The sequence below is a fragment of the Dreissena polymorpha genome, chromosome 2 (assembly GCF_020536995.1).
Source record: "Dreissena polymorpha isolate Duluth1 chromosome 2, UMN_Dpol_1.0, whole genome shotgun sequence".
Lineage (NCBI taxonomy): Eukaryota > Metazoa > Mollusca > Bivalvia > Myida > Dreissenidae > Dreissena > Dreissena polymorpha.
This window is the reverse complement of record NC_068356.1, coordinates 152,170,798-152,242,886: the sequence shown is the minus strand read 5'-3', so window position 1 is coordinate 152,242,886 and position 72,089 is coordinate 152,170,798. Positions and strand designations below refer to the sequence as shown.

At 32.8% G+C, this 72,089-nt stretch overlaps 2 protein-coding genes and 3 long non-coding RNA genes across 5 annotated transcripts; all 5 read right to left on the bottom strand.

Moving 5' to 3' along the window:
• Positions 1-19,147: 19,147 nt before the first annotated feature.
• LOC127869496 (uncharacterized) lies at positions 19,148-21,193 on the bottom strand. Its single transcript, XR_008044597.1, has 4 exons — positions 21,087-21,193; positions 20,392-20,460; positions 19,727-19,754; positions 19,148-19,165 (listed from the first exon to the last, which is right to left on the bottom strand). It is a non-coding gene; the product is annotated as an uncharacterized LOC127869496 (long non-coding RNA).
• A 441-nt stretch (positions 21,194-21,634) lies between these two features.
• Positions 21,635-30,910, bottom strand: LOC127870203 (uncharacterized). The gene is made up of 5 exons (XM_052412859.1): positions 30,819-30,910; positions 22,650-22,778; positions 22,414-22,490; positions 22,117-22,188; positions 21,635-21,850 (listed from the first exon to the last, which is right to left on the bottom strand). The coding sequence occupies exons 1-5, from the start codon at positions 30,874-30,876 to the stop codon at positions 21,635-21,637; spliced, it is 552 nt and encodes a 183-aa protein (XP_052268819.1). The 5' UTR covers positions 30,877-30,910.
• Positions 30,911-44,617: 13,707 nt separating this feature from the next.
• On the bottom strand, positions 44,618-46,471 carry LOC127869497 (uncharacterized). Its single transcript, XR_008044598.1, has 3 exons — positions 46,269-46,471; positions 45,292-45,495; positions 44,618-44,820 (listed from the first exon to the last, which is right to left on the bottom strand). It is a non-coding gene; the product is annotated as an uncharacterized LOC127869497 (long non-coding RNA).
• Positions 46,472-47,485: 1,014 nt separating this feature from the next.
• LOC127870202 (integumentary mucin C.1-like) lies at positions 47,486-49,439 on the bottom strand. Its single transcript, XM_052412858.1, has 2 exons — positions 49,388-49,439; positions 47,486-48,225 (listed from the first exon to the last, which is right to left on the bottom strand). Exons 1-2 carry the CDS (start codon positions 49,437-49,439, stop codon positions 47,486-47,488), a joined length of 792 nt encoding a protein of 263 aa, XP_052268818.1.
• A 4,422-nt stretch (positions 49,440-53,861) lies between these two features.
• LOC127869492 (uncharacterized) lies at positions 53,862-55,405 on the bottom strand. Its single transcript, XR_008044591.1, has 3 exons — positions 55,186-55,405; positions 54,783-54,884; positions 53,862-53,944 (listed from the first exon to the last, which is right to left on the bottom strand). It is a non-coding gene; the product is annotated as an uncharacterized LOC127869492 (long non-coding RNA).
• Positions 55,406-72,089: the final 16,684 nt, after the last annotated feature.

Here is a 72,089-nt window from a genome sequence, read left to right as displayed (position 1 = left end):
ATAATGCGTATTTGATTTCGGTTTGATATCTAGTCATGTTGTCTCAGTCAAAGAAGAAAATACGAAATGCCACAAACTAACTAAAAGTGTGCGAGCAAATTAAGTTAAGTTTTGAACTGCTCTACGCTAATTGATCCATGTTTGTACCTAACATTTGCTAAACACAATACTTTTAATGTACATTGCCCTTACTTGAGGTTATTGTTGTTCATGTTCCTGATTTTGCTATTGCTGCCGATGATTAGATAATCATTTAGCGAAACAATATTGTATCAAAAAGTCTCCGACCCGCGTGTTGTAACATTTCTAATGGACGTATGTACATTTGGAAAGAAAGTTATTACAAGGTTTTGTTTTATGTAACAAATCTCCGACCCGTGTGTTATAAAAATTCCAATTGCTTGTTTGTAAATTCGAGATAAATTATTACAATAACATGAGTTGATGTTATTTAAAACGAACCCATTTTGTCAATGAAGACATTAAACACAATTTGCACTCATCGAACAAAACAAAAAAAACATCAAAAATGTATGTCAAGCAATTCAATATCCTTTTTCATCCAATGAGGGCGTGTGTACCCGATGCTGTGTCACAGACACAATTGTCACATCCATTTAGGTATTTCTTATACTTTGGAGGCTTACTACAGACCAACTGGCAATGAAGGATGGGACATCTTACTACAAAATTACTTCTTTTAATCATCATTGTACATTGTACACATTCAATCCTGTTTATTGTTTCATGATTACAAAAGTAAATAAATAATTATTATTTAATATATAGTATTTTCAAAACTGGCATAAAACATGATTATATGTAAATTATCAGCGTATCTCTTACACATTCAACATATTTCAGTGTTAAATGATGTCAAAATTATCACATGTTTAATTTCAAGTTTTTATTGGAACATCGGAAAAATAAAAAAACCCGATATGTTTCAAAACTTGCACAAACACGATTTTACAACAAGATATCAAAAAAAGCTATACCAGTATACCATGTGGTATTAAGCAAAATAGCCCGTAAATATAATTTATTCGATTAAAAAAAATCAGTTCAAAACATTAGTTTACGCTGTTCTGTCACAAACTGTAAATACCATTTTATTATGGAACATATCGCTACAACAGGAAATAACGTGTTTTAAACCGCGTTAAATAGCAATAAAACCAAAGTGATAAGTATATTGTTTTTGCCTAGAAAACAACGACTTTCATAAAAGCTTACCTGGGCACTCATGATTACACAAATCAGATGTGCAACATGTCGAAGTGCAATTTGAGTCTAAACGTGCAAAATAAATGAACCAGATTTAATTATAGTTCTGCACTCCATCTTTGAACAAAATAGTTAAAGCGCAATATTAAATCTCCGAAAAAATATAAATATAAACGAATTCAAAAACATTTTGTTGACGGCGCCTTAAGCATGTATAGTCATGTTCGAAACATATTATTACAAACATTTGTGTACACAATTTTATATTTATTGAACAGTAGTTTTCGAAAACTTCAATTGCTTCAAATTATTAACATAATTTATTCTAGTTTTCACAAGCGTTTGAAATTTCAGACTGCGTTGTGGTAGTTTTTTTTAAGTGAAGAACAAAGAATTGTAACTCGTTAACTTACCTGCAGTATTCATCATCATTTTGCAAGTCTACAACAAACATCAAACAAAATAGAAAAGTTAATGGTTTCGAAATTTTAGCGTATATTACGTGTCAATTGAAATGAATACATTATGTACATAGAAATAAAACATTTAAAGCGGCCTTTTCACAGATTTAGGCATGTTTTGAAGTTTGTCATTAAATGCTTTCTATTGATAAATGTAAACATTTGCTCTAAAAAAGCTCCAGTAAAAAATCAAGAATTACATTTTTTAAAAAGTAAACCTAAACAGGGCTCGAACCACTGACCTCTGGAGTCCTGGAGTAAAAGGTCTACCACTTAGACCCCTCGACCGTCCTTCCGCTTGCAATTAAAGCTGTATTTTATACTATACATAAGAAATCCTCGTAGTTTCCCAAAATATAACAACAAGAACAGAACTCTCCAAATTATTGAATCGTTTCGCGTTGCAACGCTTTATAATTTTCAGGTTTTAAATCGTCAAAATATGCATATAATGGCTATATTAGAGCATGGTAAATGTTCAGTATCACTGTTTCCTCACAAATATCAAAACTAAATCGAAAATTTGCGAATCTGAAACAAATTTTTTAAATTGTGTCAACTTACAAAAAGTGAAAAAGCCCCTTTAATTGTTAACTTAAGGAGCATTCAAACGTGTATTTGTAAAACGATGTATTCCTTTGTTAGATTGCAAATACAGTACGTCTTCCTCGTTATTTCAAATGTATGGGATATCGTTTCGTCTGATGAATTTGTACTAACATCCGACTTACTCTTGCGTCCTGAAAGGATGTTGTCCAGAGTACCATGTCACCGATGTTTATTTGTTCCAGCAATCTAAAGCATATTTTATATTATATGACTCAACTTTATTTCATTAAGTACTGTCCTGATATATTTACCTAATATAATTCACAATTGATGTGATATTTCAATATGCCATTTAAGAAAAAATGTTCATTTTGTAAGTGAAGAAAAACGAAACAACTAGAGATCTATATCCTTTTGTTTGGTAGGCAAAATGATACTTTTACTGATGTTATTGTATTTGAATTGTAATTATATTTTATATAATATATAACCTACTTATGTTCTATATGTATGTTAAAGGTTATTTGCAAATGCCCCATTCCATCCATGATAACGTCCATCTACCACACTTGAAACATTGCACACATATATGTTCATTTTTGTATAATTTAAGTTGATGTTAATCTAAGAAGGACACAACACTACCTGATTATATCCACATAGTCCCAGCGTTTCGCAGTCATCTGTCTTGCTTTGTTGTGGGCAGCTGAAACACAACGGTCCTCTCGTACCTTGCTTGAGGTCCGGATAGGCTGTAAAGAAGAAGTCAGACGATATTATGTAGATTCGAACGCTTTTAAGCCCACACATAATAATACAAATCAATTTAATTCGTATCTGTATTTGTATGATGCCTAAGCAAAGCTCTATATCAGATAAAAGATATAAGATCACTTTTATTTAGGTCTGAGCAGTGTAATCGAAACTATAACCGAATTATGTATGGCGTTCACTCATGTATTTTCATATATGTATGTTCATATATTTTACAGGCAATTGTTAGATAAACGATTTGCGGCTCGTTAAATTGTTATATCATGTTATGATATTTGTCTTGTATTTTTTACTTCGACGTTTTACGTCATTCTAATACTTAACAATAGTATACACTCGTGTTCAACTATTCGCCCTATATTCTATCCGCTGTGCTATAATTTACTCTGTGACAGTGTTGTTATCTTGAAAGAGCGTTAAATCTCCCACACAACTTACGATTAGCTCCGCATCCACCTTGGTTACAGAGATTTCCATGCAACATTGAGAACAAACTTGGAAGATTCATTGATCATCAAGAACGTTGTCTTCAAAAATGTTTGATACCTCTCGCATGTTTTGAATCATGTTTTGAGTGTTTCCTTTGCCGGTGTTTAATGACTGTTCTCGTTTGCCTCTCATTCCGCACGTCTGCAACTTTGTTATGAAAAAAAAAGTTTCTTAACCCATTTATGCCTGGTGGACTCTCCCATCCTCCTAAATTGGATCAATTTATTTTCAAAGTTAGAGATATCTAGTATATTTATTTCTATATTTAGAATAGTTTTTACAGAAATTCCTTTAAGCAAACAATGTAGACCCAGATGAGACGCCGCATCATGTGGCGTCTAATCTGGGTCTACGCTGTTCGCCAAAGCCTTTCTTCTAGACGCTAGGCGTAAATGGGTTAATGATAAAAAATACTTATAGTATTTGCAGGACAAAGTAAATTTCTGATTAAATTATACAAAATAAATTGCCGAACATGGCAAACTCTTTTGGAGAAAATAGCGGACTTTTTATAAAGGTTTCAAACAGTAAGCTTTGAGAAATTGGAAATATATGACATGTTTTACTTTTTCCAATCTACCATTAGATTTTTTCCTAGAATTATGACTTTTTACTAATCTAACCTTTAACATGAAACATACATTACGACATCCGGGTCTGTACCGAATGCCACCCATAGAGTTGATAAACGATTCGATGAAACCGCTCTATATAAAAATATAAAAATTGTTTCGACATAATCCAAACATATAATGCTATTGTTACACATACAGCGAATAAACATAGGAAATCAAGTGTTTATACTCATGTCTCGTGTACACTTTTATGACTCGTGTTAAAATGTCCTATATGTCCATTGCATAATTTTGTATTCGTGTTGATCCATATTCAAAGGGGTAAAATGTTACTTCTGTGTTTCCACATTTAGTCACTTGAGTGCATGTGTGCGGTGACACTGTTCCCTCACATTGCAGGCAGTAACGCCCTTCTGAAAAACGTTAAGACCAACACATGTATAGAACGTGTCGTGTCTTCCTCTAATGAAAGAAATTAATGTTAAACACTATATTGCATTTTTAATATATATTCGGATAATAGGGGATATTTGTCGGTGTTGGTGGAATATCGATTTTAATTCACGAGTGTTCATAGAAAATGATATTTTCAAGAGTTGTGATGCCACGAGTGAAAATATTTATTTTTCCTATTATCACGAGTGAATTAAAATCAATATTCCACCAAATCTAACACATTTTCTTTTTTCTGTTATGCTTATAAATGACATAAATGACTCATTTTGTATCTTTGCCATGTCGGATAATATTATTCCACGGTGGGCGCCCCGAAATGTTACTACATGTATGTTCATAGGAACCTAAACCGCATTTATTTATCATTATACAATGCAAAGTAGTCGCCCTAGAAACAATACATTGCCTTGCACATTCATTTGACTAGAAATTTGGTTTAAATTCATCTGTAAATTAAATAGATTCCCGTTACAGAACATTTTAGCGAACCTACATTTGATAATATCGTCCTGTGCTGTATTGAAGTAAATGAAAAATGGTAACACAAAACACGAAAACTTCGAGAAACATACTCTTCAGCTTATTTGAATAAATAAAGAAGGACACATAAAAAATAAAAAGACTTAATGCATAAATTGCACTTCCATTGTTTTACCATGTTAATGTTCGATGGGGTTTTAAATGCAGGTTTTAACAAGCGTTTGTGCGATTGTGCATTCGCACTGATGAATCTTAAACTCATATCTCTATACACCCATGAAGAAATATATAGTCGAAATGGCTAGGGTATATGATACTTATTGTTAACACTGTTTGAACAACGTTTTTCTCATATATAAACTTATTTCTATTGTTCTTGTATCGTCATAAGATCCAGTGTTTTCGCAAGTATATTCCTTGGTGTTTTATTATATTTCTCAACCATATATATATATATAATATATAATAAATGCCTGTTGTGACATCAATGGTCGTCGTTGTGGTTGTTGTGGTCGGAGAGGTAATCAACGTTGATGTCGCAGTTCTTATCGGATTAATTATCGAAGTGAGTGTTGGTGTTTATGTCGGAGTGGTAGTCTGGATGGTTTTCGGGGTGGTTGGTGTAGTGGTTGGTATAGTGGTTGGTGAAATGGGTGTTGTTTTTAATGTAGTGTTGGCGAAGTGTGTGGTATAGTGATTGGTGTAGTCGTTGGTGTTGTTGTAGGCGTAAAGAATAGTGTTGTCGTTGTTGTAATTGTTGGTGTAGTGATTGTGGTAATGGTTTGTCTAGTTGTTGGTGTATTAGTTGGGTGTAGTTGTTGGTGCAGTCGTTGGTGTAGTAGTTTGTGTAGTTGTTGGTGTAGCTGTTGGTGTAGTGATTGGTGAAGTCGTTGGTGTAGTTGTTGGTGTAGTAGTTGGTGTAGTAGTTGGTGTAGTAGTTGGTGTTTTGGTGGGTGTAGTTGTTGGTGTAGTCGTTGGTGTAGTGGATGGTGTAGAAGTTGGTGTAGCGGTTGGTGTAGTAGTTGTTTTAGCGGTTGGTGTAGTCGTTGGTATAGTGGTTGGTGTAGTGGTTGGTGTAGAAGTTGGTGTAGAGGTTGATGTAGTTGTTGGTGTTATGGTGGGTGTCGTTGTTACAACTGCTAATAAATGCGATAAAATACTATACAACTTGCTATCGGATTTGATATTGAAGTATACATTATAAAGAAGTGAAACTCCAGCTGCTGGAGTAGTATTGAATTATTATTATAAACAATTAGTTGGTCCTTTATTTAAGGCAAGTGACCGATTGCCAAAACAGTACAAAACAGGACAATACAGCACAATACAAAACAACATAAACACAAATAAGAATAAAGCTGGGGTCACCGCCTTGGAACGGTCAATGCAAAGCATTGGGGTTTTAAACCGGTTTTGGAGCGCTCAACCTCACACTTGGCCCAGAAATATTCATAATACATGTACGTATAAATAAAATTTAACCCCATAGCATTGTAACTCAAATTAAACAATAATAAAAGGGAATTAAAACACATTCAATTTAATTACCATTTAATTACTCAATGGTATTGAAGATACCAGAGCAACAGAGTTACAACTTTTTGAGGAACGATGGAATGAAACTATGAACAAGAGTCAACTACATTTCTTCTTTATAGAAAAAGATTTACGAATATAGCATCATGAAGTTTATATTTCAGATCATCATCGCACAAATACAGGAAGAATACATGCATTGTATTACATATTATCTAATCATGAATCAGAATTAGAAAGTACGTTTGCCTTTTTTTTCAAATACACTATAGCATATGTGATACAATTTGACAATACACAGTTGACGATTAAGTTTGTTAAACATTATTCAACGCCATGTATATATGTCCAAACCCTTACTTTCTAACACCTCATCAGATAAGTGTTTATGTAAACAGCAATCGCGCGTATTATTTGGATGTAAATGGAGAAAATAACAGTTTAATAGTATAAATTTAATAATCGCAAAATATCGGACACATATACTTGTATTTACTCGGCAAAATCGCCATGGATTGTGGTTAACGTTTTATAAACCTTCCTAAATAGACGTACCTGCAATACTTTTACTAGTATTCCCTATTTACATGAATTGTATGTGTTACGTGTATATTGTTTTGAATAACTTACTAATAAGACCAATACATTATAAACACCCATTCCTGTCTATGTGACAATTTGACATAAACTGTTCTCCACAATGCACATCTGGACAACCGTTGTTGTTGGGTGGTTTGCTATGATCACCTATTATAAAATACGAAATAATGTTCTTTGATTAAAAAACTAATTATGTGTACTATTTGCTTACCTATCTGTATTAAAAGCAAATACAACCGATTAATCAAAGGTCTAATACAAATACCGGAATGTCAAGATTTGACGTGTAATGATACATTCATATAAACTGCTCTATAATAATTAGTCTTATAAAACCAGTATAATCTCATGTTGTTGTACTGACGAAGCCCACATAATTAAACAATTGCATAATTTCGAAGTTCATGTTTGATAATAAAAAAATCTTACACGTTGCTTTAGTGATCATTTTTTACCTGTAGTTGAACAATAAGCACAGTCATTCTCGTCATACGTAATCATAAACCCGGGACAGTTTAAAATAACAGGGCAAACTGAAATACGTATGCATTGTAAAGAATCGTATTTATGATTTCCAACACATACATTGCATACAGTTTTACCATAATTTCAAAACACTGTGAAACAATAAAGAAGAATGTTCACAAATAAAATATTTATAATTTACATGAGTAAAATCGACATAGATGATAACATATTTAAATCTGCTAAACTAAACTAATGTTCGAAAGTTCACTGAGTACGACATTTTATTACCATTTTGTACTAGAAAAAGAAATTGCGTCATTTTATAATAAATTAACACACTAAAAAAGATATTGACATCTTATTGAAACAATGTGTAAAAATATATATCATTATGTCATATACCCAGACCGCCACCGCTTTCTCCTGTATTGACAGTACCATCTCCAGATCCAGGGTCCGTACTTGATGAACCTTATGCACATTCCTTAATGACTTAAATCATTCTGAATTCCATTTTGATAATCAGAAATTTGTTCTCAATGGTTTATTATAACCATTTAATCATACAACGTGCCAATGTTGACAGTGAGAGGAATCATCGCACTTGATTGACGCATTCATAAGTTATTCTTTGTATTACCTTTAATAACTTTCTATTGAACATATAGTTTTATTGTTTACATATATATTTTCCACCAATACCAGAACATGCATGATTCCAATTAACATTATTGTGTTATTTAATTGCACATGCGTTCTTTTGCATAATAGATGCATTTTGAAGACCATTCGAAACAATTTACATAACAAATGCAGTTTCATACCAATCGAAAAAATGTATGTTTCATGCGTATTATTGATATTTATCAGTCCCTTCATTAACTTCAATTAATTAATGGTGCTTCTTTTTGCACTGTTCTGATCAGTGCTTGTAAAGCTTTTGCTCGACTTCTAAAATATTTATACTAAATGTCATTGTATTTATTTACATTATTTCTCTATAAAAGTGCATTGGACTTTGTTGTCCGCGAATTTAGTGAGCGTGAAATCAGTTTGGCTTGGTACTTATTAAAAAGAAAACAAAGAACCAATACAAATGACATTCTAGCGAAATTTAATATTTGCGGAGACAACTCTGGCAGAGTTCCTATAATTCAAATGACCTGGTTTTGCTTTATGTAACTTCCACACATAGATGTGTTCTTAAAAACATATTTTTAATAAAGAATATCATTTATTAAAAACAAGAACACTAAACAAACCATAGCAATTTAAACCTGTATTGGTGAGGATCTGAATTACTAGTTTTATATTAAGTTATCCAAGCAGTAGATGAATCAACATGTATATAAATGGACACTTAGACGTAGATTGTGCAGCAGTATGTGCTCACTCGGGTTAAGCACTAGAAACACTGCCTAATACACTTTGAGGTTAATCAAACAATGTATCCAGTCAAAAAGATGGCTCACAATACTGGATATTTTTGCTCTCTTTTAATTGGGTGTGATCAAAATATGTGTGAAGTATGTGCATCTTAAGATAAGCTTCGTTAACAAGATAATGTATAGTATACATGCATAATATATACATAAGCATTTGTATATTGTTTACTCTTAAATTGTAAAATGTAGTCAGTAAGTATATTACCGTTGGTATGTCCGCCAAGATTCTCAGAGGATGAAAATTGAACGCTGGACTACTGGTGATCGTTGGTGAGACATTTCCTATAACAAAACTTCTCATAATGCTATGACTTGTCTAAGATTGCGGGTGCATATTTAACTACTTATATGTTTAAAGTAGCATATTGCATAACGCATTTTTATGTCATGCAATCATCATTTATCGCAAATGTAGTCAGTTTGACACTTACCGTTTGCATGTCCAACTGGAACCTCTCCAAGGTAATAACTGAACGCTGAAAGATCAGTGACCTTCGCTGATACGTTGCCTATGACATAACTTCTCATATAAACATGAGTTGTTTAACATCGTTCTTGTATAATTTGTTAGATAATAATAATCTACATATATCCTAAAAGGGACGATGGTCAATACACATAATGTTCAGTTTATAAGTGAATGAATTTTTATTTCGATCATGTCTGTGACCTAAAGGTGACAATACAAAGACATAAAGTTACCGTTTTATTGCGGTTTTCTAAGGAATTATTTTAAGTTTTTTGCCAAATAGATTATATTGTCCTGTATGAGTTGTATTGTTTATGCTAATTGTTAATACAAAACCAAAATATGGCAACACAGCTCAAAATTCAACTAAAATTTTAACTATCACCGTTAAATAAGTAGCTATACATAGAAAACCTTGAGTTTACCTTTAACAAACACATAAATGTGGCAACTATTCGTCAGTTAATTTTAATATTTTGTTTAAAAAATACGCTGATTACACCCAAAAAATGTGAAAGTATTCGTTGCGGGATTTTTACCTGGATGGAAACAGGCAAACAGAAATTAAATTCATAATTGGATTAAAAATTACCATTAACAAGCATTAAAGAGGCCTTTTCACAGAATTTAGCATGTTTTGAAGTTTGTCATTAAATGCTTTAAATTGATAAATGTAATCATTGGATCTAAAACGCTCCTGTAAAAAAAATAAAGAATAAAAAAAATCAAAAAAGGAAAAAAAAGTAGCCGGCATCAGGGAGTAAAAACCAATTAGACAGCTCGGCCATCCTGCCAAGCATGCATAAGAGACGTATTTTATACCTTATATAAGCAATCTTCGTAGTTTCACACAATTAAACGACAACAACAGAACTCTCCAAATTATTCAATCGTTTCGCGTTGCAACGCTTTATAATTTTCAGGTTTTTAAATCGTCCAAAGATGCATATAATAGCTATATTAGACCATGGTAAATGTTCAGTATTACTGTTTCCTTACAAATATCATAACTAAAACGAAAATTTGCGAATCTGAAACAACTTTTTTCAATTTTGTAAATATACCAAAACATGAAAAGATCCATTTAACGATGAATTTATTCTAACAGCAAATGCAAGAAATCAAAACGGATGCACAGAAGTAGAATTCCTATGCACGTTGTTCACAGAATCATGATAATTATAATACATAACGCATGTTCATCATTGGACTCACCATAACTCGTCAGTACGACTTATATCGTATGACGACCTGAACAACTGTTATTTCTCATGTGTTTGTTTTGTGTTTACGAGTTAACTGGGTTTCACATAATAGCCTGTATGGCAAGAGGCGGGGCATTCATAGCAGCCGTTGTTGTACTTTGGACATTTGCAGTATGGGTTAAAGTTGTTACATAAACGTCTTACGGGACTGGAATCTATAGGAAACAAATATAATAATGATATCAAATAAGAAATGTACACACCTGTAGAATGAAATTGTGCACACAAGGATTTGTATTCTGGTTAAGTTTGATAACATGCCTAGTTAGTTTATTGTTGTTTTTTTCTGTGTTTTTTTTAAATAATAATAATTAAAACCTCCTATTTTGTATTCCAATGTGTCCATATAAGTTGGCTAAACATGCCATTCTATCGTTTGCAAAAAAAACATGATATTTCATAAACCGACATGAGCATTGAGTTAATATTTAAATGCAATTTAGGATTAAAAATATATCCTCGTACGCACCAAAAACAACTCACATAATACTATCGAAAAACTTACTACCACCACCAAAATCGCAGCGATACCATGAATTCGGTTATTCATTTTGGTGACAAACATCGTTTCCGTCACGTCAAATCACAAAACTCCTAAAGAAATGAGTTTCCAGCAATCAGACACGAATTTAATTAATCAATAAACTCCCCTTTTGCACACACTGGTTTTGCTAAAAAAGTTACTTTTTAGATGTTCCGGTAAAAAGGCTTAAACAGATGTATCCTCTACATGTATGTACATGTAGTACTAAATGCCTATTGTTGCTAAATGGAATATTCCCATTTAGTGTGACAAAAACCGACATGAAGATAACGACGACATTTTGCCCTTTCAGTGCCTTTCTTAAAGGTTGTTTGACGTTTCAGCATATGTTAAGTCTTGTTTATTTTAAATTTTTATTTAAATTACTCCACATATTTATTTGTATACTTTTATTAAATTTTACAACAATAATGCATTTTGAATTTATAATAACAAAAGTGAATCCTATGCGATTTAAAGGCATGACCTGACGTGCGGCACTTTAAGACATTTTATATGACTAGACGGCAACATACAAACCATTCCGGTAATATTTTTTAGATATTATCGGATTATTTTCAAAATATTTTAGATTCAGTATTATCATTTTTTATCTGTTTGAATAAAAAAACAGTGAGCAGATTGAAAAATATGCCAAAGTTTGCACATGAACGTTACCGTAAAATTATAAATATTCTTATTGCCAGTACAAATATACATTTAATTTTACACGATTGTCTTGATAGTAGCATTGATAGTGTTAATGGAGAAATGTCGTTTTCATAACGAAAAATAGTAACACGATTGGAATCATCAAGCAAAATGGCAAAAACATTTTGATACAAAAAACGATGATTTTCTTTTCCGTAAACCGGAACATCATTCGGTTATTTATAACGAAATATTCAAAATAAAATATTATATGCTATGGGTTTTGTGCATGGGTTATAATCATTAGTTTTGATTTCACAAGCAATTATCAGCTTGGCATTTCTCAGTAATGGTTATTATCTTGATTAAATTAAATGTCACAAAGGGAAGGACTTTTTTAACTTACACAAATATCGAAACCAGTCAAATAAGATATCCAATTGGCACCATATACCAGTGACGTGTGTTATTGAACACATATATGTACATTGTGTCATGTAGTTTATGGCTAGTAGTATTTGGTTGTTTAAATGTGTCTAATCAGTGGGTATATCTCTAGTTGATTTTGGCAGACACCGTATGGTATCATATAAGAAAATCTCCAATATTTAAACAACTTTACATCATAGACATTTAACAGTGTCAGCAGCATCTTGTCCATCACGGCCCCACATCATATCTACCGGTACATCTGCAAGCCCTAGTTTTGATTTCATCAGTTAATTATCACCCCCTGAAATCCGATATGATGTGAAAAGTTGGACGTGCTTGGAAAAGTTTCCGATAAATTTTGCTGAATCTCAGTAGGGTAAGTAAATCCATTTCTATAATTGTTTAATTATATTACCGGGTCAAATCATTTTTTCATCAATATGTTGAATGTAAAGTCGAAACGATTTTTTTTTAAGAAACCCTGGCGGATATGTTACTGTGGGACATTGGTTGATATCATTTTCGGTGCAAAAAGTTTTTCACTGGCATACCTTTAAAGAAGTGTTTAAATAAAGTGCTAAATAGGGGATAAATCCCTGCATCGTCGACTTCGAATAGCCATATTTCAATAAATCCTGAATAATAATATACATGATTATACATCAGTTGCATACTGTAAAAGTAAATATTTCCGCGTGTCGAAAAGTTAGCGATTTCAAAATAACAGGCATTAAGCGTGCGGAAATGTTAGCGAATCGCTCGTATCAAAAGGACATACAAATATTTCCAAGTTGTAAAAATTGCAATTTATATTGCCAAAATATCTAAGGTAACTTTAATCAGAATGACAATACATTACCGTGCTTCAGTGATTTAAGGGAAAAAACTATTTATCATGCCTTTTCTCCGATAACAATAATCCTATTGTAATCAAGCGATAAAGTGTGAAAACATTTTTTTTGTTCTACCGGAGCTACTGTATTAGTCGATATGATACCTAAACAATTGTTTGTTACAAGTGTGTTACATAAAATTAAATCAGTTTATTTGTTCAGTCATTTATTTTCAGATGTAACCAAACAGCTTTGGCAACCTTTGATGTCTTTGTATGCTTTGTACGCTCAGTATATTTGTGAAGTTGTGTGTCTTCGAGTAATTACGTAGCAAAGCAGTATGTTAATAGTTAATCAAACATGAAAATAAACACTTTGTTTATAAAACGTGTTTATATATATTTCTCCCAATTTGTTTAATCGTAATTATGTATAATCGATAACAAAGTAGTGTTTATCTTAAACCAGTGTCAAGATTAAATTTCTTACACGATGGTATACAGTAATTATCTTCACCCGATGTCACCATAAATTTCTACCTCAATGGCGGCGCAATTTTGGCTGGCAGAAAATTTAGCGAATTTATTACGTTCGCGAAATTCGCAAATATTTCCACTTCGCTAACTTTACTACTTATACAGTATACCAAAAGATATTTTAATTCAAAATGCCTTAAAACAATTTTTGAAATGGATTTACTTACCCTACCGAAATTCAGCAAAATTTATCGGAAACTTATCAAAGCACGTCCAACTTTTCACATCATATCGAGTTTCCGGGGATGATTATAGTGGAAGTTGTATTTTAAGTTTCAGTAAACCATTCAGAACTGTTGCAAGTATCCGTTCTGTGTTGATAATTTATGAGCGTACACAGAAGTCTTATTCAATTCAATCTTATTGTACAATTAAAATCAAAGCAATAAACATTAAATTATGTTTTGTACCGAGATGTGTATTAAATCAAAATACTATTATTGGGAGATTGGAGGACAACCGATTGCCGGACAACGACTACACGGTGAAATCCTGTAAGACTAAACAATAAATCTTGCATGCTAATTTCTTAGCTAAATTTACTATTTTGTATATCCGGATTTCGTTGTTCGACATCCAATCGACCTAAAAATCACACAAAATATTATATCATTGCAAAAGCATTTACTCACTGAATATTTAACATTTAATTTTGACTAGACTGTCTTGTTTTCCCGGTTTGGACTTGTGGCCATTGTTCCCGAACTCATCGTGTTGATCACAACTTTGATTCAACAGGTCGCCGAGCAAATTGTGCCTTTTAGGACAACCTACCAGCAAACAGTTAAAGCCACAAAGGCTAACTATAAAGTAATATGCCCAACTGAGGCTTACGTAAAATTATATGCATAACTGAGGCTCACTTCAAATTTATAACTGTCACAAAAATTTAAATCAACTAAATTTCAGTTAATGCCACAAATACTAACTTGAAAATAATATGCCCAACTGAGGCTAACTTCAAATATAAACTTATCACAAAAGGCTAACTTCAAATATACGGCAACTGAATTTTTATTATTCAAATTAGACCAAAATTAGCTAAATTGCAGAATGATAGTTTAATCCGTGGCTGACCCTGGGAAGCAGGCATCAATGCCAAATTAAACTATTAGAATATCAACTTAAGTATAAAAAAGTAATGTTGTGAGGTCGCTGTCCGCCATAGAGCGCAGCGAGTCTGCAAACTCGATGCGGTCACCGCCAAAATATTTTATAACACCAATACCAATTACGGAACACGAGGTGACGATGACAACCACAATAACAATCTTTTTAATCGATAAAATCGATCTCAAATAAATGTAATCCAATTAAATACATAACCTACAGCACTCCTTAAGTCATTATTCTCAAACTCCCAACTTATTAAACAATGATGTTGTACAAATTAAATTATTTTTGCCAAAATTGTTAAAGACAATTTTTTACGAACCTTTTAATTTTCGCCTGTTCCAAAAAGAGGAAGTGGAAAGGCGGTGTAAACCCAACATCATCCCGATCAAATTATCCTTACTATTTTACATAAGGCGGTGTTAAACTAACTCCGATTAAAATATCGCTAATTTTTTACAGAGCAAAACATAACAGGACAGACCGCACCCCAATAACGATCGGTTATCGATTAACGATAACCGCTATTATTTATTTACAAGTCCGTATTTTCAACACGATGGTCGTGTTGAGCATCCATGAGAGATTCCTCGCTGTCCGAGTTGGATCTGACTTTAAGTCACACAATTCCGGCTCATACATGTACGGTTCACCGGAAAACCTTTCATAATCAATATAATCTTCCATTTTTCATAAAAATACTATACTGATTTGATTTAGCATTTACCTTTTTATTCTGAGTATATGCAAGTGAATATTTTACATATTCGGATATTCGTAGCAAGGCGATATTACTAACATTGTCTTACGTTCTCCGCAAATTTGATACACACTTAGATATGTAAATGCCCACACCACCTCTCGATAAGCATAGTATTGGAATCTTATATAGGAATCCCGATATCAACCCGGTATACTTATGCTTGCTGAGTAACTCAATTATATGAGGCATGTTCACATTACATTGACGTAAGCACTTAATTAGTTTTCGATCATGGCCCCCAGGCTGTACTAATGCTACACGTTCGTCCAAAAATATGAACGGCAAATTTACACAGGTATACACAACGTGTTGCATCGTGATACCTGAATAACAAGTTATACATCATTTGTAAACTAAGGCAATCGGGTCCGATATAGTGTTATCCTAAAAGCATAGAAGCGATGATATTTAGACCTGCACAGCGTTCATACACAAAATAATGCGATTTTGCAAACAGGTGTTGAAGTATGTGAGACTGATGGATGTATCATAATCAAATCATAGTGAAACAAACACTATGTTTACATGGTACCTAAAACAGACCAAAATTTGAATAACCTTTAAATTAAAAATGCGTTTGTTTATAAAAGGCAGAATAATTTTTCATTTGGGAAATACCATCAAAATAAAAGGAATTCACACTTTTTTCCTATTTCTTTATGTCATCAAATACATTAATTCTTATATACAACAATATAATATTTGGAATCGCGGAACATTATCATTACGTGAACTCGTTTCTGGATTGGTATGTCAGTGCAACATGTGAACACCTTCTAACAACACTGCTAAACCAGTAAACATTTGAATACCAGAGCATAAAACATTTATATTAAACATCCATTAAGCAATTAGCACATCCTACATCATCCAATAAGGGCGTGTGTACCCAATCCTGTGTCACAGACACACATGTCACAGCCATGAATATCCTTCTTGTAATTTGGAGGACTGCCACAATCCAACTGGCAATGAAGGATAGGGCATTTTGCTAAAGGAATAAATAAACAAGTTAATAACTGGCAATAATTACATGCTTGAGAAAAACATAAATATGTAAATTACTAGCAATTAAAATTGACCATCTTACTTATGAAATAATATTTTTATATTATAGTTTCTTAATAATCCATTGTCAGTAATACAGAGACATATGAAGTAAATCACGAATGCCAAGCGCGAGATATTTAATAAAACGCATCTACATGCACACGTTCTCTTGACCGTTCGTTATTTGACAACAATTTATGGTATTAAACATACTAATTTTATTATAATATTTCCGTTAAGTTCTAAGCAAGACCTTAGTAAAGCTATTCATTTGAACTGTTTTCGTCTATACTTCTATATTTCATCAATCTTTTTACCTAATCTGTCCAAAGCAATATCACGTATTTTTTATTAATATGCAGTAAGAGAATGACGTCATACTTGTTGACAAAAATCAAATATACAATATGACGTCATAGTAAGCGATATTATACTGAGAGCAAAATACTACCTATCAGAACTACACTAAATGTTGATAACGTTCACGTTTTGTGTAGATAGAATAACATTATCAAAATAGAATTTGTTTTCTGTACAATGCGTTGACCAGAAACGTTACATTTTTATCGATTTGATTTTTTTTTATTCAATATAAAACATACAATGTATACATGTATATGATCATCAAACAAAATGATACAATGTAGCAGCAATAATGTTCAGGCATGTTATACAAGATATGCTAGTATATATTCTGTTTTGACCTTGTGGTTTCCTTTAGATTCAAAAGAAAAAAAAGGTTACTATGTTGTTGTTTTTATGTTTGTGATAGGTGTTTTTTTAAAGAAAGAGAAAAGAAAAACAACAGAATAGTAATTAATAAGGATGAGTTGCATAAAGAGGGTAGAAAGCATACTGGACTTGTTATGAAAGTTAAATGTGTTTCCATTTGTGTTCAAATATATGAAGTGTGTCATTGTTTAGGGCTATTTCTTTTTCAATTTGAATCTTCAGTTTTAAATAATGGATAAAACAGTTCATTGTGGGTATTTGTTTTCTGTTTTTCATGTTGAATATAAAATATTTCATTAATATAATTATGTAATTCACGGCGTTATTAACCTCTTGTCTTTTGAAGGTATTTACCCCTAAACTTATGTCTAAGAGAGAGAGTTTTACATTTAGTTGTTGTTTTTCTAGAAAGGTTGTCAACTGATTCCATAGAGATTGAGTATGTTTACACTCCCAGAAAAAAAAACGTTCTATTGTTTCAATATGTTCAGTACACATATCACATAGATTTGTGTTGGATAGGTTGCACTTAAAAATATATTTATTTGTAGCTATGATTCTCTGTATGTATTTATATTGAAAATTTCTCAGCATGCTATCTATAGGTAATTTATATGACTGGACAAATATTTGTTACCAATTCAATTCTTTTTCTCCCAATAGGTGTTGCCATTTAGTTTGAGCTTTAGAGATTTTGGAGGGGTTTTTAATTTGAAGTGTGTAAAATATTTTGTTCGTTTTGTTTTGCTTTTTAGTTATGTTTTTTACGAATATTGTTTTAGTACAGGGTGTATTATTTGTATTGGTAACAGCTTTAATATGCATGGGTATACTTTTGATTAATGTGTAGTGCATCAGGAAATTACTTGTTGGTATTCCAAATATGTAGCATAAGTTATCAAAATAATAGAAGTCGTTTATTCTGTAGTCGTAAAATTGATCTACATATTTTATGTTTCGTTCGAACCAATTTTTATAGAAAAAAGTTGTATTGTTAGTAGTTATATCTCTATTGTTCCATAGAATGATTTTACTGTTTATTTTGGTTTCTAAATTATGAGTAACTTTACACTATGCCGATAAAACATTCGATAGAAATATTTTTTGGTTGAAATTTCATCTAAGATATTATTTTCAATATTACATTCAAAAAGTAAGGAGTCACCATATGTTTTATCGATTTGATGATGCGCTGTTTAACATCTGCATTTCACTGTTATATTTCCGGTATTTTTCATAACTACTTTTAAACTTTAAGTACCGTAATTACTTCAAAATAATCCACATTTGATTTTCATCTTCGTTTAAAGCTAACAAGCTGCGATGATTGGTAGAATAAATAATTACCTTGGCATGTTAATCGTTAACATGTACAAAAATACTATAATTACAGAATGTAGTTTGATATTATGAGTTATGCTTGAAAAAACCTTCCGTCGGTTTCACAATCAGCAAAAACAACGTTTAACTTTTTACAGAAGTTTGAAGACTATAGTTTTCGTTGTTCGTGCATAAGTCGTTTGATTTATTTTTAACTTTGAATACATATGATTATACGACGGGAAATACAGGACTCAAAACTACTTGTAGAAAGCATCACACATAGAGAGCAGAGAAACACATACTATATTGTGGGTACATTTTTGTCCATATGCTTCCTTAAACCTCGAATGACGCATACCTGAACACTCGTTGGTACACAGATCAGACGCGCAACAGCTCGATGTACAGTTTGTGCCTAAAACATGCAAAATACATTAAACTTAATGTAAATTATGAATTTAAACATTTCGTTCAGTGTAAAATGTTATTTAAAATCATTAATCTATGCAATAGTGTTTTCGGAAAACAAACTTCTAACTAGTTTAATTGTTACTTGAAAACAGAGACTGTTGACCGCACCTTAAAAGTATGACCTCATTTGTAAATTGTAATTTATGGATGTGTTATCTTCTTATACATATACACGTATAGTTCGGCAAAAAGGATTCATGATTGAACAGCGTTTTTGTCCAAATCTAAAACTTGCTTGATATTTTCACATTTAAATTTAATAATTTAACAAATTGGCATTGTATGCAATGTCTTTATGAATTGTTTGATGCTCGATACTTTCAGTTTAAAATATAACATTGAAAAGAAATCTATACAAATAAAAAACACTGTCTGAAACTAATTCTAAACGATAACGCAGATACGTGAAATATTCAAATGATTATAACTGGGGCCATCTCAATGCAAAACATTGCTTAAACGCTTATATCACACTCAGCCAAGAATTTGAAAGTATCAAACTTACCTGCATTGTTCATCAGCATTTGGCAGGTCTACAACAATTATCAAATTATATGTATTATCACCTGATAATTCAATGTTGTACAGCGTATAATTCTCGAATATTTTAATTAAAAATAATGTATCAATAGAACTAAAACAGTTACAAGGTATGTAATGCAGCAACTAAGCGTATATGTAAATAATAAAACGACCTCTTATGTTATATTGCTAGTGATGTTCTTACAACAGTCAATATAAAGCCGCAAATCCATTACATCATCAATTTAAACATAGTGAAACTCCATTTTCATCGACAGGACATCATTGTTATCATCACTGAACGGTTTTTTAGTTCTTGCAAGTGATAAATTGAAATACATTTAAGCACGAGAAACGTGACCATAACAAACAAGCATTAACAAAACTGGGAAAACAGCCGTAGAAGTTTAAATACAAGAAATAGCATTAGGGTTGGAAGACCTGTTTAAGGGCGCCTAAACCACAAACTTGACCCTTTTGTATTAATAAAAACCTTTAAATTTAATTACAAGATAAACTCATAACATCAAAATGCAAAATGCAAATCAATAAAATGGAACATTTTTTATTTAATTACAATTTAACTACTTAATAGTCGTATGATAACCAGACAAAGTTGTCCGATGTTGTTTTAAGATACTCAATTACCCTTGCATCCTCACAGGATGTTCTCCAGAGAACGATGTCACTGATGGTTATTTGTTCCAGCTTACACATCTGGAACATCACTGATATTACCTGACTTGTTATATCTACATACATCTAACATAATGACATATTATGATAAAATATCTTATACGCTTTCTAATTGTTTGTAAAGTAAAATACAAAAACAATCATTAATGTATGGGATGGTTCAAGATACAAAAGTAAATATGTGTTTTTGCAGGTCAATGTTTAATTATATTGGAAATCATTCATTGGCGACAGCAGTCAACTAGTCCGAGATATCTAGGTGGTTAATAGATGGATTGGTATATGTATACTTTTATTCTAATTTTCTCAATTCCAATTTAAAACGTTTTCGTCTAGGAGAAGTCCAGTGTTCTAGTGGTAACACACGTTAAACCCTAACCGACTAGCTCGTCGTTCGCATGACACGATTCAATAAGGTGCAGTTAACTATATTATTAACACGAGTCTAAATTGGATCATTAGGCGTATTCTATTTACTGTACCCAAGCTAACCCATCTCTTTTGGTGACGATGGTCATATGTGAAATTCCAGGTGATTTCTATAAATCAATCTGCTACACATACTTCCAATCTAAATATCCGTTCGTACATTACTGCTCACATGTTCCAGTTAGAGATAATGCTACTCTAAGTATAAACAGCCTTACCTGATCTCTTCCACAGAGGTTGAATGCGTCACAGTCATCCGCCCTACTTTGTTGAGGGCAGCTGAAACACATCGGTCCTCTCGTAACAAGTCGAAGGTCCGCGTATGCTAGGATTTAATTGTTTGTAACAAAATACATATGATATTTTTGGCTCGAGCAGGGGGATAATACTTAATTGACTTATAATGTACACAATTTCACTCGTTACCAAATATCATCCGTATATACTTTATATCAACAGACACATAGAAAAACATTATTTTATCCAATATCAGTGTGACTCAACTTTTTGTTAATTGTGTTCTGATATTTATTATAATCAATTGATCACATGCCTTTATCAAAAGACTAGCAGATTATAGCAATACTTATTTCGTATAATGTCTCGTGTATTTCTAACATTTCCTTTTATGCATTTTCTCAATCACAGTACTCAAAAATACATTCTAATTTTCAGATTGTCATCTGTTATGCTATCCATCGTATCGAAATTATAATTATCTTGATACATTTTTGGGGGAAAGAGGGATATTTTTGATAACTCGAACTCAACAACAACACTTACGAGTAACTCCACATCCACCAGTGTTACATAGGCTTCCATTGCAACATTGCGAACACACTAGTGAGGTTCTTGAGTCATCCAGAACGTTGTCAACAGACAAAGCTGATGTACTGCGCATGTCGTGCATTAAAAGGCCAGAACGAGTGTGTCTATTAGCGGTGCTGGATGAAAGTTCCCGCTTGCCTGATATACTGCATAGCTGAAAATGTTTCTTCCAATAATCAACATCGCTTAATAATAACAATTATTGGGTCATTTGTAGGAACATATTCAGAATCCCTTATAATAAATTATACTGACAGAATATTGATTGACGTTACTCAGAGTTTATGGAATGCGGTATGTCTTAAAGTGAACAGGTGCACTTAAAAACAGTGCTAAGGTACAATTTGTTCCACTTAAACTGCCTCGGCTAGCATTAATATTTAAAATTAAAACCTAGTAACACTTTAACATGACACGTACGTTTCTGTCTCGACATCCTAGTCTGCAACGGATTCCTCCCATGGGGTTGACAAACGAGTCAACAAAACAGATCTGGAGATAATTAACTATTTAAATCTATATTAAGCAGCATAATTAGTTAATATATAAAGTATCGATGGACATCTATAATATATAAATAGTGCAATTAGATTATTAAACAGACTGCGATAAAAGTATTTGAAGTGCGTGCATAAACGTAAAACTCGTTTCCTTAACACTATACTGGTTTTCATATTAAGAGTTTAACCTTCATATTTATTGTATATATAGTTTTACTTCTTCGCCTCCGCACATAATCACGTTGCTGCATGTATGCGGATGAACTGTCTCGTCACATTGCAGGCAAATTTGTCCTAAATGATAAAGAGTCAAAACGACACACTATAGATTTCGACGAGAAAAACTCTTCTATTGACATTTTTCAAATCCCTTTATACAAATCACGCGGAAAATATCTTGATGTTAATTGCTATGAATATATTGTGATCATCACTGATGACTATACTATTAACCTGTAGTGGACGTTGCTATTGGCAACATCGTCGTTTTATTTCTTGCTACGGTTGTAGACGGTGTCGTTGGTGGTGGTGGTGAACTTGCATGCCTAATTGTTGATGTGGCTGTAGGCATAGTTGTTACAACTGAAATGTATATAAACTGTGATATTATATGCACACTCTTATACTCCATGTCTTTATTGTATTTATCTAGGTAAGGTATAAAAGTACATTGCTTACCGTAATATTGAGACAAACTGAAAATTCGTACTGTTAAGTGCCTATGAAAACATGGTATCTATATCCCTTCCTAGGTAGGTTAAAATAGACAAGCTAGGCACACGAATAAGTAGAACACCATTATTTACAAGCACCACACCCTTAATTAACTACAAAACAAAACCATTTAGTCAGTGTGATTAGTAAACAATGATGTGAGGTACGCCATGGAATATGTACCACCAATTTCGAAAAGTTCACCTTAAAATAAGAAAGAATAGTACAACATTTTGTAAGTTCGATAATAATGAAATTAGTACAACAAGTAAACATTTAAGTTTGTACGAGTTGGTTATAATTAATTCCGCACGAGAAGCCTACTAATTGATTGCAATCAGAACGGTTAGTACAGGAAGTGATGTATTAAATAAGTACAAGGCAAGATCCATTAAGTAAGTTAGATTAATGCTCTATTAAGAAGGTTCGAGTAGTATAACATTACGTGCGTACACTCTACTTTAAACGATGTATATCGTGTAAGAACGTCATGGTTTAAAGGGATCCATTTAATAAGAAGTTCCTCAATTGTTTGCGTTGGTATGTGCATTTAATAGAATAAAATTATAAGTAATTTGCCAATTAATTGTTGATAGAAAAGATACTTTATACATTTATCAAAGAGTATCGATGTATTTCAGGATGTGGGGAGTGGTATCTCAGTACGATTTGGTCGAACTCCTGCGAGTACACCAGTGTGTTCCCAGAAATTGGAGGCTGTGCCGAGAGCGACGTTGATACCAGCAGCTACGCCGATATATGTCAGGATCGTGACTGACCAAGGGCGAATGAAAATATTGACGGCAAGGATGACAACGATAGTGCCATACCCACAAACAGCGCTTGAGTACATGGACGAAGTGAGTGTGACCCTGAAGATGTGTGACCAATGTAAGATGTCGATTAGTTATTAAAGGGATGTCATTATCGACAAGGACTTATTTTACATGTATTAAAATTAAAATTATTTGTTTTGTTTTGTTATTAGCTACGAAGAGTTACTTTGTACACAATGCTTCATATTGCATTAAAGCTCATTTGTCAACGAAAATACCACACCGATGGTCCGAATTATCGCTTAAAAATAAACAAAGTGATGTTATGTATCTTTTCCAAAGTTTTGACCAAACAAAACTCTGCTTGGACAATTACTGTGTATCTATTCCTAACTGAATGCAATATGCGCGATATGCTTTTACAGGACAGAATAAGCTTTAGAATAGCATTTAAAATAAGAATCAATGTCAACGGACATAACAAACATAAAACATGTAGTTGGTGAATTCGAAAATAAAATACAGTATGACGAGACGTCAAAATTAAATAACTAGAGATTGCCACTACGGGCCGACGAAAGCCACTGCTGATTAAAAACGATCGCCAATCGGTGAGCGTTATCCCCACTCCCGCCCACTCCCCCTTGTATATAACGGTGCACACTGCATTGTAGACTATCTGATTCGCTCCCACGACGCGAACAGGATTTCACCCCTGTCAAATAGAGCATAATCAAGTAACGTCGCACGTAATATGATATGAACAATCAGTCAAATCTGCCATTGCAGTTTTGAGAATTTGAATGTTGCAGATGAATCGAACAATATTTTTTCTCAAAATATGTTTTCGCGAATTAAGCAATATGTACTTGATTGATTTTTTGCGAAACGTACACCTTCAAATAAACACATTTAACAGTTGTCCACTTTATTCAGTCGTGGTGTTTTATTGTACACTTTACATTTTCCATTAATTGCTGCTGAAACTGAATTATATGTGGTATTTCTGATTAAATTTAATTAGTTCAGAACTTTAAAGTTAATCAAAATAATGTTTGGGTTGGTCATATATAATTTGGTATATCTATTTGAAAATAGCATGATGATCTTGATAAATTTAAAAGTTTTGTTCATAAATGAACATTTTGTGTATTATTATCATTAAGTTAATATAGAATTTTATCATTATAATTATTACATATTCATAAAATTGATTTAAATCTTAAATTATTATGTATTTTAGAGACAAATTTAAATTATGTTCTCATTATTTGTAATGACTGTCCACATTTGCTTAATTCAAAATAGCATTATTAATCGGAGTTTTAGAATCAAGTTTAAACTCATTTATTTTAGTTCGATTGCATTTAAAGTACTTGCGTCGTACTTGTATTTGAAATTCACTTGAGTATGTTAACTGGGCCTAGGACAAGTCTTGCATTGCAAGATTGCATTTAAAGTACTTGCTTCGTACTTGTATTTGAAATTCTCTTGAGTCTGTTTACTGGGCCTAGGACAAGCCTTTGAGTGTCTCTGTGAGGGTTCAAAAGAACGCTCCCACAGTGGGGATCGAACCCTTGACCTCTCGGGGACCGTTTCAATAAACATCGTAGTACACATTTACGATACGATACATTTTTCAATGATGCATAAGTCCATATCATATGTTTATAAATTTTCATTACTTTATTAATTTTCATTGGCATCTCTTACATACTATTGATGAGCATTGCGAGTTAGTTCGTCTACTTATTCCGATAACAAAATTCTCTCGTAAGTTAAAATTGTCGTACGATCATTTATGAAACGGTCCCCAGGTCATTAGGTGGACACCATGCCCATTACACATCAGTGCATTTGAATATTTTAGTATTGCAGCAATATAATGTTGCTACGGAATTGTGGTAAATGATTCATGTGCAGTACTCAATAAGTCTAAATACCCGTACATGCATGAGTGATTACTACCTATCATTGATAATTATTTGCAAGGTCCGTTTTTACATATATACTGGATTATAAGCATCAACATGACATCTTATTTCCCTAATGATACTTTATGTGGCTCATTCTCAGGACAAACCCAGTCAGAAAACTACTGTGTAAAAAGACCACTGCATTTTGACTGAATTCTGGCTGAACAAGCAAATGTTATTATTCAATATAAAGGGGATTTACAGTTACAATTTATATCAATTATGACATTGGCCAACAAAGAAAATATTATGAAATGATTCATGAATATTCATTCGATTTGTTTAGCACAAAAATCACTTTTTCCTGACTTTTTTATGTATAGTAATTACCTATTTTATCATTCTGACTGCATTTATAAACTGAAATATTGTTTCATTTTTTTGTGTACTTAAAAAATGAAATTAAACATCTAGTTTTGACGTAAAATCAGTGTTTATATGCAAGTATCGATTTCACTTAAAAATTAAAACAGCATATTATACGTTATTGAAAAGATTATTCCAAGATTGATGTCTTATTTTAACTTTGCATAGTGTAGTTAATTGAAAATTATATTGAACTTTATGGGAAGCGATTTTGTTTAAGTAATGAATGTTGTATTATACAAAATGCATTATTTCTACCACAAGTAGACCACATAAGGCCTACTGCTACCAAATAGGCACTGGTATGCATTTGACTCTGTGTTTGATGCTAATAAATAACTTTCATTATTACTACGCTTTATTATTTTTTCTGAGTTTTTCGACTTTTTTTTTAAAGATTGCATTAAGCATTTCAAAATATAATCAAAACAGACTAAACAGCACTTAAAAACACCTATTCCCTGGGAAAGTGTCTTTGTGATAATACACTTGAAGAGTATTAGTGCTGGAAAATGTAGGGGAAAAAACACACATTTTTCGTGTCTTCTGTGTAGAAAAAAAGATCTGCCAATTATTTTTGTTGTATCTACATTACCTGTAAACTTCATTTGAAAGATCGAGAGATGAATAGCAGCATGCTACACCATGCTCCTTGTTATATGACTTGATGGTTATTAGACCAAGGAAAAATGTTCAGATTTTACAAATGCGTCTTACCTGGGATACCAGAGGAAGAGTTTTCTCTTACTTGTATTTAATTTAATTCACGATCTGAATTGCTCTTTGGCAAATCTTCCTTGGTCACAGTATTAAACTGATTTTTTTTTATTTTGTAGTAAGTATATTTTCATTATTTATCACTATCATACAACATCTCTCTTCGAAAGTTTAACATGATTGCTTGGTGAATTCCAAAACAAGATCAGTGAATACTAACATAAAGTGACAAAATATGCGCTAGTAAAAATAGCAGTAAGAAATCATAATATTATGTGCCGTAAATCTGAGATAATATGGTGATGTATTGGAATTTCTCATAAATAATGTGACCCATAGTTTTATCATTTTATAATTCGTTTAACGCATGTTGGATTAATATTTAAGATTGCACAACCTTGACTGTTTTCGGGTTAATCCATGTCATTCAATTTTGTTTTATAATCATAAAGGTAAATTTTTCATAGTCCATCTTCATCATGCCATTATCGTTTGTGCAGTAACATTAGACATGTTACATTCAATGCGCGTGCAATGCGAGTATGCCAGCAGTACACGAGTATACGTTGTTAAATTTAACAAATGCTTTGTGAGGCGTTTATTTTGATAATTGATTTCTCCAAAATAAGCCACAATGATTATTTAGAAGTTATATTAACCCTCAAATATAATAAATTTCACAGCAGTCTTCTTCAATTCAGACATGCATATATATTTTTAAAACGACACATGCCATACGACAAAGAAGTTTTTTTAACTAAAAGGCATACATTCGATTTAATTTTTTATTTATTTTTTTTATTAATAATTCCAATTATAATTCCACATTTTTGCGTCAGGAAAGAACTGAAAACAACATATATTTTTTAATGATTGTATATTTTATTAATAAGTTCAATTATATTTCAACTAGTTTTTTGAATATAGAAAGAACTTACATGTTAAAACATAAGACAAAATAAACAAAATGCAATCACAATAAGTGAGGTTATATAAACAAAATAAATGCAGTATCATGATCACAAAATCCACTTTATTGAGAACGTGTCGTGGCTGACATTATGCGAACGCATAAGGTTCTCCGATTATGCCGAGGAAACCTTCGTCAGCTCTAACACCTTGATCGTATTGATCACACAGCTCGTCGAGCTGCTTGTCAAGGTTGACGAATGTACGGCGTCGGTTCCTGCCGGTTCCTTCCCTTTCAAGCTGGGCCTGCATTGGGAGGTACTCGGCCTCGCGCCGCAGGAGAGGGATCAAGACGTATAACGCACACTTGTGGTCGGCTGCCCTTAAGCTCAACCAACGGTGCCACCCTAAAAAACAGACATCATCAATGCAATGTTATTCACGTATTTAAAATAAGAAACAACATGGAAATAATTACTTACAAAAAAGCAAAAACACGTTCGTTCATTAGAGTATTAATGCACCACATGCCTTCTGTGTTATTGTTCGCCGGTATAGTTTGCCGATACACATACCACTCTTCCGGCGCCCAAACAGTGCTATCCAACCAGGTTGTTTGGATGTATTCAAACACGGCTCCCGTATCCATAGACGTCGCTCGTTCAGCTAATCTATATTAATAAAACAAATGTTAGAGAATGAAATGTTTATTTACTGCCCTGTATATCATTATAATTGTATACTTAAAATATCGTCATAAACCAGCAATGAAAAGGGAAGATGTACATAACATAATTGATTTGTGATATCCCTGCAACGTGTGTTTGCAAATATCATCATAAAATAACAATGAAACTGGAAGATGCACATATCATAATTCATTTGTGAATTGACAATTATCAAGAACCTAATATTTTTTCAAAACAATTATCAACTTAATTGAATCAGCAATCGGTGTCAAAACAATGGTTCTAATTGACAGCTTACACTTGTTTGCTACGACCCCGTCTTTCAATATCGATATTGATTATCACCCGCACGTATGCCAGGTTGTATTACCTTAATCAGGTTGTAAAATACATGTGTCGTGTGTCACCGGATTAACAAAATGTAATAAGACCATTAGATTAATGCACGTTTGCATTCTTTGTCTCAGTTCTCATTTTAAGGGCATTTTTACAATATTTCGCGAGAGTAGTTAGAATTGTATTGTTGGTATTTGTTGCCAAAAGTATAAATGTATGCATACTAGGTCGGTTATAATAGAGAAATATACTCTGAAATAAAGAGGGGCGAGGGAAAAATCTGTGTTAATTGGACATAAATAAAAACTCGATTATATTGGACAATTAATTGACTGGCGAAAATCTTAGACATTGTATTCAATATAGTTTGCATAAAAACTTACATGTATTGCATGTGTGATGCTGCCATCTGTCACAAACATCACATATGATGCTATGCTGCAACGAGCGAACGGCCTTCTTACAAAACAAACATGCGTCCTCCTCCATCACGAATTCATAATCACAAGCACTTACACTAGCACTTTTTGTTATAATCTATTTACGATTAACACAAATAACATCCAATATCACACCATATTTCACAGCACAAGCAAAGAACTAGTAGCCTAAGTTTAACATAGACAGCAAAATTATTTATGATACCAATGACCACTATATTTGCACTTTTATACGTTTGTACAATAATTGTGTTTAGAACTGTTAAATTACCGACAACAAACAACAATTGAATATATCAAACAAATACTCATGATTTACACCTGTAATCAAACGCAATATTTAACAACCAAACCGACAATCGATTCAAATGAAAGCCGGTGGAATTAAAAAATTACAAACATTGGTAACAGTTTGTAAAACGATTGGTTTACTGATATATCGCATAGTTGTAAATCAATGGAAACGCAATCAAGTCCACTGAAACTATTCACAAGGTTAAGATCGTAATGGCTATTGAAAATTTAAAGAAGTGGAATACAAAAAACGTTCGTCCTTACTATGACATGGGCAGATATAGCAGAAAGTGTGTAAATCCAGTTGTAGTGCACATTGACACAATGTGAAATCAAAGGAACCGCAAAACGCAGAAACTGAAAAAAGAAATATAATTAATCAAAACAAACCACAATTTCACCACCTGGTAACAACTTGACTGAGTTGTGGATAGTAGTTTATTGGTAACACCATACATGAAATCATGCACATATAACATCTGTACCGCTGAACGAATAAGCAGCGATTCTGAAACTTCACTTCTATTTAAGAAAATTTAGACATCACCCAGCCCCGAGTACTATCAGGCTGACACAAACAAAGCAATAGTAGCTATACGTTTGTGAAACATTGTGTTAAACCCTTAAATGCCAATCGTCGCGTTATATTTGATAATCGTGAATATTCGTTAGTAATTATGAGAGCTGTAGCTGAGGATCCAACTGAAATCGTACGTAAACTGCACAGCAAGCGTAGCAATCCGTACCGCACCGTCTGATTAGGCTTTAGCTGCAGCGGTGTTGTAAGGACAGAGGTTACCGCACATTTGGAAGAATCGACATCAATGTAATATATTGTATAACTTACACAAGTACAGTTCTTAAAGAAAAAAAACCTAAAGCCAGCATTTAAAGTATAACTTGTGTCGCCACTTTTGTGTGTTTGTTGTTGTTTTTTTGTTTATATTTTAAGCTGTCTTTACATTTGTATTGAATTAGATCAAAACTAATCAAACCTTAAATTTAATCCTACAAAAGTGGATATATTTAAAAGTACCTCTGGAAATGGCGGTCTTTCTTGTTTGCTTTTGTTGTGTGTTGTGACGTTGTGCGGTGCTCAATGCGAGTAGAAGTTTAAAATACCCTTACAGTCACGCAGACGTTAACTAAATAACTATAACTGCAATTAGACTAATCTGACTACAAAGTAAGTTATTAAGTATGTTTAGAACGTTATATACCCCCAAAGACAATACAAACTTAGATTCAAGTATTTCTTTTCAGAGTTTGACAATCACTATTTGTATGATTGAATATTTAAAAAGAAACATTAATATGATTTTTGTATTTGTTGTTTTAAGATACCTTGTATCTATGTTTCTATAATTGATTGAGCAAAACATTGACTAAACAATTCAATACTCACCCGATGAAACATAATAACATAAAACAAAGGAAGCAACACATGTCGTTAATGTCAACATTATGTCTTATAAATATCCAAAATCTAAATGACCAGATGAAACAAGCATGCAGAATAACGTTTATACGATAAGTTTTGAAATTGCACCTGCGGTTCAAACTGCTTATCGTGACGGAAACCATATCTCGTTTCACAACGGCGTATAAATTAAGAGTGGTTGTAACTAGTCTAAATGCAGTTAAAATGCTTCGGAACGAATGTATTCTACACTCAATTCAAGGGACGCCTCGTTCTATTTCAAGCATTCATATTTTATCTGCGTATTTCATCTACGCAAATGTAAGTGCTAATGATGCTTATAAAGCCAAAGTAAGCATCGATATCCGCAAATGACTACCTCGGTATTTCATAAATAGGTGAATGCTTGAATGGAATCAACATCAATGAATGAAAACATATGAACATCGTATAAGAAGCGCACGCAAACGATGTTTGGGTTTGAAGAGAATATGGGATATGATGAAGATGAGAAGGAAATACGTTTAAAATTGGTAACGTTTGCTAATATCATATGTTCCTCTGAAAATTCCGCTTTAAAATGTGGCGAAGATGAATAATATGCGGGCTTTAAACATTGAGAACTTTAGAAATGAATACTTTGACGTTTATATATTATTTAGATGACTACGCGATACATTACTATTTGCTCATTGTCTTAAACATTTGGATGCAGTAGTAAACAACGCTAGGTGTTTTTCAAACAGAGCCAAATATGGATATGTAGTGACCTTATACATGAAAGGAGACTTTAATACATGTATAACTTTATACAATTTTGGTATAATTTGAAGCGTTAAAGTGCCCAATAATATCATACAAGGTATGTTCTGATATGGCAATATACATAATTAAATTTGGGACGAAATATAATATAATTAGCATCGATACAAAATAATAAACGATTTACGAATTCAGACAAATATACATATTACTACCAAATACATTTTGAGGTCTACTGAAACATCTTATACTAATACGTCTTAAACTCGAATGCTATTAGAATACGAAATCTCGGTAAATAGGTCATGATTTTGAAAAATGCTCTGAAAATCTTAAACAATTAAGGATACTTGGATTGCATTGTTTTGATAATGTACTCGGTATTTCAGCGACTTGAAATATAGAAAGATTAAATATAAATGATTAACTCCTATAATAATATGCGAGAGTTACTCCTTGGAAGTTCTAACAACTAATGATTCTATGCATACTTTACCTCTGGTATAATTATAAGTAAAAAATGTGGATGTTTGATCAAACGTGACTGTAATTCCATATACTCTACTGGGGTGACCGAAAAGCAAGCTGACCAGTATATATATATATATATATATATATATATATATATATATATATATATATATATATATAGTATAATGTCCATAACGGTTTAAATGGAAAAAAACCAATCGTGTCCTATGTAATTTTTTACCGGATTCTATTCCGCATGTGTCTATAGTTTATATCAAAATTACATTTAGGATATATTATGCATTATAGTCTACAAAATAAAAATTAAACAACAAAACACATTCTAGTAAAACACAATTTATACAGTTTTCTAACCTAAATGAGAAAGCTGTTCCATTACAACTCGGTCTCTCTTCAAGAAGAATGTAATAACAACATTATAAATTATTACCAGCACTACCAATGTGCATAGTCTGTGTCCCAAAAAAGACAAAGTTTGAAACTATTGGTTAGTTTTCTTCTCTGATGAAATAAATACGATTTTTGGTTACAATTAACCTTCCTATTGGCCAGTGTTGAAAGCAGTTGACCGTATGATCAGTAGGTGTAGTGTTTATTTTGCTAATCGTTAATACACGTGTTTAAGTGTGGGCTAAGTGTGAGGTTTGACGATAATTACACTTAGTTTAGATACCCTATGCCAGCATGTACCGTTCCAAAGAGCGTTCATGATTGTTATTGTTTATGGAATGTTGTACGTGACGTCCTGTCTTGTATTGGCAATGGCCACTTGCCTCATACAAAAGACGAGTATGGGTTTAAAATAATTTTTCTCCCAACAATATTTCAAGAGTTTTATTATTCTTGATTATTATATTCCTGCTCCAAATAAAACTGAATAAATCTTATGCATGCCCGTTTTATCTAGCAAGTCCATTTTTTCCATTTTATACGAATGTGAGATCTCTTGAATATTTTATTGCTTCCTTTAAAACGTGTGTTCAAAGATAAAGTTTTTGTTTTCGCTAAAACATTTAAGTATCTGATATAAATTCGAACATCTGTCAACGAAAAGCAAGATTAGAAAGAAAAACGTGACAAATGCATGATGTTATCACAATACATATCAGATACAAACGATCATCGGCTGTAGAAAAACAAAATTGTACATTCCTCGTATTCAATTTAAAAAAAAAAAAAGAATTATATTTTTGTGAGGAGAAATTCCTCCATTGATTTAATGGTTCTAAATCGAAAATGTTTCTTTAACAGTAAAATAAAACACGGATATAAAATGTGTTATGGCAAACGTTTCTGCAATAGTCAAACACAGGAAATGAAATGTGTATGTATGCATGTTAAACCGATCTCGAGGTCCCCTATCGTCCAAAGTCGCACTGAAAGAGGTCGCACCTCTGGGAATCCTTGACGAACTTTGGTGGATCCCCGCAGTCAAGCAGACACTGTACCTGGGAAGAGCCCGTGGGTTTGGGTGTGGTCGTAACCGAACCCGCTGGAAAACAATGGAAACATGTTATCTTTAAATTAAACATTAACCTATAACAAACTGAGAGTGCGTACTGGTTTACCAGTAGTTTTACCCTGTATTTTTTAGATATACTGGACGTATTTTTACTTGGCTGTCGAAACTGATGAGCGATGGTAAGTTTAATATTATAGACTGATAAAAATGCAGCTTTAGCCAAATTTAAAAGAACCGGCTGAGTATACCGCCATGAACATATAGATATATGAAGAGTAACATGATTTCGATACTTAGTTCCAGCGGTCTGGACTGATATCAAACTAAGTCTAGATAGTCAAATATATATAATTCATTTCAAATAAATGTTTTGTAAGAGAATATGAAAATTGCTTTGTTATGTAATAGCTAGGAAGCAAAATAAAATGACATGAATACTGTGTTCCCATAGTGTGTGCAATCCCTAGCGCCCACAATGTTCTACCTACCGGTGCATGTATAGATAGGACAGAAGTTACCATCAAGATCACTGCATGAAGCTGGGCAGTCGGAAGGATAGGCAGGACAGCCTGCGTTATGGCCAAAGTTATAATCGTTTTAACATCAAAACACTGTACAGAATGTGTTACCTGGCAGTATGATGACTTTCACGCCACCATATTTGCCATAGGATTATATGTGCATGCTAGTCAAACGACGTTAAGTTTTAAAAATGAACGCATGTTGGATTTATATATTAGATTGCAAAATCTTGATACAACTGTTTTCACATTTCAGGTTAATCCATCTCAAATTTGTGTTATCATCATAAAGGTAGATTTGTCATCGTCCATCTTTCTCATGAAAATATCGTAAGTGCAGTAACATTAGAATTATGTAACAGCACCATGTACCATAAGAACGAATTCACAGCTGACACCATGTTTAGCCCCGAGTCGATATGCAAGTGCTAGTATGACAACTGTGCACGTGTACACGTCGTTTAACTGAGCAATTTCTTTGTTAGACGTTAATTTTGATAACTGTTTTGCCAAGAAAACAGCTCAAAATGATTATAGAAAGTTATTGTTACTATAGATTTAACTCCTAGACCATAACCATGAAAATAAATCATTGATTGAAACCGACTCAGATTTAATATTTCAAAATTCGTTTCATTAACATTTTCCATTCGACGAATTTCAGATGATATGTTTATAACTGAAACGCGATTAATTATTAAACATAACAATATGCAAATACAGTATTTTAATAACGGTTAACATGGATTTAATATTACAAGAAAATCATTTAAATCATAACTACATTTTTATTGTTGAACCTAATACCGCTTCATGTATATATATACCTTACCAAATTCATCTAAGGTTGTGGTAGGTTTCGAGCTGGATGTTGAATATGGTGGAAGGCTCGTTGTTGGTCTGGAACTGTGTTGTGTAGTTTGATGTTAAGGTTGACTTGTTTGTGTCGGAAAAGTTGGCTTTAAGGTTGCTTTAGAATGTGCTTTTGTAGTTTGTTTCGTTGCCGTTGGTTGTGTAGTCTCTCGTGTAATTGTCGTTGGTTGTGTCGTCATTTGTGTGGTTGCCGCTGGCTGTGTAGTCTTTTGTGTAGTAGTTGTTCGTTGTGTTGTTATTTGTGTTGCTGTTGTTGGCTTTGTCGTCATTTGTGTGGTTGTCTTTGGCTATGTCGTCGTTGGTGCGGTAGTCGTTGGTTGTGTCGTCGTTTGTATGGTAGTCGTTGGTTGTGTCGTATTTTGCGTGATTGTAGTTTGTTGTGTCTTGATTTTTGTGGTTGTCATTTGCAGAAATCGTTTGTCTATTATGTGGCTGATTGGTTTGTTTAGTAGATTGTTTTGTATGCGTCGTTTGTTTTGAGATTATATGTTTAGGGGTCGTTGGTATATAAGCTGGTTTTGAAGTTTGTTTAGTAGCTGGTTGTGCAGTAGCTGAATCAAATAAAACAAAATATTTCTGAATATGTTATACATTATTCTTATAGTAATAAGGTTCATGCTTAGAATATTTGCATTGCAGACGAATCTAACATATGCAGCTTTAGGCTGTGTAATCACAGTTATGCGGAGATACAATTAGCGTGCTTCTCGTGCTCCCGATGTGGCGGTCATTCGTGTTAAAATTACTGTAGTTTTATTCAATCTCCCCTCACTCCGCCTTTAGTTGAAATGTTTATCTTGCATTTCGGGTCGAAACCCGAGTTCATATTAACTATTGCATATACTTTACAAAACGTGAATCATATGTCGAACATTTGGTTTTGTGTCGTGATGCGAACAGATCCAGTAATGTCGATAGTGTGGTTCAATGAACACTCTGTCCAGCAATTCATTGCAGTTCTGACAATTAGAATTGTGTGGAAGACACAGATTGAGGTAAAAGCAATTAAACACGCACAAAACTTAACGTTAGTTATCATTTGTAAGAATACTTTGTTATCATAGAACGGAATATAATATAATGTTATTAATTAGTTGAATTCATATTGGCTTTGTTATTCAGCTGAAGACAGCCGTATTGGCTTTAGGCCGCAGGCCAATAAAACTCGAAACTCGCATTATACGAGATAAAGGCGGCCAATATGGAAAAAACACGGCCAATACGGAAAAAGGTCGGCCAATACGAGATTCAGCCAATCAGAAACCAGGAAAAATCGGCTTTATATGAGAATCTTAAATTTCGACAATTTTGGACGACACTTTGAAATTGTATGCTTAGTTTTGGTGCCGTAGTTTTAATCATTAAAAATATACTAAAAGCACTCAGTCCCTAATATATTCAGCTCATTTTTTCGACAATAACAATAGTGGAGTGTAACCAGTGACAGTAAGGTTCAATATTTGAGTGTACGTATAATAACACATTTCGTTTTCAAGCTACAATGAGCGACGAAAGCAAAACTAAATCGAAATCGTGGAGGATTTACACATTACAAATGCAATTCCTAATGACAATAAGTAAGTTTTTAATCCTTATTGTCTTTCTGAGATGTATTAAAAACAGCGGTAGTGGATCCAGTCTGGCTGGAATGTTATTCAGGTAAATTTTGCATAATTTCGCGACCTGTCAAATTGTGTTCCTGCATAATGTTATGTTAGAAAACATCTTTCGTCATATACTTAGTTTAAATGCTATTGTTTATATGCTTAATCAGTAATATCGCCTTCATATTACAATATTTATGAAATAATAATAATAATTCTTCTGAAAGTAAATGCATGGAACATTTGTTTCCTCTTGCAACAATATTCTATTTTCGTTTTAAATTAATAAGATTATCTCTTTAAAGGTTGGCTAGATTAAACTTTACCGATACGCAGTTGTCAAACACTATCGAAAAAGCGGGGTTTTTGGGGAGGTAGCCCCAGATACTAAAGAAATATATAGGATGAAAAGGATCATTACTATAAGGTCACAATATCACAATAGGTGTTGTGTTAGGTGTTGCTCGCTTAGCAACAATACAATTATACACTATTCCATTTTTTTTTTATGTACCGGTAAACTTTTCAATCGCCCAAAAGGTATTTTAGGGTATATAACATTTTTAAAGCATTTTACATGGGAATATAAACAGGGAAAAGTTGTATAGAACATAAATTTTGCTATTTTTTAAAATGTCATACTTAATTTATTTTAAATAGCAAACACCTGTCATTCGAAAGTGAAATTCAAGCTTTTCCTGCTGAATAATATTATAAACGTAATTAAAACAATTGTCATTAGATTAAAAAGATAACGGTTTGTGTTAATTGATTGATTGTATTATGGACTACAGTATATTTTAAGCAATTCAAGCCGTGGTGTCAGCGAAATTTGTAAATGTCATTGTCAGTTCACGAAATTTGATACAGTGCTCGCTACGCAAATCTAGTTGAATCTGCTACAGAACGCGACACGATGGTTTATGGACGGAACGTTCAAGGTACAAAACAAAGGAACATAATTATATAAACTTCTTAATAAATGTATTTTTTAAGTACTTAAATCGGTTAATGCATAAGAAAACATAAGTAGTAAATGTAATTGTGTGTTTTGTTTTGCTACAGGTAGTGAAAGATACAACACAAAGGAACATAATTTAATAAATGTTTTTTTTTAAATCGGTAAATGCATTAGAAAACATAAGTAGTAAATGTTTTTGCGTGTTTTGTTCTGCTACAGGTAGTGAAAGACCCGTTCATATATATTATATACTCAATAAATGGTGAAGGTAACAATAACATGCTAAAAACAAATTTCGTTATATTTCGTCCTATAGACCAGTTGACGAGTGACGTCACGCGCACCTGCAAAGTTTAGACTCCGCCCACTGGTTGGCAAAAAGAGGTGGAATTCATATATATAATCGCATATAGAGGTTTACATAATCATGTTCTTGTTTTTTGTTGTTGTTTTTTAGATATTCATGCACTATATCAACTATAATGTTTCTTATTATGTCTGAAAAAAAACATAAGCATGAAAGGAAATGCATTTGTGAAACGATTATATTGTAGTTATTATTTGTTTTTACTGACAACGAACTCGGGAATGGAACACAATCTAAGACCTCGGTATGCGGTTACCACAAAAAAATCTCTACTTGGCACATCTTGAATTTTTCTTCGTGACCTTTTTTAGAACACAAATACTAAGAAATGGAAATTCTTTAAGAATAAATTAAATTTAACGAACGAACACACATAAGGATGAAAACAACAACAAATATATCGATTGTATGTACACAACATATATACTAACTGATTTGAACCTATATATGTCTGCAAACACTAATATAGCTTGTTACACATTAAATACATCCTCTTGATAAATGACAATTTAGACAATCTTTGTTTCAGCATGTTTAACCTGGAGTTTAATTGCCGCTTTGTTCATCACAAACCGATTATCTCGTTATCATCGGATACTGTCCAGACAATACAAAGAAAACAGGGTGTCATAAACCACATATGGTGTCTGGACCGTCTGGTCATTAAACACAATTTATGATATCTCTCTTGATGTCATCTCTTGGTATATTGAGCAGTCATTTAAGCCAAATTTAACAGCCAATGTACTTAGCAGTCAGTTTAATAAAATATTTTAACGTATTTAAATTTATAAGACATTTCTCCGAAATGGATTTACAGGATGTATGAAGTGTAAAGATATTAGCCAGTTGTATCGTAATTATAAAGTGTTTAATAACTATACATTTGAAATATTGTACACATTTTCTGCTACACAGTTAACGTATTTAACGGGACTGGCAAATGTAAACTCCGTTGTTTTAATACGTGTACAGATTTACTATACTGCAGTGTACGATCGAAACACCACCATGAAACCTAGCAATCACGTTTGATCACAATAGGGGTAAAATACACTTGCGAAAAATAACATAAAAATATAGTCTTTTATGTATGAAACCATACATCCATATTATATAGATTTATGGTTTCATATATAAAATGCTAGATTTGTATCACTCATTATCACCAGTAAAGTGATTTCAATATACATGAAAAGACAGTTCAATTTGCATAATATGCAGTTTTTTTCCATATGTATGCTCATATTTAATAATAATGTCATTCAATGTAAACGAAACGAAAATTCATTCAATGCAAGATAAAAATTACCATAACATTTAAAGATTGTAATGAATTCGTGCCTTTTTAGGGCTTTATTTTATAATTGATTGAATGCACCTCTTACACTTTCGATCGCTGATTAAAATTAACAATATCACATTTACACCACTTAAAATTATTATCAAATTATTATTTTGGAAATATTATTTATTAAGGTCTTACTATAAAAAAGAATACAGTAAATGTATAGTTTTGTGTTGTGGAATTGTCAGTGTTGAGCATACATGCCAGACGCCCCGATCTCGGCGGGACAGTCCCGCTTTTGGGCCCTTTGTCTCGGCGTCCCGATATGAGACGATTTGTCCCGACATTCGTAAAAAACGATGTAAGGTATATAGGTTCACAATAAAATTCGCTATTCAAGCTCTGTTTTGCTAACACTTACCACCGCTAATCCCTTTATTGCCCCCAATTGACCTTTCGACAGCCGATTGATTGACAGGCTTATTAACCAATCAGATTACAGCATAGATTAGGCCCGTTACTATCCGCCATTTTGTCCGTCAAACTCGCCGTTGTCCGACACATAAGCTTATACGTAATTCTGTGTTTTAAACAAAGAAAATGGTTGAAAGGTGCTGTTATGGCACTTGTTATTCAGACACAAGGTATCCAGAACGGTTAAAAGATGGAAGTACGTTTTTTCGTTCCCTCAACCGGGTACTAATCTTGAAAAATTCAAACGTTGGATTCGTCTTTGTGGTCGTCCACACGAACAGCTTAATCTCAACATATTAAGCGATCGCCCGAAAGCAAAACACAGTCGTTATAATAAGATACTACGCGAAAATATAAAATGTAAGTTTTGCAACGGACACGTTATAAAAAAAGAGTATAACTTTGTACTTGTTTATATAGACAAATTAGAAAGGAACATTTAAAACCATTTTTCAAAGGTGGCCAACGTTAAATAAATTTGACATTCTAATGCAGTCGGCAAATAAATAAGACATTATAAACTTTGCTAGATTTTTTTAATGCTAATGAAATCGTAATAATAAAGACAATCAGTTATTATTTTTAATAATATCACATAGAATAAAACATTTTTTATTTCTTTCGGTTTAAGTCTTCCAAATTTAATGTAAGTTAAGAAACTATTTTCAAATGCGCAAGTAATTATCAATAGGGGCCAATAAGTGTCATTTTACACCATATGTGGGCTTTGTACTAATCCGTTATCAAAACAGATGCCGCAAACTGTGAATGACCCTTTGAAAACCCGGTCTGATTAGCGAGTTTTTTTGTACATGAAAATTCTTTCAACTTTTTATATTTTAAACATTGCAGAAGATAGTTTTCGAGGAAATAATAATATATAATAATATATTGTTTATGTTACTTTTTTGACGACTTTGACTTTGTTATACGATTATAACAATGCGCATGGGTCATTTTGACCAAACGCATTGTAGATATGTGTTATATCGGATTTCAATAAAAACGTTCTTCGTCTTCTATTATAATAAATTTACTTACCTGTGCCACATTTGCGATGTTGCCATCGGTTGCAAAAATTAACGGCTTTTAATAAAAAAACTGAAACATCTATTACTCAAGGAAAAATATTGTGACTAACGAACAATTCATACTGTATGCGATAATTGGCGATAATTTTGCCGACTTTGATGATAAATTTAACGGCTTTTAAGTAGACTAATAAAAAAGTTTTGACTATTTAATAGATATGATAATAATATTCAGCACCACTATTCAATGATAATAAAAACTATTGTATGGCCTTTCTGGTATACCATGAGGCCTTTTTGGTTCACTTATGCGGCCGATTCGCGTAGCCATTTTTATGACGGACTTCGGCGGAGTGACCCCCCTTGAAATCGGTGGGCGTGGCTTCACTCTCGCTGTCGAAAGGTCAATTAACAATCCGATTCTACTTCTCGTGTGTACCAGTGTTGTTTATGACACCTTATCAGCGATTTATCGGCTAATTATTGATTTTATCAGGCATTCACACCATGGTGGTCTTCAAGATAGTGGTCGCTTATTGCTATCGATAGTTGTATTATAAATTAATGAAATAAATGTTGAAAATGTGTTTGTTTTTGTCTTTGTTTGAAACGGTTTACAAAACAATTGTTTTGTAAAATTATGTCATTAATGAGTCTTTTACATTCAATGTTTAGTTCCAAAATAGCGGGATAATCCGAGTGTGCAATATACCAAAATCGCAACAAACAGTCCAATAAGTGATACCCATCCTGTCTAGTGTAATTGGGTGTAATTGTAATAAAAACAACGAGGTGCTATGCATGACAGTTTGACCCTACTCCAATTAAGCTAAAAACAACGAGGTGCTATGCATGACAGTTTGACCCTACTCAAGTTTTTTCCTTATATGGACAGCTTCATATTTGTTCAAGGTTATACAACTTGTTGTTTGTTTGTGCAAACAATTCACAGCAGTAAACATAACTTTATATTATAGTATTTGAATTGTAATTGCATTTTTTTTAGGTTAACAACTGTCCTGCTTTAGAAAGGTTTCTTTCAATGACATAGTTCGGTACCTGGTAAGGGCAAAACTATGTAAAAATTTTCCCAACAAGAAAGCTATATCAGTTATAAACGACAATGTCAGTTAGAAACTAATCAACAATAGCAGTATACCTTAGCGAGTATTTTTTCATAAGCGTAAAATTCACACAACTCTGCGAACATTACATACAAAACAAAACGTTTTTTTATTAATGTTGGTTTACATCATTTATGTCCCATTAAATAAACTAACTGCATTTTGGTTTCAGATTAAAGTACAAATGTGTTTCTTGTTAATGTCATGTTTATTAATGGTGCTTTCATTTCAATAATGTGTATTGCATATATTCAAGAAATGTTGTGCTAAAGAATACTTTTGTCTTAATAGGCCAATTATGTCTATGTCGAAATTAATTTCAAGGTATCAAATTCTATATGGAAATGAAAGTGTATATTTATAAGCATTTAATAAATCAGATGCTGCGTATTTGATTTCGGTTTGATGTGGAGTCATCTTGTCTTAGTCAAAGAAAAAAAAACGTAAAGCCACAAACTTATAGAGTGCGCGCGAATGAAGTTAAGTTTTGAACTGTGCTAGGCTAATTGATACATTGATGATTAGATAAGCAATTAGCGAAACAATATTATATCAAAAAGTCTCCAACCCGCGTGTTGTAACATTTTAAATGGACGTTTGTACATTTGGAAAACAAATTATTACAAGCTTTTGTTTAATGTAACACATCTCCGACCCGTGTGTTGATAATAAAAATTCTAATCGGTTGTCTGTAAATTCGAGATAAATTATTACATTAATATGAGTTGATGTTATTTAAAACGAACTTAATTTGTCAATGATGACATTAAACACAATTTGCAATCATCGAACCGAAAAAAGCACATTAAAAATGTGTATCAAGCTATACAATATTCTCTTTCATCCAATGAGGGCGTGTGTACCCGTTGCTGTGTCACGGACACAAATGTCACATCCATTGAGGTATTTCTTGTACTTGGGAGGCTTACCACAGTCTGACTGGCAATGAAGAATGGGGCATCTTACTACAAAATTACTTTTTGTATCATCATTGTATATTGTACAAATTCAATATTGTTCATTGTTTCATGATACAAATAAAAAATAAATATTATTTAAGATATAAGATATAGTATTTTCAAAACTGGCACAAACATGATTATATTTAAATTATCAGCGTATCTCTTACACATTCAACATATTTCAGTGTTAAATGATGTCAAAATTTAAACGTGTTTAATAAAACCCGATTATGTTTCACGATTTTGCCATAACATATCAGAAAACGCTATACCATTATACCATACGGTCTTAAGCAGTATGCACAATAGCCCGTAAATATAATTTAATTTATTTTAAAAAATCAGTTCAAAACAATAAACAACGCTGTTCTGTCACAAACTATAAATACCATTTTTTACTTTATGCTTTCCGATGGATTATAGAGAAATATCAGTGAAATAAACGTGGTATGTCACTGTTTTAAACAGTGAAAAAAAACAGTGAAAAATATCGATATTTTTTACTGTTTTACTGTGAAATGACGTCATTTGTTTCGACGAAATGACGTAATAAATCCAGCGAAATTATCCAGTTAAACTCTTTAACAATGTAAATTAACGGTGAAAAAAGCATTAAATAAGAAAATTGGTTGGATTCGATGGAATATCGATTTTAATTCACTCGTGATAATAAAAATAATACATATTTTCACTCTTACCTTGGCACTTATGATTGCACAAGTCAGATGCGCAACAAGTCGAGGTGCAGTTTGAGTCTAAACATGCAAAATAAATGAACCAGATTTAATAATAAGTATGCACTGTCATGTTTGAATTAAATAGTTAAAGCACAATATTAAATCTCCGAAAAAAATACTATAAACGAATTTGAAAACAGTTTGTCGACGGCGCGTTTAGCATGCATAATCATGTTCGAAACATATTATCACAATCATTTGTGTACACACTTTATATACTTATTGGACAGTAGTTTTCGAAGACTTCAATTGCTTCAAATTCTTAACATAATGTATTCTAGTATTCGCAAGCGTATGAAATCTCAAACTACGTTGTGGTAGTTATTTTAAGATAAGTACAAAGAATTGAAACCTGTTAATTTACCTGCAGTATTTATCATCATTTTGCAAGTCTACAACAAACATCAAACAACATGGAAAAGTTGATGGTGTCAAAATCATAGCGTATATAACGTGTCAATGGAAATGAATATATAATGTACATAGAAATAAAGCACTTAATTGTTAACGAAAGTAGCATTTAAACGTGTATTTGAAAACGATGTTTTCATTCGTTAAATTGCAAATACAGTACGTCTTCCCTGTCATTTCAAATGTATGGGGCATCGTTTCGTCTGTTGAATCTATACTGACATTCGACTTACTCTTGCGTCCTGGCAGGATGCTGTCCAAAGTACCATGTCACTGATAGTTATTTGTTCCAGCATACACAACTAAAGCATATTTTATATTGAATGACTCAGCCTTCTCACAATAAATACTATCCTTGTATATTTACCTAATACAATTCACAATTGATGTGATGTTTCAATATGCCGATAATGCAAAAAGGTTTATTATGTCAGTGAGGAAAAACAAGACAACTAGTGATCGATATCCCTTTGTTTGGTAAGCAAATGATATTTAAACAGATGCTTTTTTAAAATTGTATTTAAAATGTATATGATATATAACGTTATTATATTATATTATATATATATATATATATATATATATATATATATATATATATATATATATATATATATATATATATATATATATATATATATATATATATATATATATATATATATATATATATTTAATATGAAACGTTATTTACATATGCTCCATTCGACTCAGGATAATGTCAATCTACCACACTTGAAAAGTTTCACTCAAATCTGTTCACTTTTGTACAATTTGATTTGATGTTAATATAAGTAGGACACAATACTACCTGATTTTTTCCACATAGTCTCAACGTGTCGCAGTCATCTGTCATACTTTGTTGCGGGCAGCTGAAACACAACGGTCCTCTCGTACCTTGTATGAGGTCCGGATAGGCTGTGAAGAAGTAGGAAGACGAAATTTTGTAGATTCGTACGCTTTAAGGCACATACATAATAATACAAATCAATTTAATTCGTATCTATATTTGTATAATGCCTTAGCAAAGCTCTATATCGGTCAGATAAAATATATAAGAGCACTTTCATTTAAGTCTGAGCAGTGTAATCGAAACTATAACCGAATTATGTTTGGCGTTCGCTCATATATTTCCATATATGTACAGTGTATTTTCATATATTTTACAGGCATTGCACGCCTTACATTAACGATTTCCGGCTCGTAAAATTGTTATATCATGGTATGATATTTGTTTTGTATTTTTTACATTCGACGTTTTACGTCATTCTATTACTTAACAATATTGTACACTCGTTTTCAACTATTCGACCTATATTCTATCCGCCGTGTTATAATTTACACCCTGTTGTTATCTTGAAGGAGCTTTAAATCTCCCACACAACTTACGATTAGATCCGCATCCACCTTGGTTACAGAGACTTCCATTGCAACATTGCGAACAGACTGGGAAGGTTCCTGGATCATCAAGGACGTTGTCATAAGACATGTTTGATGCATATCGCCTGTCCTCAATTGCGTTAACATAAGGAGTGATTTTTTGCCGATGTGTAATGACAGTTCTCGTTTGCCTCTCATTCCGCACTTCTGCAACTTTGTTATTAAAAATGTTTCTTATCCCAGTTATGACTAGTGGACTCTCCCATCCTTCTAAATTGGATCAATTTATTTTCAAAATTAGGGATGTCTAGTATATTTATTTCTATAATTGGAATAGTTCGTGCAGAAATTCCTGAAAGCATAAAGCGTAGACCCAGATGAGACGCCGCATGCTGCGGCGTCTCATCAGGGTCTACGCTGTTTGCCAATGCCTTTTTCTAGAAGTTAGGCATAAATGGGTTAATGATAAAAAATACTTTTAGTATTTGCAGGCCAAAGTAAATTTCTGATCATATTATACAAAATAAATTGCCGAACATGGCAAACTTTTTGGGGAATATAGCGGAATATAGCGGAGTTTTTATAAAGGTTTCAAAGAGTAAGCTTTGAGAAATTGTTAATACATGACATGTTGTAATTTTTCCAATCTACCTGAAGTATTGTGCTAGTATTATGACCTTTTACCAATTTAACCTTTAACATGAAACATACATCGCGACATCCGAGTCTGTACCGGACGCCACCCATAGAGTTGATAAACGATTCGATTAAACAGGTCTATATAAAAAAATGTAGACAATATTACGAAACAAGTACAATAATTGAATAATAATACTACATTTTTAAACATACAACGAAGAAATTAAGGAAAACAATTTTAACAATCGTCGCGTATACAATTTTAAGACTCATGTGGAAATATCATATGCGTCCATCACATCATTTATTATTCGTGTTGGAACTTGTTCAAAGTGGTAACATTATACTTCTGTGCTTCCACATTTAGTCACTTGACTGCATGTATGCGGTGTCACAGTTCCCTCACATTGCAGGCAGTAACGCTCTTCTGAAAAAAACGTGTAGACCAACTAAAGTAGGGAACGTGTCGTTGTCTTCCTATAATGAAAGAAATTAATGTTAAAAACTATCGTAAATGCATTTGATGTACATATTCGGATAATAAGGGATATTTGTTTTTGGTTTTGGTGGAATATTGATTTTTATTCATGAGTGTTAATAGACAATGATATTTTCACAAGTTGTGACGCCACGACGCAAACACATATGTTTTACTATTATTTTGTCACTGTTTTAACAGTGAAATATCACTATTTATTCATTGATATTTCTTTATTAAACATCGAAATTGATAAAATAAAGAACACGATTTGTCTGTAGACGAAGATTACGTTTAAATGTATGTTATTCTGCAATAATTTATGGTGTGGCTTATTGGTGGGTGTATTAATCATTTCATCAAATAATCACGACGACAGAGTATAAACATTAAGATCACGATGGAAAATATTCGTCAACGACATTGTACATATCGTAAAAGTACCGTCATCAAACGTTCATAGAGTCTTGATGTTCCAAGCCAACAAAATATAATTGTATTCAAAATATACATTTCATAGAACATTCATTTGACTAAAACGTTGTTTTTACTTTATGTGTAAATTTAATAGTTCCCTCGTTACATCACATTTAAGCGAACCTGATCACACGTTTGAGAATATCGTCCTGTATATAACGCAGTATTGAAGTTAATGAAAAATGGTAAGACAAAACACGAAAACTTCGAGAAACATACCGGAGAATTTGACTCAACACTCTTAAGCCCTATGGAATAAAAAAATCCGATACATACACATAAAACAGCTTAATGTAAAAATCGCACTTGCATGTTAACCATGTTAACGTTCGATCGGGTTTTAACTGCGGATTTTAACAAGGCAATGGTGCAATTGTGCAATCGCACTGATGAATCCTAACTATATATATATATATATATATATATATATATATATATAATTATATATAACGTATATAGGAAGATAATGCATACCTGTTGTGACATTAATGGCCGTTGTTGCAGTTGCTGTGGTCGAAGAGGTTATCGAAGTTGATGTCGCAGTTCTTATCGGAATGGATATCGACGTGTGTGTTGGTGTGGATGTCGGAGTGGTAGTTTGGTTGGTTTTCAAGGTTGTTGGTGTATTGGTTGTTGTAGTGGTTGGTGTAGTGGGTGGTTTTGGTGTAGTGGTTGACGAAGTGTGTGGTTTAGTGGTTGATGTAGCCGTTGGTGTAGTGGTTGGTGAAGCGTTGGTGTAGTTGTTGGTTTATTGATTGGTGTAGTGGTTTGTGTAGTGGTTTGTTCAGTTGTTGGTGAAGTAGTTGGTGTCGTCGTTGGTGTAGTTGTTTGTGTGGTCGTTGGTGTAGTGATTGGTGTAGTTGTTGGTGTGGTGATTGGTATAGTGGTTTGTATAGTGGTTGGTGTGGTCGTTGGTGTAGTTGTTGGTGTAGTCGTTGGTGTAGTGGTTGGTGTAGTGGTTGGTATAGTGGTTGGTGTAGTGGTTGGTGTAGTTGTTGGTACAGTGATTGGTGTAGTTGTTTGTGTAGTAGTTTGTGTAGTGGTTGATGTACTGGTTGGTGTAGTGGTTGGTGAAGAGGTTGGTGTAGTGGTGGGTGTAGTGGTTGGTGTAGTGGTTGGTGTAGTGGTTGGTGTAGTGGTTGGTGTAGTGGTTGGTGTAGTGGTTGGTGTAGTGGTTTGTGTAGTGGTTGGTGTAGTGGTTGGTGTAGTGGTTGGTGTAGTGGTTGGTGTAGTGGTTGGTGTAGTGGTTGGTGTAGTGGTTGGTGTAGTGGTTGGTGTAGTGGTTTGTGTAGTGATTGGTGTAGTGGTTGGTGTAGTGGTTTGTGTAGTGGTTGTTGTAGATGTTGCAACTGAAATTAACAAAAACATTACTGAAATGATATATTATATGCAAAATCGCATATCTGTATTTCTTTAATCTAGATAAGGTATCAAAGCATATAACCTTTCCATTATTTTGTGACAAAACATAAACAAAACATAAAATGCGTATGCGTGAAAGATTAGGAACAAATAAAAGACTTTATTTCTACCAAGGGTAAATTAAATATTACTTATTAAAAAAGGTAAAAATATACCATAACTAAATACAAGTATTACATCATTGAGAAAGGCTGATAAAATCTTACCTTAGTAAGTTTGATGCTTATGCAATTAGGTTATTTCAAGAAGTGCGTCATGCAATATGTACAATTATGTAAGAAATATGTAGGTTGCACGAGAAGTACACCATATTGAGACTTTACCATCAAACAAGTAATAGACATTCAACATAAAGTGTGTACGACATGATCGTCATTAAATAAAATTAGCTAAGTTTCAGTGGTTAATCATTAACTGAGTACACAATGTACACCTTTAAGTTACTACTAATGGTATATTATTTAATCAGCAGCACAAGGGGCACACATTTAATGTTTTGCAATAAGAACGTCAAGTACGGGAAGTTGACACTACAATTAGTACAAGACGAGTACCACCAAATGAGTTTGAGTAGTATATCATTATTAAAGTTATTTAATAATTGCAGTTTAAATTGTAGTTTGAAAACTTAAGGTTTCATAAACAAATGTTTATTTTAGGTTGGAAATATGTTTTTGTGTTGTGTTGTTATTTTTGTTTTCTAGCAAATGACGTTTAAAGAATGAACGCCAATTCATCCAATAGAAGCATTTTTGTTTTCACCAAGTTGGTGTATATTGTCTACAAAGTTGCATTTTTCAGAATTTAAGTCATTATTGGATTACCGGTAATACTTTTTTCATATCAATCAAAGTTGAACAAATGTTAATGAGCAAAAATCCCAAAACGTAACGCGCTAATAAAACCACATTATTAAATTTTGTAGTTTATTATGTGTTATTAAATCTTGGACTGATCCGACAGATATTCTACATGTTTCCATATATTGGCCGGCTGACCCGACTTCAGAAATGTGCAGACAAGTTTGAGCCCTTAAAAGTGTTGCTTTTAATAGAAATAAACACCTATATCGTCCCACGCATTCTAAACATCCATTCCTGTCGATGTGGCAGTCTTTCATAAATTCTGTGCCAATAGCCATTGATGGACAACCGTTCGTGTTCACTAATGGTCTGCTTGTGCCACCTTTTACGACATCGTTGATTTTTTAGAAGTTTAAGGGGGGCATTGAAAACCAATACATTTAGATTATCTTTTGTTTTAGACTGTTGGACTGTTGAGGAATGCAAAAGGTAAACAACGTTTTGAAACATATTACTTACTTTTTTGCACTTGTTAAAGTCATGTTGTCGAAATATATTCTAAACCTGTTTAACATATGCATTCTGTTATCGATTGTCATGTGCAAAATACAGTATCCATACACAGACGAAATTTCTTTACCCTCAAAAAACGAAAATCTCTATACATGATTAAGAAGCTTACAGCAAATTATTTCTGCCCGGTCATAGTTTTATCTTTTGTTATCAAAATTATTAATTATGCATGATGAATGCTTGCTGCTTTTTGTTTCAAACAAGAATATAGAAAATATAATATTTGTTCTAGTCTAGGTACTCCCGTGATAATTGTGTTTAAATGCTACTGTTTATTGCTTTATATTTCCCAATCATTGAACAAGTTCAAGCTGGGGAGTAAAAAGCAACAAAAAGTGTCATTGTGCAAACACATTAAACTCGCATAAAGAAGACTCATTAACACAGGCTTTTATATCAATGTGCTATCAATACATACGGAATATTACGCTAGTCAATTGTTCCAAGAGTTTGTATCACTCGAGTGGCATGTGTGATGACGTATCACACGAGAGGCGGAGCCTCGAGTGTGATGCGAAAGAGCACAAGCCACGAGAGTGATACAAACAGTTTACAAATGTATTTTTTACTTTAACAAAACTGACAAAACAATGACTTAAACGGTACGCCATAGTTTATTTAAGACGCGTATGAATACAGTTTATGTAAATTAACGTGTAAACATTCGAACCGGGAAAACACAGGTTTCCGACACGCTTACCTTAATGCCATCGTTAATCCAATTTTTATAACAATTAAGTTGACAACTTTAATCCGATGTTTATAACAAAAACGTTTAAACGATATGCACTTCCACTTCTATCTTCCATGTCTTTATCGAAACTTCGTTTAAACCACACTATTTTATTGTATTCCTATCGAAATATGCATTTATGAATGATAAACACACACTCCAAAATACTTTTTTAACACATAGTTTACTGTTAAAAAACACCACGTTCACTATGTCCTTACAGAGTGTAGATAAAACTATTGTGTTTTGTCACAGAAATGACGTCACACGATGTTCTACGTTATATATTTCGTAATATAAAATATTTCTATTTTCGGTGCGTGTAATGTGACGTCATTAAATGGGTCGAAGTAGTCCTGCTAGTATGGTAATACGGAATTGGCAACAGCGAGTAGCGTAATATGGGATTTTTTATTTCAACGATTGATACAACCTGTATTTTGTTAAAAGCATTAAACAGGTATAGTGAATAGACACATTGGTTAGAAGTTCGTTTGTAGCAATGTCTACCAAGCATATGTTTGTTTCAGAAAGTAGTTGTATGTTGGGAATTTAGGCGATATTCATGCATCATCACGCGGCGTGGTAGAAAAAAAACAACGTTGGATTGACCATCATTTACCCAACTGTTAGATGTACCATTTTAATGTAGTCACAGACATTGTGACGAAGTTATATGTTGATTGAGTGGCGTAGCTTAATATTTGTGTTTTTTTTTGCTTAAAATATGCAACTGTGTTTGTTTATTCGCCTTAAACGAAAGGAATGTAGTAAACAAAGTAATGAAAAATAATAGATGCATATTTATTCTTACTTTATTAAAACGGACTTTTCAAATATGTTCATATTTTGAACAATATTATTTATCTAATTTGTTTACAAAATTATAATTTTGAAAATAGTTTTGAAAAATTATGATTGCGATGAAATATATCAAATACCATACTGCCATTCTTGTGGTTTGAACCCGAGAACTCGAGATCAAAACCAACACACTGTCACTAAACCACACACCCTTCAAAAATTGGAGGGAAGTTTGAACGACATGTAGTTAGTAACGATATGTTGATACGCGTTTTTCCTGAGTTATCTATGAAAGGTGTCGCACATGCTATATTTTTTCTGATATCCACAATGACGAGGCAAACACTAACAGATATTTTCAAACAATTTATTGGTCAGAAGTGCTGATATGTGTGTTTGAATCTAATAAAAATTACCCTTTTTAACTATTACAATTGTATTGAAAATAATCATTTTGTCAAACGGTGATGTTGTTCTTTTATTAAAAATACTTAAATTATACATATTACAATGCTTACAATTAAATCGAACAGAGCGCTTAAGAAATCCCCCGTTAGCATTTTATTCATCTGGTGATTATGGTCATAAGGTAAACATCGAATGCAGCGTAACGAAGTGTACTAAATATTTATCCAGACATTAAGCTTTTATTTTTCATTTAAAATTCTTGACTGAATAATAATTGTGCACTTTACCATTACCTATACCACCGATAAATATATGTAATGAAGTCAATAAATATATTATCCATTATTACCGATAAGTCCTAGCTCTGTCACATACATGGCAAGTCTAAAGGTCCGTTCAAGTGTAAATTGTTCTTGTTAAAACGTTAAAGAACAACATAGTTTGGGTAATGTAATGCATGGCCTCCAGCAAGTTTCTTGTTGTGATTTCGTTATTATTTAGTTAAACAGAGAGTTCAAATCAAGAAAACACTATGTGTAATGTCAGAAGTGTATATATTGACCATTCAGACGCCTGGGAAGCACAAAGTTCTTGCGGCCGCTTCCAGGCCTCGAATAGCCGGCACGCGCTAAAATATTGTTTAACAGATAACAGTACATTTTGTAAGGTTTTACAACTCGATGATTGAAAGGAATATTAAATTCATCTAAAAGTTTAAATACATTATTGTGCATGTTCAATGAACAATTAATTCATTTACTTGAACTAGAGCTTGATGCTAATGTCTGCATAAAAGTAGATCGTACGGTAACTGGCATCATTCATGTCAAAGAGTCAAACTTAATATACTTCGCCAAACGGTTTTAATTTGTTGCTCATTATTATAAGACACTTTTTTAAGAATGGTTGTACTATAACATGTCGTCTGTCATAGCGATATTATTTGCTGAAGTATATTGTTTGCGCTCCTTAAAAGAATAAACTTGATCTGTATTGAACTACCATCGTTAAATAAGTCGCCATTCATAGGAAGCCTGGTGTTTTGTTCATTAACTTTTTCCCATCCATTTTCGTACACATTATATGAATTATATACGTATTAAGCTATAATTAACATAGAATATTGCCACCTGTTTGACACTGGGTCTTTATTGATTTTTAAATTATTAAAACTTAATAAACTTAAAAACTATACGCTGATTACATTTGAAATTATTCATTGTGGGATTTTAACCGGAATGGAAATTGTTGAAGTTCAAATATATATGTAGTCTACACACCGGAAATTATTGTACACCTGTCATTTTTTTCTCCATGTATAATGCTATTCGCTAGAATGTCAAATTTCGTTTTGATTCGATGTGTTAAAATTATTCATTACATGCTTCAGGAAGATTAAGGAGGTCGTACATTTTCTCATTGCATTCATTCTCAACAAAGTTAAATGCACTTAAACAAACATAAATGAAAATTGAAGAAGATTTCATATGCATTTCATAATTGTATTAATACATATCAACAGTTGAAATCACATGTCTATTACACTCATAAAGAAATGATACTCATGAGGGAACTGAACATTAGCATTAAGATGCAGGACGATGAATTGTTTGTTTACCAATTAATAAAAAAGCTGATCGAATGTTTATATTTTATTTATATGACAGTTTATTTTTATTAAAATAATAAAGTTTGAAAAGTTGAAGTTAAACGTTAGAGGACTGATGCTTATTGTTCCGACTGAGGATGGGGCTTGTCCTGTATACTATAAATGTATTCAATGTTATTAAGGTATATCAATGACAATATGTATGCATCAATTTAATCCACTAATGACATCGCCAAGTTAATATACAAGTTCGTATATTGAGGCTATCTCATTCAACTTTCAATAAACTTAACCTAAAAAAACGTCATCGGTTCTGTTTCCGAAACCGAGTCCTCGCACTAATAAGCTTCGAAATACACGCTCGCACAATCATCATAAACGTAAACAAAATGACCCGAAAACAATATACACAGTTACCCCAGTTGTACCTATGGTTGGCATGTGTTGATGTGCCTGTATGTATGACACTTGGTAATAAGTCTCAAATAAAGGACCTCGAAGTAATGGTTAATAAGGTACTCAACTGGTACAACTGACGTCTCACTTAGCTTATGTTTTTAGTAAAGCAAAACAACACGATTTAGCAGTTCAACAGCAGTTGTTCATGCACAAACAATTTATTTGATAACTTTTACCTGCATGTGTCGGTAATTCTCCAGGATTGAAGTTGCTGAAGGAGATTTGTTCTGATGTACTCGCAACCGAAGAGTGGTTTCCTAATGGAATAAGAATCGTGATATGTCAAATTGCTAAGTATGACGTAGGATGAAATATATAGGTACCCAGTGGCGCAGATATATTTGTGTTGTTTTTAATCAATAAACATACCCTATAAGTTCATATTAGTTTATAGAAATCATATAATATGAACATTTTGCCATTTATAATGAAAATGTCAAACAATAAATGCAATGTGTTACATCGAATTATATTGATGATCTCTATTTGACTCGCTATTACTCGTCCATACGACTAACATAGTAATGTCTTAAAAAAGGACCTCAAAGTATTTGTTAGTCGGTTCTACCGCTGGTACAACTAAAGTTTTATTTTGCTTACATTGAAAGTAAAACAGAAAAAACAAGTTTGAGCTATTCATTATCGAGTGTTGATATATGTACATTTTATTTGGGAACTTTTACATGTTCTCCAGGATGGAAGTTTCCTCAAGAGAAAGATCTCATGTACTCGCCACCGAGGCGTGGTTTCCTTGTGGAATAGAATGGTTAGATTTCCGGAAACATTGCGTAATTAAATGTAGGATAAAATGAAAATAATGATTCCGTGAACCAGACATAATATTTTGTTTTAAATAATACACAAATAAAACAACACCCTCATATCATGTTCAAGACATTCTATTATGTGACTTCTTTCCAATTTCAAATAAAAATATTAAATAATCAATATGAAATTCATTGTGTCGAAGTATATATACGATCTTCGTACTCACCACTACTCTTGCTTACGGCGTATATCGTATAGAACCATGAAAAAAGATCATTATTCATGGACGTAATTGTTCTGTACGTTCACTGGGCTTCACATCATTACCTGTTTGGCATGAGGCGGGGCATTCATAACATCCGTTGTTGTACTGTGGACATCTGCAGAACGGGTTGTAGACATCACAGTATCGTTTTAAAGGACTAGAATCTGTGGGGAAAAAATAAAATCATTATTTTTATCTATTGGAAAGTGAAATCGCTGGTAGGATAAAAGTGTTCACACTTTAAACAGTTTTGTATTCTTGTTAAGTTGAAACCATATAATATTAATTATGTGTTGTTTTAAAATAATTAGGAAATCATTATTGTCAAATAACTTTGCTAAACGATGGTTTGCGTCGTTTGTAAAGAACGCGTGCAATATCAGCCATCACAATTAGGATTGAGTCAAGACAAACATGCACTTAAGAATAAAGAATATTTTCTGCTCTGAAACGAACGCAACGCACCTAATACTTTTGAACAGCATACCAACACCACCAATAGCGATACAAGACAATCTTTTAAGATACGGTTGTTAATTTTGCTGACCATCATCGTTTCCTTGTCTTGTCCAAACGCAAAAATCCGAATGAAATGAGTAAACAAAACCAAACACAAATTTCATTAATTCATAACCTGAATTGTTGCTCAAACTGTTTATCCTAAGTAAGTGACAATGGTTCTGTAAGAAAGGCTAGCTTGAAAAGATATCTCTGTTAATGTATGTAGTACTAACACGCCCGTTGTTGCTCAATGGAATGTTCCCAATTCAGTCATAGATAAACGGGCACGTAGATAAGGATGACTTATTGCCTTCTCTGTGCAAAGGTTTCTTTACGCTTTGTCATATGTTATGTCTTGGTCATCTAAACAATTATTTCAATTATTCACACATTTACCTTATATCTTTGTATAAAATGCAGTTTAACAGCAATCCTTACGCATTTAACATGTTGACTATAACAAACAAGAATTATATGCAATTTAAGGGTATTCACTGTCAGTAATGTTATATGATTAAACTGCAACATGCAAACCATTGCTGTATTATTTTTCCAATTTTTGCTTTTCTCCCTAATTAATTTCTAGTCAGTATTGTCATTTATCCAATTTCGTCTAGCTTTTATCTAAAAGGAGGGTGCATATTGTTCGGTATTCCAAATTGTGTAGACGAAACTTAGGATATGATAATTTAAATTATACTGGCCAGCATTTAATTGTCAACGATAGTCAAATAACATTTCTGCTGTCAACAATGCACGTACGTTATTAAATTCGTCCGCAGAACGAGAACATGAAGAGGAGTTTTAAGCTGAAGCAAAAAATATGCGTGTGACTGTTTATGTAATGAGAACTTTATTTGCTGACATATACATTACTCAAATTTGTTATCATTTCTAACGATGAACTCTTACAATTTGTACTTTTCAGTTTCGATTTGGTTTATACATGTTTGATTTGCCAACGTGGAAAGCATCACGTATTAGCAATCAGAGGTATTGGAGTCAGTGCTGTATGGGTGTCAGTGCCTTTAATAATATTAGATTATGATATAAACATTACTATACCTTGAAACTTAAAATATAACTGTTAAACGTTATGTTTTTAAGTGTACGTGTTTCATTAGAACAGCCTGGATGTTATTATCTAAAAACAAATTAGTGATTACGTCAAGTTTTTGTCAACATTTAAGTCTCATATAATTGAGTTATCCCAGCACGCAAAGGTCAATGGTATGAATATCGGGATTCATATATACGATTCGAATATTATGCACATTGTTAGCTGATGTAGAAATTTCTATATAGAATTGTGTACATTTTGAGCCGTACTTTTCCGTTCGTCAGATTTGCGAAGACCTTAAGCGTATGCTGGTCATATGGCCTTGATAGGAATATCCGAATATGTAAAATTGTACACTTGCCTATAGTCTGCATAAATACGTTGGATTCCGAATCAAATGAGTCTAGCTATCTTATTACACCGCATGTTATTGTTGTGAACTTTAAAACAGCAAACAGTATAAACAAAAGTGTAGCAACTTTTATTTAAGAACGATATCTTTTAATTCCATTGATTTAACTTATGTAAAATTTCGTATTTTATCATGTATCTCGTAAATTGACTACACGTGTGAATAACAGGTATTAAAAAAATTGTAAACGATGTCAATCGGGTCCAAAAATGGCTTAATTTGAGAAACTGAGAAGCGATTATATTTATAACTGCATAGCTTTCATATAGATAATAATTCGATTTTGTAAACATGATTTAGATAGTTGAAAATCATTGATGTATGATAATCAAGATATTGTGGAACAAGCATACACTTTAAATAAAAATAAAAATAATTCTTACGCTTTTCCGATTTCTTAATTTCATGTAATATATTTAATATTATAAACAACACTGTATTATGTGGAATTGTCTGAAGTAAGCATAAAAGCAACAACAACAAAACTTGCAGTAAAATTTTCCAGATGTAGGATTCAAAGGCCTATGAGGATGATGGTGTATAAGGCTGTTTTATCATGTTCAATACATTATTTGATACATAATAAATAATATATATATGTTGTTTATCCCATTCAATCCGTGGTATGAGTTTGCAAACTGTGCTAGCCTTGTATTGATACCCATTTTAATTGCAGACTACAGATTCATAATATTTTATTTCTGGTTTTGCTTTGAGTTGTTTTGTGCGATAAGGAGCTTTCATCGCAATACCTTATGCAGCGACTAGTTACCAGAACTTGTGCCAGGGAATCGCTATTTCATTATATTTGACTGTTATTTCAATTATGTTCATATCAATAAATTATCTACAATATACAAGTATCGACCTTTTCAGGTTGTCATATTATTATAAGCATTTAATAGACAAAAGGATGTTATTTAATCAATTCGATTTTGGGTAGTATCGCGTTTTATTGTCTTGGTTAATGGAGAATGTGTGTACGTTGGCGAGCGATTAAGCACTAGGCTTATTGTTGCAACAGATTCACAACTAACATTTTGTATAAAGAATATCTTAAAAATGGCCAAACGCAGGGCTGATTTAGTTCAATGTGCGGTTCATGTTGGTAGACTGCCATAGACCAACTGGCAATGAAGGATGGGGCATCTTGCTAAACACATAACACTTCCATGTAAAAACATCGTCGTATATTCAAATGCAACATTTGTCTGTGTCAGATGTTTTCGTAATTGGCACAGCGTTCATAATTCTCAGATCATTTTTACAAAATGACAACAAATTAAGATTTGTTTAAGATAAATGCAAACATCAAATAATATTTCAAACGCTGCTGGACAGAAATTATAAAACCCAGGCAATGTAATTAAGATATTCGAACTTTAATACGGCCTTTTGATATGCTGTTCTTTCTTCGCAAATGCCATATTGTTACTTTATTGTGAACCCACATTAAAACAGCCCACAAGTTTTCACGCGGTCAGGAAGGAGAGAATCAGAAGCAACAGAACACTCTAGTGCATTTACAAACCATATAGCTAGGCACAAGCATGTCAATGACTGGGAGGGGGTGAAAGTGATTGATAGGGAAAACAACACCGCACTCAGAAAACTTAGGGAATCGGTTGCGATAGCTAAGGAGAAACGGGTAATGAACAGGGACGAGCGGGGCTACCAACTGAGCCCCATCTACAGGCCTTTGTTTACTGCTGGGAACCATTCCAGCAGTAAACCCGCCCTGTGACGTGCATTTCCCGCAAAATCACAGTCTGATGAAGATTCACCAATGGTGGATCGAAACTGTCACGGTATGTGAAAAATTTCTTGGAATGTACATAGAATCATACAATTATATAGTTATGCATAATCTATGCATTTATGGCAGTAAATAAGGTGTAACAAGTGCAAATTGCAAATTCTCATCATTAATAATTTCAATGAGATTTTTTAAGACGGAAGGAAAATACAAACTTCAAACACATATTTTATACTGTATCACCGCAAACATTTTATGTCCAAGCTTCATTTTTAAGGAAAACCATGTTTAATGTTGCATAAACTGATGAAACATATCTTATTTCAAATACAACTATCTCAAACCACATATAATATAAAGAAGTGGAACTCCAGCTGTTGAAACATGAATAACATGAAGTGCATCATGCATAAACGAAAACAATCGTGCCCGAAATTATGTTCAAATAGTTCACTATTACATGAATATTCAGAATTACTATTGTTCCATTTAGAATAATTTAAAAGTGCAAACATATGTTTAAATATGTGACAATGATGGTTAAAAGTTCATAATCAACCGATAGTGAAACAAACAATACATGTGCATGGCACCTACACAGATCAAGAAAAAATTACTAACTTAAACCTTTTAATTTAAATTGTGTTTCTCATACCGTAAAAGACGTGAAAGTTGTTGTTCCAGTAGTTTGTGACTCGCTTGATGTCTTCGATATTCTTAATGTGGGTCGCGTTGCTGTAGTTTATTGTGTTGCTATTTTTGGTGTAAATGGTTGTGTGCTTGTACTTGTTTGCAGTCTGTGTTGTCATTCTTGTTCTTTTTGTGTTGTAGTATCTGATGTAATGTTTGAAGCTATTGTTGCTGGTGTGGCAATTTGTGTTGTTATAGTAGATGTCGTTGGTATGTACGGTGTAGATTGAACATCGGAACCAACATTTTAAACATAAAGAATGAGATATATATTTCTATTTACGAGTTCTTACTGGATTCAATGTTGGCTGAAACAGGTTGCGGTTAATTATTTACTGCTACCACAAGGGTGGAGTGTTTGTGCTGCATTTTGCATATTCCTATCACGGCCTTGTTTGCATTATATGACAAAGTCACTCAACCAAAAAACCAGCGTTGTATTATATACTTGGTTATATTTTATTGTTCAGTGTATAAATAAAAAGTGATATATCAGTCGACTCGCGATATAATCGCAATCAGTTTGTTTTCCATAATGGAGTCACTTAGTTTTATAGTGTTAATTATTTTTCAAGCTTTTCTTTTTAAACAACAGATTGTCAACGGGCTACATAAATGTTATTTTGCACGCTGAGAATGTTTCCGATTGTCTTCATCACATATGTTTGCTATTTTGTTAGATATCTAGCTGTTCAGTGAGGATCTCTTAAATTTTCCGTGAAGGGTCGTGACAAATGTGATATGCAACTTTATGACCACGATGGAAGACAAAACTATAATATGGACATTTACTGGTAACCTCGGGTTTCATGCTGTAATATTGAAATATAATAAACGACTGTTGGTTGAACGAAGACGTGGTGAGCAAAGGAAAAGATTTTAATTATAGCCTGTGCCCTTAAGAAACGTTGGCTCTTATACCAATTATATAAACAAAATGACAATATTCTGGTTGCAGTAGTTATAGTATATGTCTTTGAGATTCACATGTAGATCGTAAGAAAATAAATAAAAAAACCATCAAATTCACCATATTTCACAAACCCAAAATGCTCAAAGTTGTCTACCTACCAGTACATTTACAAATTGGACAGAAGTTGGCATCGAAATCACTGCATGAACCAGGACAGTCCGATGGGAAAGCAGGACAACCTACGTAACAGTCACATAGCATTTTATTTTAGAATAAGACATAGTACATGTCAAAGCACGTATGATTGTTTGATGTTTTATTTACAAACATCCATGTGCTTCGTAGTTACAGATCTTTATCCGCTTCATGCAATAATGTTTCATACTTCCATGTTTGTGATATCGTTCATGAAGTGCATTTGGTGACATCTAGAAATTATTATTTGTGTTCAAAGATGTTGATTTCATCGGAATTATACATTTATTACAAAACGTGTGTCATATAAATATTTTTTACAATTTATCTAGCTATAAACATGCAAATATTCAAATTATTAACATCATGACATGTTCTATCCGATTCTACATCTATTCTTTTGGACATAACTGAGGCCTAAAATAATCATTCATTGATACAGTAGTCATTGTCCGACATATTCTAAAATAACAAAGAAAAAACGCCAATAGCGTTTCGTTTATTTTCGTTTATTTTCAATATGCACATTTTCACAACATGTGAATAGAATGAGCAAATACAGTTTATACAACATAATAACAGAGTCACGTCACTTACAGAAAACAACAATAAATTACATCTATAGGGTGTTTGAAAACATAAAACATGCAGGGTGAAAAAATCGGTTAAAGTTTGTTATTTATTGGAGCCAATCGGACCAAGTTTATGAATGATGTTTACTTGTAGGGTATCATAATTTATTTATTTTAACTCGGTTTCTGAGGGGGGCGGCTCTTGAGTGTATATATAGTATAATGTAACCGTTTTTCATCGATTTACGACTGTAGTGTATTTTAAGCGTTGCTCTCAATTAGGCGATTCCGTCATGTATTGCGTGTTGTTGTAGCGATACACGTGTGTAACGGTTTTGTAAATCGGGGATTTGATCATTTAATTCTCGTATTTTGTAACCTTTAGGGCATAATTGACGATGGAGTACAGTGGTTTTGCTTATAAGGAGTTCTTTGCTTATAAACTTTACTATTCACCAGCCCAGCAAAAGTATTCACTCTGGACTAGCAGGGGTTTTTTTTAGAGAAAGGGGAAGACGCTGGACGCTGGGTGAAAGGGGAAAAAAAGAGTGCGAAAGAGAGATATTAGGGGAAAAAATAAAAACTGTTCATTTCAATGTCTATAACTCATCAAAAGAGACTTGTCTCTGTCCTTTTTTTTCTAAACACATTTAACAGGTATTAAAGTCAAAGTCCTTAATAAAGTTGCAGGTGTAGATCTAATAATGGGAAATGTTTTCAACTATATTTTTGTACTGGGGCCAGGGGACGATGTCAATTTTGTGATTTCAATTTCATGATGAATGGGTTGACGATCTTGATTTGCTACAGTATTGGAAGGGAAAGGAGCGGCAGCTGCCGATTGTCTACTTTCACTTTCACAATGTTCGATGTTGATTACCTCGGAATCTTGCTGGGTTATAACGGTTTTCGATGATTCTTTCTTAAAAAATGCCTCGATGCGTTCAGTATCTTCCGAGTTCGAATGTTTTATTTTGTTTGTGTAAGAACGCTAATTGTGAGACATTTTTTTCTGTTTTCACGTTTATACCTCAGCTTGCACATAGCCCGGATGAAAATTCGACTGGTTTCCGTTAATTAATTGACGAAACACCCTTCTTGCGCAAGACCGGTATCCAGTAAAATAGTCACATGATTATTACGATTAGTTGCCCAGTTTACATGACGTTATTTAAGAGCTATATTTAGAATAACTGGGATTCCCAGATGTTGTGTGTTCGTCTGGAGAGAGAGAGCGCGAATTCGTTGTACATGGTGCAAATTGGATAATTGTCGAATGCCCCAAGGAAAAATAAACATTTCTTTAAGAGAAAATATTATATTTTGGTGACAAATAATATTTTTGGTGGGGAAATTGTATTTTAAGGGGGAAAATTCTGGTAGGGGAAGACGCCGAATATCGGCGTCACTTTCGTAGTAAAAAAAACCCCTGCGGACTAGGGATAGCAAGGTTGGTCAACTCAACAGAATCTAACACTTTGACAGGAGGTTGGAATTTTAGGCTGGATGGGATTGGGTTTGTTATATTTTTCTTCTTTTGTTTTTCCTTTAATTTATTTAGTATTGGGTTAAGTACCCCATTGTAGTGTCCTAGCATACTGTAAGACTGCACATGGGGTAAGCCTCAATTTGTTTTTACACATTTGCATATTTATTTGAAATCCCCTATCGAAACAAAATATAGGAGTTTCATATGTGTGTAATTTTAGCGTGTACGCCTAAAGTATTTTGTTATTGCAGAATTAGCTGAGATTTTTTAGGCATTTGTAATTATCGCTTGATGCCAGCGAGTAGAATTCGATTTTATTTGGATTTGTATAGTACTGTCTATTAAGATAAATTTCTCTTTCTGTTATAAATATTAGGCATTTGAATAAGTAGTGAAATTCATCACCTATGTCATCACAGAATGGGTATTTTCTCTCATGTACCTGTATATTTTGCCATCTTCCAGTTTCAAAAGGTAGTGTGTGGTTTCTAGTGAAGAAGGCGATCAGGTTTTGGGTAAGTATCTGAGGTAATACCATTAGGTACGAACCTTGCGTGAAACTTTGTTTGATAACTTTGTAAGTATTTGTGTCTGAAGTTCTGTCAAGATCTGCCGTCCAGCTCTGGTTATAAATATCTTTCAGTTTTATTGTCAGTGATTTGTTAAGCCATTTGCCATTCATATATCTGTACCAGATTCCTGAGAAACCATGGTTACAAAATATTGTTTTTATGTTTTCTATCCAAGGCGAATTTAATGAACGTTTTGAGTGTAGGTCTAATAGTAAGTGATATATCTTGGAAGAAAGTTTTAATGTTTCGGATGAATCCGTGTTATCGATTAGGCGAGTCCAGAATGCAATAGATTTCTTTTGCATATCTAGATTTATAGGTGTGAGGCCAGTTTCACCATATATCATATATGAGGGTGTGGAGCTTGTAAGGCTAAATGTATATTTGAGGAAGCGGAGCTGCACTCTTTTGATTATATCAACATTTCCCATTACCCATATTTCACTGGCATAAAGGAGTATTGGTTTTATGGTTTTTTTTCAAAGAGATCTATCTGCAGGTCATAAGGTAATGATAGTGCTTTTATCTTGCGGAGTAGGGCAAACATGGCCTTAGTGGCTTGTTCAGCAATATATTTTTTGGTTTTGACAAATAAACCGGTTTTTGTGAAATATATGCCCAGATATTTGTATTAATTTACAGTTTCAATATCTGCATTTCCAATTTTGAATTTATGTGTGATATTTTGCCTTGTGTTGCTTTTTCCAATAATTATTGATTGGGTCTTATTTAAATTAATGTTAAGCTTCCAGTTATCACAGTATGTTTTGAAATTATTTGGAGCGTTTTGTAGATCTGAGACGTCATCACTGAATATCACTGTATCGTCCGCATAGAGAAGTAAAAACATTTTAGGTATAATTGTAGACGTTTAACAGATATTTCGTTATCGAGTCCATTTATCCCGCATGAATTTAGGTATTGGTGTAGATCATTTAGGAAGATATTAAACAGGAAAGGGCTTAAGTTTTCGCCCTGTCGTACTCCGACTAGGCAATCAAAGAAGGCAGTTTTCCCTTGGCCTGTTATTACTTTTGATTTTATATTATTATACATTTTGGTTATTATTTTAAAACATTTTTTATCTATTTTCTCATTTTGTAGTTTCTGCCAGAGGCCTTGACTCCAGACAGAGCCAAACGCTTGTTTGAAGTCGATAAAGCAACAGTAAAGTTTCTTTTTGTTTGCATGTGTTACATCAGTTAGTGTTTTGAGTATGAAAATGTTATCTGTAGTAGATAGTTTTCTTTATACAGAATTGTGTCGTGTCCTTTACGCAATACATTTTAAAGATCGTTATACTGAGAAGAACACAAAGCAGTTCTGTTGCGCTTCTTGAATACACAGTTGACCTTTGTTTCCGGGTAGGTGTTGTATAGTCCGCCTAATACGTTCACTGTTTTTACACTGTTTTACACTTTTTGCTGTACACTAACATATTATACAGAACAAACAACATAAGTTAGTTCGTTTTACTATACTTTTTGATCCGTAAATAATGAGCATATACCACTTAGTATCCTTATAAATCGTTTTTTATTTCTGCATTTTGAAAAACACAACTGTGTCGGCCATTGATCACGTGACAAAGCGAATTCATCCAGTGTAGTGGTAGCAGAAGTGATGTCGGTTATCAATGGTGCAGAGCAGCTGGTTGTAGGTCGGTGATGAGTCACTGGATCCGAAGTCCATTATGTGACTTTATGTGAGGGTGTCGTTTGTCTTGATGTGTGATTCGCACTTGTCAGTGTGATTGTAATTGGATGTGTAGATGTCGTTGGCTGTGCAGTTGTCAATAGTTGTGTTGTTGTTGTTAGTTGTGTGGTTGTTGTTTGTTGTGTAGTTGTTGGTGACTGTCTTGTAGTTGGATGTGTTGATTTCGTTGGTTGTGATGCAGAAGTATTTCACTAGATATTTCTCTGTCAGCCGTGTATTCATCATCCCCGAAATAAAAAGGAGATTTTACTTACTTAAAATTAAATTGTTAGAAATTAATCAATGTGACGTATTTCAATTTTATAACCTTGTCGAGTTTTATCTCAATTCCAATTTGAAAGACATGACACTGTTATCTTATTGTTTTCTGATATCCAAATTCATGTTCGGAAGTCTTTTTCTCAAAACTATGCGTGCATTTTTTATAAGTGATAAACCATTTCCAGGGAGAGACCACCAATAATGTTGTTAGAAATTTAAGTCCTACCCTTTTTCAAAATAGTTGCATTTCTATGTATATTTTGAAGTTTTGTGATTATTATGGAAATAAAATATGTTTAAACTATAAATAATGAGCCTGTATTGTCTGGTTGAGAAAATGCCATATGTGCATCCCAAGCACAATATACAGTCTGCAGATACTTACATGTATGAACACTCAACAGATGTAATTGCGGTTTACTTAATAATCTTTAGCATATGCAAAATGTCTGCATTATGTGCATTTTATATTACTGTGCAGATTGAAATAGTTTGTCACATATATTCCGGAAAGGTGTATGTTAAACAAACACGCCCGTCGTGACGCATTATAATGTCACATTGAAACAGACACACCCATACAGGTTATGTTTGTATAAAATAAAATCATTGATCTGATATGCTTGTTCGTATTATCGAGCATTGTCACATGTCACTGTTAACTGTTTTGTTAAGATATGGGTGGGATGCCTGTTTTCCCCATGATTGTATTTTAGAAGTTGAGTGATAATATTCAAAACATATATCAATGAGAGATAAATATCAAATATCAAGATTACAAAAACAGAATGCAATCTTTATGCTATGCATGTATGTTATAACAATACACATTAATCATTAACGAATATTGGTAGTAGAACAATGATTTAGTTATTGTAACGAGTAAAAGTAAAAACTTGAAAATACGTATATGTTTAGTATGTTAATGATGCTCCATTATACTGTATCATGGTGAGCATACTAGGATGGTGGCGTCAGTGTTTGAATTATTTGAAGTGTGAATTAATCAAACACATTTGACCATTTTATCGTATCTATGTTCACCTGTTGTTTGCTGGTATCGAAATGATACAAAGATGTTTGATATAATTTATTTTTTATACCATCGCATGGATATATGCCTGATATAACGTTGCCTGATATATATTTCTTATATCATGGTAAACAGGAATTTCTTATATAAGTCAATGTTTGGAGTTAAGTGGGATTTGCAATAAAGTCAACAATTTCTATCAACATGAATCAGGTTCAACAAAACATACAATATGATACGAAAAACGTACATATTTTATTCTAGTGTAAATTCATCAATCGATAAAAACATTATTTTTTTTAATCGCCACAGCCCGCACTACAGAAGTTAAATGACGTCATCAACGGGACAATAGATCTTAAATATCGATATAGCATTGCACTTGCAAGTGTTGCACGGAATGTCAAGACAAATAATAACTGTATGCTAATCCTCAACTAGTTAAACAAACGATTTAACACGCTTATGTCAAAATTGACACCATCATCAAAATGTCAATATCAATACACATCTGCAAAACCACAGGGTCGGGCTGACTCCACCATTGGCTTTGTAATGGATTCGATCATACCTTCAATATAAACGTACAGCACAGAATAAACCAACTCGCCAAGAGTAGTATGATGTGTATCCTGCAATAATGTGTAAAGAAAACTTATGAAATAACCACGGCTAATCAGCTATTTACCATCCTTACATGCACGGAGTGACTGTAGAAGACGCAAAACCGCAACAGATTTTAGTTGCATTTAGAGTCCGTGCACAAGACACCGTTTCATACAGTGTTTATTATGCATATCACCAATAAATACGAAAATACAATATAAACACACAGGTTCATTGGTTTAATACAAGATCAAGGGTACATCAAATTCTACATAACTGTCAATTATGTTTAATTATCGGTGCCATTAACTTTTATCATTAAAATATTGCAGAATTGCAGTTAAATTTCTTTTTTTCTTTTTTATTGTATATGGAAATAATGAATTTCAATATAAATTCATGAGAACAGAAAATGAAGGATATGGAATCTTGCTAAAAAAAACATATTGCAGGTTAGAATTACTTATAAAATAACATTTTTCCATCATAGTTTGTTATATACCCATTGTCAGAAATATAGAGGCATATCAACTAAATAAAGTGTGCTAGGCACGAGTATTTTGATAACACGAATCTATATAATCCTTCATGTACGCACTCAACAATGAAGTAAGTTATAACATAACTTATATCAATGCCAACCAAAAACTATCGTTTTAGAAAGTACCTTTTTAAAGTAAATACATTTGGGCTACATTTTCTATATTTCACTCATCTTTCAGTTCGTCTAAACAATCTAGACCCATTGATACCTCAAAAACACCCAATCTAGGTTGATAAAAATCAATTTGTGGATCGATTGTCATACAGGGAGTATAAACATATTCATTGAGGTTTCGGCCGACACAAATCGTGATTATTGTGGTTATAGAAATAAGTGAAAAACTAAAATCTTAATCCGGCGAAAATTCAAAATGACTAAACCTTTCTTGATTACACGATATATGTCAAAAGAGAACAATATGTAAAAATGTTATTTCAGTATCGTCTCCCAGTACGCTCTTCCGTCTGGAAAATATGGATCCTGCGTTAGCTCATGAGGTACACAGCTAAGTTGATATAACTCAGTATATGGATTTGGGGAATATGGATGTTATTTTATTGGTTTTGCCGGACAAAACTTGCGGAGTGGTTGCTATGGTGCCCGCTGAAGAGAAAACAAAAAAACGGATGCAGCGACAGCTCAAAAAGTACTAAATGTTGGGTTCTACTGTTCGATTTATTTTTTGCTAGAACTCTTAATTAAGTTATTGTACAATTATAAAAGTAGGTCTACACACGTACCTGTTTTCTAGCAGTATACACAGTCATTGTCGTCCAATCCGATCATACTCGGTAGACTGTTAAGTACTACAGGGCACACTGAAATCAGCATTTCGAATCAATCAATATCAAAACCTTCCGAAAAGTATATGTGTAGTTCCAATACATTAATTTCGCTGTATAATAATTTGTTTTGTTTAATTGTATCTCATTAATAGTGTGCTATTAAAAATCTTAATACGAGATACGTTTTATTTGTTTTCAGAAAAAAATTGACTTTCATAAGCGCCTGGCGTTAAAAATCATATCATTAAAATCATATCGCACGTACCGTAGCTTTGAGCTGTATACAGGTTACTGGTGTAGTATAAGTTTATGACACCGTTTTTAAAAAAGGAATGTGAATTGGAAACTAAATGACTGAAGGATGCCTAGATCATGTACCCAGATCACCACCGCCGCTTCCAGATCCATGGTCGATGAATATTTACCATTCCAATAACTTTAATTAAATTGATATTTTACAATACAATTATGCCCAATTCAGTATGAATCGATTGATTGGTTAGATGTTCATTTTAAGATATTTTAGCCAAGGATAGTTTAACGAACGTAATCGTGTAGTGGAGATATTTTGGGAATCATTTATCATAACGTCGGCATGAAAGACAATAACATGTAGGATTTACAACAAGATACCCAACTTGTGTACGTTACATATAAATGTAGTTATTAACCTAAAAACGCAGTTACATGTTAATTTAGAGGTTTTATTAAAACTTTAAAGATGTAAATTAATGTATTGTATTCGAATCAATCCAAATAAAGGTAGTAAATGCATTGATAAATACAATATTAAATACGAGTTTATGATATTCAAATGGACTTCTTCACAGATGTTCGTATTTTTGAATAATGTTTTGAGACCACTTTACTAAGAAAACTATAATACTTGACATTGCTTTGAATAATGATGAAACCAAGACATATAGATAAAATAAAAAGTACCATCAGTGAGTGTTTAACCCGTGACCTCTAGAATCAAAGCTAACTCAATACCACTTAACCACACTGGTTTTAAAAAGTGGGGGGGTAGTGTAAACGATACGTTAATAATACGCGTTTTTGCTGAGTTATTGATGAAAAGCGTTGCAGACGTTATATATTGTTGCCGACGTCGACTAACAATTCAGCTTAACTACCAAATAATGTGTCATTGTTCTTAGTCAGAAGAATTTCTTTTCTACTATAAAACTAACTCAATTTGTTGAATACATGACCATCAATCCATGCATTCATTAGCAAAAAATGTCGCATACGCTTACGCAACACATAATTTAAATGAAATCAGTATACATTAACAGTTCAATAGTGCAGTTGGCAATGAAAACATATTTTAAGCACTTATGACTTACAGGCAAAACAAAATATTCATGATTGTATTAGATATAACCATTAACAAGCATTAACGATGAGAATATGCAAGAAATTGAAAATAATGCCATGAAGTGGAATTCCTATGCACATTGTTAACAGAATCGTGTTATTATGCATAACGCAATTCATCATTAGACTCGTCATAACTCGTCAGTACGTTTTTTTATCGTATGTCGACCTGAACACTGTTATAACTCATGTGTTGGCTTTGTGTGTCGCGTTCACTGGGCTTTACATAATAACCTGTTTAGCATGAGGCGGGGCATTCATTGCAGCCCTTGTTGTACTTTGACGTCTGCAGTATGGGTTATAGTTGTTACATGAACGTCTTACGGGACTGGAATATATAGGAAACAAATATAATATTGATATCTTATAATAACTGTACACACTTGTAGAGTAAAATTGTGCACAAGAAGATTTTTATTCCGGTTAAGTTTGAAACAATGCTTTATTTGTTTCTTTGTTTTAAATAATTGTTATCTCCCATTTTGTACTCCAATCTGTCCATAAACGTTGGCTAAACATGTACTTGTATCGTTTAAAAAAAACATTATATTTCATAAACCGCCATGAATTGAGTTAATATCAAAATGCACTTTAGGATTAAGAATATAATTTATCTTGTATGTACCAAAAACAACTCACCTAATACATCGAAAAGCTTGCTAAAAACACCAAAATCGCTTCCGTCACGTCAAATCACAAAACTCCTAATGAAATGAGTTTCAAAAAATCAGAAAATAATTTAATTATTGATAGACCTCCCCTTTGCACAAATTGGTTTTGCTAATAAAGTTATGTTTTAGGTGTTCCTGTTAATAGGCTTATCCATATATATCCTCTTCATGTATGTAGTACTAAATGCCTTTTGTTGCTAAATGAAATATACCTATTTAGTGTGACAAAAACTGTCATGAATCATATACGGGCAAATTTTTCAGGATAAAATAAGTAAATACATTTTTAGTTGTTAGTATTTTATATAGTTTCATTAAAAAAATGAAGAGTGTTAAATATATTTCGACATTACCGAAATTAAGAAATTAGAGGTAAACACATAATTTAGGATTTTTTGTGTGAAGACTTTTACATTAGTTTGTATTACTATGATTTAGAAAGTAAGAAAGTACAAATATACATTAGAAAGTAATTCATTGTACGTTATTTTAATGTATGATCAAAATAAAGATGTGTGCGATGTACAAATGATAATGCAAATTCTAAAATTTTCTATATGCGTTTTATTTTCAAAATAAATGAGGTAGGGACAAGCATATACATAAGAATTTAGAGATGTACAAATAAAGCAGAATATTTGAAAAAAAATACAATAATGACGCAGTGTAAACACAAGTAATTAGAAATGTAAACAAACATAGGAATGTTGGATTCATGTGTGAGACAGACAATAAAAAAGTAATGTGTATATATATATATATATATATATATATATATATATATATATATATATATATATATATATATATATATATATATATATATATATATATATATATATATATATATATATATATATATATATATATAATGTCTTTTGTGTATAAGTATGAGATGGTGGAAAATTTACATATACATATATCGAAGGTCTTATGTAATTTAGGGATATAATTTAATGTGTTTCTGTCGCCTATAGCGCAGTTAAAATCTATTGATATGTGCGCATTAAATTTCTAATATAAATGTACCGTATAGTTTAGGGATGCACGGATCTACGATTAATCGGCTACCCTTGCTTAAGTTTACATAGAGAATGCTGTCAGTAAGCGTGTTAAGCTTAACTGAAAAGATCCCGCCATTTTCCCGCCATTTGCTTGTATGCATGGTGGACGAATGCTTTTGCATTATATTTATATGAGCATGGCTGTCATTTCGGCGTATGATCATATCGTACCCAGGGTTGTAAACAAAACGTTGGCATCCTGAAAATTTAGCGAATTAGACCCGAAGTTGAGATCTATCAATAGGTAGGCATAAAAGTAATGATAATGATTGTATATAAAAAGAAAACAGTCTGTCTCACATCAAAGTAAATAAAGTAAATGGCAATTGATAAAGTCTATTAGGTCACGGTATAAATAGATAAAGTATGTCATTATAAAATTGACTTCAGGCACAAATAGTTGCAAAAACAGGTCTTAACATTCCGAAATGCATGTTCGTTAAATATCAAGATATTAAGATGGTATGTACTTTTTTGAAGAAATGTTTTGAGATAAATTGATGTAACTAAGATTGTATTTACTGAGACGTTCTAGGAAGTTGTCATGACGATCTTTAAGAATAACTTAGAGGGATATTTATAAATGTAATGGCCTATTTGCCCCATGACAAAAACAACTTGTGTGACCGTTATGTTTGGCGGTCTCTCGCTCTCTAACTAATCTACCTCTACTGACGAACAGTGTATTAATATAGATTGGAACATCAAATGCTGACGTGTCGATTTTCGACGGGATCTTCCGACCACATGCCCAAAGGTAGCAAAGATACCACAAGGCATGTTTAATTAACATGATAAGCAATGATTAATTAACGTGGTGTGTTACTCTGGTCGATATTGAAGTTATTTATAATTACCTACTGTGTTGGTCTTCTGATATCGTTCTGAAGCATGTATTCGCTAATGCATTAATTAGTTGGTCTCTTTGTATGTAAGATATTGCTTATAGTAGGAGTCTAAGTCAATTGAATTTTTGTTGTATACAATTTTCTAATGTGTATAATGTTATGTATACTAATATTTAATATAATATTTAACTTGTTACGTCACATTTATATTTTCAGACATTTCGTTTTACATTCTAAATGTATAAATATTACTAGAAACATGGGTCATTGGTATGCCTTAAGTATTTAACAGATAAGGATT

Coding starts and splice junctions, on each gene's coding strand:
- LOC127870202 (XM_052412858.1), bottom strand. CDS start 49,439: ATGGCTATTGGCACAGAATTTATGAAAGACTGCCACATCGACAGGAAT. Junction 48,226..49,387: donor CCACATCGACAGGAATGGAT/GTTTAGAATGCG, acceptor TGTTAATTTCAG/TTGCAACATCTACAACAACC.
- LOC127870203 (XM_052412859.1), bottom strand. CDS start 30,876: ATGTTGACATTAACGACATGTGTTGCTTCCTTTGTTTTATGTTATTAT. Junction 22,779..30,818: donor ATGTTATTATGTTTCATCGG/GTGAGTATTGAA, acceptor TATACATTTCAG/TTGTAACAACTATGCCTACA. Junction 22,491..22,649: donor AATAGCAACGTCCACTACAG/GTTAATAGTATA, acceptor TTTATCATTTAG/GACAAATTTGCCTGCAATGT.